Source organism: Pristiophorus japonicus, chromosome 15 (genome assembly GCF_044704955.1).
Source record: "Pristiophorus japonicus isolate sPriJap1 chromosome 15, sPriJap1.hap1, whole genome shotgun sequence".
NCBI lineage: Eukaryota > Metazoa > Chordata > Chondrichthyes > Pristiophoridae > Pristiophorus > Pristiophorus japonicus.
The window spans coordinates 160,530,460-160,602,548 of NC_091991.1; the positions used below are offsets into that span (position 1 = coordinate 160,530,460).

Here is a 72,089-nt window from a genome sequence, read left to right on the forward strand (position 1 = left end):
ATCATCATCTTCATCTATAAGCAGAAGGGGGAGAGGGAGGAAATCAAAAACTGGCGGCCCATTTCGCTGCTCAATGTGGACTACAAGATCCTGTCGAAGGTCATCGCAAACAGGGTCAAGTCTGCTCTGGAGCTGGTGATCCACCCGGACCAGACCTGCGCTGTCCCCAGCAGGAAGATCTCTGATAGCCTCGCGCTACTCAGGGATACAATTGCCTACGTGCGGGACAGGAGGGTGGACACCTGTTTAATCAGCTTGGACCAGGAGAAGTCCTTTGACAGGGTATCGCACACGTACCTTGTAGGGGAGGACGAAAACCCCCTAATTTTGCCCAGAAGGAAAAGAGCTGTGGGATCTGTCTGTGCTGCAATGTGAATTGAAACCGAGACGGTTTGACCTTGGCAGAGTAGTGATTGGATGGGGGAGGACACCGGAGGGCCAATGGTGGGACAGAGTCAGCCCGAAGCATGGGGCTTTCAAGTCAATGGGAGAGCACTTGCTCGAAAACCGTGGGACTGACTCATCGCCATTATCGGGCTATTGTCTTCCCCATGTTTACACTATGGAGGGAAATTATGCAGACCTTCAGAAAACTAGGGAACCCAAAACAACCCAAGGGCCTACACAATGGCTACAGGAGGCCAACGCAATCAACACCTACTCAAACCTTGAGTAGATTAACGTCAGTGGGAAAAAAAACCCCGCAATAATCTAAAACCGCTGCATTTTTCAAAATCACAAAGCCCACCAATGGGAAGGATCGATTTCAGCATGAGAGGCGGACTGAATAATCTGACTATAAAAAGGGGTTTCTGACGTAGTGTGTGTGGTGCTCTGCTCTCGTGATCCAACAACCAGCAAGCCTCTCGATACTGAAGGAAAACCAGTGTCCGAAGACACCGAAGATAGAAGAAACAAACCACCAGACTGCAGAAGGCACAGTAGTGAGTATAACCTCTGGTCCCCAGAACTCCCAACTCAGTTAGGCCAGGAAAGGTGGGAGGTTGGGCATTGTACTGCTAAACTTGTGTAAAAATTTTTGTTGTGTCCGTTTAGTGGGATTTAGGGCGATTGTTTTGTTGGTGTATTGCTGTTTGTTGAGATACACTTTGTCAAATAAATTGGAAGCCTAAGTTCCTCTTGGAATCACCTTGTCTCAGTCCTATTGTATTACATCTCCTGATCGTGAGTCTTATGCCAGAACAGTGTAAGGGAAGCTAGGAGCGCCTCGAAAATGCTCAACTGTGTGTCACAGGCTAGGGAAGAAGGGGTTAGGAGTGTTTGACAACTCACAGGTGCCTCACAGGCTAGGCATAAGCTGTGGGGACGCACGAGTCTCAAAACCCCCTTCATAAGCTGTGGACACAGTCTCTCCAGGGGTGCTCTTGCAGCACTCAGGGTACCTCACAGGCCAGGCATAAGCTGTGAGGGCAGAAGCCCAGAGAGAGACACCCAAGGCACAACAACACTCCCCCAAAACCCCTTACAACCTGATGGACGTGCTCTCCAAAATGGGGTTTCGGGAGGGCATCCGCAATTGGATTCAACTGCTCTACACAGACATCCGTAGCACAATTCTAATCAATGGGTGGGAAACTGAAAGCTTTCCGATCAGGTCTGGAGTCAGGCAAGGCTGTCCCCTCTCCACTGTCTTGTTTGTTTGCTGTATCGCGCCCTTTGCCGAGTCCATCAGGAAGGATGCGGGCATTAGGGGGGGTGACAATCCCAAGCAGCAGAGACGCTCAGGTCAAGACCTCCCTATACATGGACGACGTTACCGTTTTTTGCTCGGATCCGCAGTCGGTCCGCAGATTGCTCACAATCTGTGACCAGTTTGAACTGGCCTCGGGAGCGAAGGTCAATCGCAGCAAAAGCGAGGCCATGTTCTTTGGAAGCTGGTCCGACCGATCCTTTATTCCCTTCACCGTGAAGTCAGATTACCTGAAGGTTTTGAGAATATGGTTCGGAGCGGATGGGGCGTGCGTCAAAAACTGGAAGGAGCGTATCGCTAAAGCGAAACATAAACTGGGATGGTGGAAGCTGCGCTCACTCTCCATTGCAGGAAAGAACCTGGTCATCAGGAGTGAGGTGCTCTCGCTGTTGTTGTACGTGGCGCAGGTCTGGCCCGTACCCCGCTCCTGTGCCGTGGTAGCCACCCGAGCCGTCTTCCACTTCATCTGGAGATCGAAAATGGACCGTGTCCGCAGAGACACGATGTACAAATCTCTGGACAAGGGGGGATAGGATGGTCCAAACCGTTGTGTGCAGCTGCAACAAGCTGTGCATAGACCCTTCGTACGCAAACGTCAAGTGTAAGGGGTGTGGGTTTGAATCCACACTCCCCTGAGGTTCTGTACGTGTGATTTATGAGTATGGGTGATTAATGAGGCACCAGATACAGTGGGTAAGAGTGCAAAATGGCTAATGTTGTTCATTTAGAATATTAGACACAAAGATAGAGGGCATAGGAAGAGGTCGTAAATAGCAGTGATGGCACAATCTCACTCAACAACACGAAAAATTCTCGCAACAGGGAAGGGGAAGATAAGAGGTTGAAACATTCCACCCACACACAACCCCACCTCCCACTTCCACCCTTCTTACCAATTCCGATCCTAAATTGAGTCTGTGAGGGGGTTTGGGCCATACTCACAATCCTACCAACTCCGGGGTTCTGGGGGCACTTATTTCAGCTCGGGGTTCCTCTGGGGTGGGGTTTACGTTGTTGGTCGGTTCAGTTTTCCTCCTCGACGTTGCGTCAGTTTCTTCTATTTGCCTCTCGGTTGGCTCCTAAGCAAAAAGCTGCTGGAGTTAAGCACACCTTCCCCAGAGCAAGGGCCCTGTGAAGAGTTGACTCAACTCCTTTAACTCAACTCAACCACAACGAAAAGTGACTCCCACCTTCTTAACTCAACCCTACAACTCAATGCAAAAAGCTGACTCCAAACTCCAACTCCCAACCTCCAATCTCCAACAACCCTTGTGTGTTTTTGCAGCTTTTCTTATAGTCCGTTCATCTTTGCGCCAAAACTGCATGCCATTGTCTTGGGTCTTCCTTGAATAAAATGGGGTGTGAATGGCAGTTCGATGTGTATCGATCTGTCTGGAATGGGAGATTAGCCACACCTCCTGTATCCTGTCGCTCACTGGTGGGGTGAATGAAGATGATTGTTCACTATCTCGACAGAGGTGCCACTCTGTCTGGGCTGGCCAAAATGATTGCATCAGACTGTGGGCCTTTGTTTAATTATTCAAACTGATGCCCTTTGTGTTGCCTTGTGTATTACTGGGGAGATTTTGCCTGGACATGTTGCCTCTTCTGTGAGGGTTTTACACGAAAAGTTGGAGAAATGTCCTTTTAAAATATAAAGTTGCCTTGTATCCATTTTCCTGGAAGAACCAAATGTACACTCTTCCCCCTTACGGTAGCTGGCTCATCCCCCGTCCGGTTCCGTACCCCTGCAACACTGTCTGTTACTGTACAGGGTGGCCAGAGTCCCATCATCCTCTGTGGTTTACAGGCTGTTGGCTGCAGCTGGTCATTTTAAACATGGCATCTTCCCATTCTCCCTGCCACATGTCTCCGTGGTTGGTTTTGCAGAACCTTACAGTCCCCCGTTAAAACACTCTGTCTCAGGGTGTTTTCAAAATGTGAAGCAAAACCTTTTCCCTCTCACAAAGCCAATCTTCCCCAAATCTTACCTAAACCCACGATAAAATATTAAAATACACCAATGGTATTCATACATTTAGAATCAATACAATACTGAAAATGTAAAAATGCTTCTCAACCAATACCCTTCACCAAAATCATAATAGTACATAGTATCACACATCATAGTATTACAGATAGGGAGGTATGGATCTTTTACAAGGTACAGACTTTTCTTTACAGTGCAATAATTCGGCTCGTACAATCAGTCCCGTCATACTGCATAGATTTTGTGAGCCCTCCCTTTTCGTTTGGCCTTTGACTTGGCCTCCTGCATTGTTTTCTCAATTTTTAAACGACGGCCCTTTCTCCTAAGCTGGCAGTGGATCGCCAGCAAATTGGCTATGATGATCAGCTGTGCCACTACCAGAGCGTGAGAGAGGATGCGGTCCCAGGCCGGGACCTCTACATCCAACCCCCAATCCCACCAGGGCGTTGAATTTAAGTTAGCTATCTGGGCTCCCAATTTTACTGTTTTTTTGTTGTAGGGTGAAATAATGTTTCTGGGATGTTTGTGCTGCTTTGAACAGATCTGTCAGGTGCTCTGGTAAAAATGGAATGTGGTATCCGAAATGTGCTACATAATTGTCCATGCTATTAATCATTGATGCCCCGGTGTTAAAACCGGTAAAAACATCATTCCTCTTCTGTGTCTTTTCGGTTTGACATTGTCTTTGGGTTGTAGACCGTACAGCAAAGTCTTATTCCAATAGTCAAAATCGAGCTCGTAGAATGTCCTGAACATTTCTCGAAGGAGAGCCTGGTAGAGGCGTTCTGTCTCTTTTGGGCACCACTCAGGTAGGTGCACCTCGGTAAGGTTTAGGATGACGGAGGCCATGGCGTAGTGGACTCCCTGGTATAGCAGCTTGTCCGTGGGAACCAAAACCAAACCGTTCTCTGGTCCCTGGGTAGTGATAGGGCATCTGTCCGTGTCAGTTGGTACGGTCGGGGCTGTGGGCAGGGGCTGTCTGGGGGTGTGCGCTTAACTCGGTGGAGTGGATGGAGCTGGGGTGGCTTACTATGCATGCGACTATGCTCCAGTCCCATCCCATCCCCTCCCCTTCATCCCGCGACTGTCGGGAGAACGCTATGGAGATGCCTGCCAGGCATATCTTCTCTGATCCCCACATGCAAACACACATTCCTAACTCCGCCTCCCACCATTTATCCCAACACACACTCACTCCCCACTGGGTGCCCGTGATGGTCCGGTAGGTCTGTTGTCCAGTCTCTCCCAATCTGCTGTCGGGTTTCCCATGTCCTTGCTCAGCTTCCTGAGCCACCACCACCTTCCCACCGGGATGTGCCTCTCACAGGTCAGGCGAACCCTCTTCCCAACCACTACCCTAACCCGTTATGCGGTCACCTCAATGCTGGGGCAGGAGACTGATGCTTCCCCATATGTGACCCCGGGGTGGCTGGAGTATCTAGTGGAATTGAACCCCAACCACCCTAGCCACCTTCCCCTGTGGTTATATAGTGCGGTCCCCTCTACCCCTGGTATTCCTTCTCCTATGGTGACAGTCAGTGCCTGCCCCCCCTGAGCATCTAAAAATAATGGCTTCTTCAGTCTCTCCCCGGTAGCCGATGCACATTCTGGTGTAGGTGCACAGAAGCAGGATTTTCCTCATCTCTGGTTCCTCTTCTGAAAGACAAAACCTCATTTGGTTAAAAAACCCTGAGCCCTCTGGCTCATCCCTCCCTCATTTTCCACTCTGTCTACACCTCACAGTACCCCTGCTGCACGGGTTTAAACTGAGTGTGCCTATCGGTCTGACTGCAAACCACAATTTTACTGTGGAAGTCAAGGGGTTTCAACTAATAAACACTTGAAACAACAAACAAACCTTACACAAAAGAGGAAGTGAGAGAAAAAAACAGAAGTCCAGGCTCCCTATCCCATTGGCTCAAAAGCCTCACTGTTATATTCCCTATATTGCAGAGGCTACCTGAGCCCCACTACACTAGAGAAATTTTTTATATACACCTACTGCTCTCCTTTTTAACCTGCTTGCCACCCTTCCCGGGTGGCTGTGCTAATCCCTGGAACGCTCCTTGGTTTTCCTTTTATGCGGGGGAATGTAGGGGGGTGACCTGTAAGCGGCCCCTCTGTCTCCCCTGCCAAGGTGTCCCCCGAGCTTTGGGTGGTGCTTACTGGGCTGGTACAGCCCCTCACCCCCTCCAGGGATGGCTCACTACCCTCGGGAGCAACGAAAATTCCCCCGGCAGGCTCCTCACTGCCGGGGACACCCGTATCCTCTGGGGGCTTTGGGTTGTACAAGGGTTCCACCCGAAATCACTCGCAGCTGATACTCTCACAGTGTTTCCTCAGTTCTTCTAGGGACCACTCACTACTGGGACCTGCCGCCACCCTCTCTCCTGCCGGCTCTGGGCAGTATGCACCAAAAGCTAGGCTATCCCCGACAGGCTCCTCACTGTCGACGGCCCCTTCCTCCGGTACAACCCTTTCCCTGTCAGGAGGCTCTCGTTCTTCCAGGGACCACTCACTGCTGGACCCGCCGCCACTATTTCGCTTGCAGGCTCTGGGCTGTCCGCATCGAAGGCTAGGCTAGCCCCGACAGGCTCCTCACTGTCGGCGGCCCCTGTCTCCGGTACAACCCCTTCCCCGTCAGGAGACCTTGGCTGCGGGGTCACGTCCAGTGACTGGCTGCCTGCCCTGCGCGGCCCTTTTCCCCTAGTACCTCTCAGGAAAGTAAAACAGGCTGCTCGGGACGGTGGCACCCTTAGCTGCGGAGTCCGAGCTGATCTCCTAACGGGTGGAGGTGAGGCCTCGTCCCATATGTAAGGTGGGAATCCCCCTTCCTGTGGGTCCCAAATCTGTGGGTAGTTTGTACCTGTGAAGCAACTCACTGCTCCTTGTGGTGGGATCGGTGGGGCTGCAGTGGTGGGCTGGGGGCCTGGGCTTCCCGTTGGGATTATCCCTCTGGGCTGCCCTTTCCCACGAGGTTTTGCCTTGTTGGAGTTTACATTGGTTAATGTGAAACCATTTAACCCGGCGGGGCATCTTGACCGCGTATACAATGAGGCTTGCCTTGTCAACAAGGCCCCATGTATAGTGGCTCAAAGACTCCCACCCTGGCAAAGTTGCGGACCATGACCTGGTTCCCCACCTGCCACTCGTGGTGTTTGCTCGGTTCCAGCAGCAATCGGTTGGTCTGATGCTGCTCCCCCATGTTAGTGGCCGCCTGCCAGTGAATCTGCTTGAGGTGCTCCAACAGAATCTTGGTAAAACGGTCCCTATTCACCTCGATTACCTGAGCTTCCGTCAGGACCGGGGCAAGTACATGGGTGGGGGTTCGCATGGCACTTCGAGTCATGAGCTCGTATGGGGAATACCCCGTACTTTTTGACTGGCTGGCCTGAATCAAAATCAGGGGCAACATCTCCACCCACCTCTGCGTGGATTCCCCAGTCTCCTTCCTGAGTTTTTCTTTCAAGGTCCTATTCATACGCTCCACTAGCCCCGAGGACTGGGGGTTGTAGGCGACGTGCCACTTCCCCATAATCCCCAGCACCTTAAGGGTTGTCTGCATGACCTGTCCCATGAAGTGGCTCCCCCGGTCGGACTCCATATACTGTGGAAGTCCCCACCTGGAGAACACCTCCCTAACCAATATCCTGGCGGTTCCCACTGCTGTGGCTGTTCGGCAAGGGAAAGCTTCAACCCACTTTGTGAAAGTGTCCACCAAAACCAGGCAGTACCGGTACCCTCCCTTAGCCACAGATAAGGGCCCTATGTAATCGATTTGTATCGATTGCCATGGTCCCTCTACCCTCCTTGCGTGTCCTAGAGACACCTTTCTTTTCTGGGGATCTGGATTATTGGTTGCACAGACAAGACAGTTCGCACAAAATTCACGAATATCTTCCCGGAGCTGGAGCCACCACCCGACCTGTTCCACCCGTTGCCAGGTGACCTCCGGTCTGGGGTGTCCAGCTCCAGGGCCTGCGCGGGCCAGCTGAAGGAACTCCCTCTGGTGCTGCTGGGGCACTATCCACTGCTCTCCTTTAAACAACATCTTCTCCCTAATATGGATGCCTGTGCCTCCGTACGGTCCTTTAACCTTTTCTCCCGCAGTCAGCTTGTTCATGACGGACTTGAGGACAGGATCTCGCGCCTGTACCTGCTGGAAGTCCGGGGCCAAAGCCACCCCTGCGCTCCCTTGTGTCCCCTGTCCGCCCCGGATAGCTGCTATGGGGCCTGCCTCGAGCGGGTTCCACTTGGTTCCCGTTCAGGCTCCCTCTTTGGCCAGTTGATCTGCCTTTTGGTTCCCTGCAGCCCTGGGTTCATGTTTGTAATGGACCTTTACTTTGTGAATGCAAATGTCTGCCCCAGTCCCTACTGCCTGCATGATGTGCTGCAGTAGGGGTTTTATGGCCAGGGGCTTACCGTCTGCAGATGTATACCCGCGACGGGACCAGATGGCTAGGTATTCCGTGCAGGCATTGCAGGTGAACATACTATCTGAACAGATGGTATAGGGCTGTGGGAATTCGTCGGGGTGGGTGACTACATGCATGACTGCTGACAGTTCAGCATGCTGGGCGCTCATGGTGGTTGGGAGCTTTATGGCCCTGGCAATGCCTGCCTGGGGATCATAAATCCCGCACCCTGTGAGCCTTTCCCCTGCCACCACTGTGCTGGACCCGTCAACATAGATCTCCCGGCCATGGGGATGGATCCCCGCCCGGAGCCCTATGTCCACGTCGCAGACCCCCTCAACGGAGCAACGGTGGGCTTTCCCGGGGTACAGCATGTTGGCTGCCAGTCAGGGCTCACTCATCCCTTTTACTCTCAAATCCATCTGTGAGAGCAGGAGGGTCCAGTGAGCAATGCTTGTGCTGCTCACTGTCCTATCCTTAATTCTCCCATCCAGCAGCATCTGGGGGTGTGATGAGTGAGGAGGGTGATTGGGGACACTCCTGTAAACACCTGCGACCGCTTCACAGCCCAGTGGGTGGCCAGCAGATGCCTTTCACAGTTTGAGTAACCCCTCTCAACCTCAGTGAGGACCCTGGAGGAGTAGACCACCGGCCTCAGCTGGCCGTGCCACTGTTGCATCAGCACAGCATTTAAGCTATCCCCGCTGGCTGCTATCTCCAGGAAAAATTCCTCGCCCTCATCTACCGCTCCCAAGGCCGGAGCTTTCTGCAGGTCTTTCTTGAGGCGGGTAAACGCTGCATCACAGTCCTCATCCCACTCCCACTACATGCCTTTGCGCAGGAGCCGGAGTAGGGGGGCTGCAATGACTGCGTAATCCTCAATGAAGTCCCTGCAGTAACCGGTCAGACCCAGGAACGACCTCACCCCTGTAACTGTAGTCGGAGCCAGAAACTCCTGAACTGCCCTCCTCTTAGCCTCATCAATGGCTCTCTCCCCTGCCCGCACAGTCAGCCCCAGGAATTTTACCTCTGTCTGGCCGATCTGTGCTTTCTTAGAGTTTACTTTAAAACCCTCCTCGTGCAGCAGTCCCAACAGCTCTGCCAGCAGGGGATCATGCTCTTCCTCCAAATCGGAGAATAGCAGCAGGTCGTCCACATACTGGACTAGCTGTCTGGGTCTGCTGAACTCTTTCAGGCAGTTGGCCATACACTGATGAAAAATGCTTGGGCTGTTGTGGAAGCCCTGGGGAAGACAGTTCCAGGTACACTGCTGTCCTTTGAATGTAAAGGCGAATTTGTACTGGTCCTCCCGCCGCAGCGGGATGGACCAGAACCCATTCGAGATGTCCAGCACCGTAAAGACGGCTGCGGACGTGGGGATGGCTGCGACTAGGTCGGCTATGGCCACTGTGGGTGCACAATTTTTATTGAGGACTCGGTAGTCCACCATGGCCCTCCAAGAATTGTCCGTTTTCCTAACCGGCCAAAGTGGAGAGTTCACATGTGTGGCTATTGGTCTCAACACTCCCTGTCTGACTAGAGATCCCAATGCGACCTCTAGGTCTGCCTCAGCCTCCCTGGGAAAATTATACTGCTTCTGGGGCTTAGACATGGGGTCCCCATCTACTCTGACCTCGACCCCATTTACCCGTCCACAGTCGTGCTTATGCCTGGCAAATGCCGCCAGGTTGGCCTGCACAAAAGCCTGATAGATTATCGGGGTGCCATCTACCAGAGCGTTGAGGTCATATCCCTCCTTCGGCTTTACAGTGCAGAGGGAAGCCTTCCCCTGCTTCCCCTGGATGACTGCTGTACCTTCCCCTCCCCGGTGTCAGCTGTGCCCCACAGACAGTGGTTCCTCAGGTCGACCAGAATTTTCTGGCCGCTGAGGAAATCTGCCCCTAGGATGCCTTTACCCACTCCCTCCCACGGCAGAAGGACACACTTCCACATGTGTGGAGGGTGCCTATGGGTATCTGCAGTGGTTTGGAGAAGAAGCCCTTGCGTTCTTCTCCAGTGAAGCTGGTTAGGCAGTAGGGGATCTCACTAGATAGGGGTGAGGTGGTCGGGTCGTCTACATGAACCAGGGTGCACGAGGCCTCTGTGTCCAGCAGATACTCCCCCCGGACCCCCTCAACCCCCATCATGACACGTGGTCTGCTCCACGCATCATAGGTGACCGGGCAGAGGTACATGGGTTCCTTGGGGTCTAGTCATTGAGGGGTGTTGGTCTGGGCCTGAGGGACTTCGCCCCCGGTCACGGCTACAACCTTCCCAGTCTGGGTAAAGAGTGCCTGCAGAGCTGCAAGGAGACCCTCGAGTGGGGCGGCAGGGGTGCGCACAGCTGGCTTGGGAGGGCTCGCGGCCGCGGGGACTGGGGCTGAGGTTGGGGCCTGTGGACCTCTCCCTTCCTGCCTTGGAGCCCGGCATTCCCTCATGTGCCCTGTCTCCCCGTACCCGTAGCAAACCACCTCTCTGCCTGCCTGCCAATTCCCTTCTTGCCTCCACACTCTCTTATCAGAGCCGGGGCGGATCTCACACACTTTCCCCTTGGTGGGTTTCTCTCCCCCGATTCTGCCTTGCGAAAAGAGAGGGTCAGCTGCCTCAGCACCGTCTCCTCTGTGGCTTGGGGGTCTCTGAAATCGAACCACAGGTTGGCCTAGGCGCGCAACTCCGGTAGGCTGTTTGCCACCAGTGCACGCAGCCAGCGACCACGTTAGTGTGCATCCAGCTGGGTTCGGTCCAAATTCCCCCCACTGGCTTCCTCATACACTGGCCACAGTCGATCAGCGAATGCCTGGGGGGTCTCCCCGGGTCTCTTGGCAGTGGCCTATACCCTGTCGAACGGATCAACCCCATGGCCTCCAGGATATCCTCCTGGAGAGCGGCCACTGTTCGCTGACCCCTCTTGCTCTCAGCAGAGAGAGCCTGACACAGGGCTGGGTCCAGTGAGAACAGGAGCAGTTTGCTCCGTTCGGCCTCATCACAATCATTTATGTCTCCTACCTGCTCTACTTCCATAAAGTGGACAGAGGGGTCTCCTTTTCGGGTAAGTTTATTCACATGGGCCACCATCTGCCGCAGCTGGGTCACACTGTGGGGAAGCATGTATTGGTTCTGTAGGGGACCCTCAGCCTGACCCACTGCGGGTGGTCCGAATCTACTCTGCCTGATGGGACACATTGGGGCTGGTCCCGGAGGTTTAGATTCCAGCATTTCACCCTGCCTCTCCTCCGGGATCCCCAATGGGGCTGTGGGAGAGGGCCTGTAGGATTCTTCCTCCCTATCCTCCTCCCCACAGCCTGTTTCACTATGCTCCCCCTTCCGTACCTCGGCTGGGCTGATAAGGCACACCACTCCTTTACTGGGTGCCTTGCTTTCAGCCCAGCTAAGGGCTTTTGCCTCAGCTAGGGCCAGAGATTTGGTGTCAGGCTGGGTGGGGATTCGAGTCTCGGGCACTTCCAGAGCTTTTGCTCCGGCTAGAACAAGGACTGGTTTGGCTTCAGCCAGAGCAAGGGTGAGCCGATCGATTTGTTCCTGAAAGGAACGATGATCCGCCTCTGCCCTGCTGTGACACGCCTTAAGCGCAGCCTGTAGCTGGAGAATCTTACTCTCTCCCAACCTTCCCTGGTTCTGAGCCTGGGCAAGTTCCTCCTGCAGTCCCCTGATGTAACCTTTTCCCTCAGTTACCTGGGACTGAAGGTACTCCCTGTGGTTTCGATAGCTTTCTCCATCTCTCTCTCGTTCCTGCCTCTCCCACTTTAAATCCTGATCCAGCTTTTCCCTTTCTTTGCTGGTCTTTACTAGCTCCTCTCTCTGCTCAGCTAACTCTGTCTGCAGGATGTCTATCTGCCTGTCCGAGACCTGTATTTGCTTCGGAAAGCAAATCAGCCACACTGCCTTTTCCACTGATCTTTTATGATCTTTACTCTGGGTCCACCTGGCTACTGCGTCCTCAGGCCGTTCATCCCTCATGCATCCACTTCATTGAGCAGATTATCCTTGCTGTTATATACCTAGCACTCCTACCCTCTATTTTATACTCCTCTCCACTAAGACTGACTGTCTCTTCACCCTCACTCAACGCATGTCCTGCCGCGGTTGCCATTGCAAGGGGAGCTTGGGGTGTGGGTTCGAATCCACACTCCCCTGGGGTTCTGTATGTGCGATTTTTGAGGATGGGTGAGTAATGAGGCACCAGACACAGTGGGTAAGAGTGCAAAATGGCTAATGTTGTTTATTTAGAGTAGTAAACACAAAGATACAGGGCATAGGAGGAGGTCGCAAATAGCAGTAATGGCACAATCTCACTCAACAACACAAAAAATTCTCGCAACAGGGAAGGGGAAGATAAAAGGTTGAAACGTTCCACCCACACACAACCCCACCCCCACTTCCACCCTTCTTACCAATTCCTATCCTAAATTGAGTCTGTGAGGGGGTTTGGGCCATACTCACAATCCTATCAACTCCGGTGTTCTGGGGGCACTTATTTCAGCTGGGGGTCCCTCTGGGGTGGGGTTTACGTTGTTGGTCGGTTCGGTTTTCCTCCTCGATGTTACGTCGGATTCTTCTATTTGCCTCTCGGTTGGCTTCTAAACAAAAAGCTGCTGAAGTTAAGCACACCTTCCCCAGAGCGAGGGCCCTGTGAAGAGCTGACTCAACTCCCCTTTAACTCAACTCAACCACAACGAAAACTGACTCCCACCTTCTTAACTCAACTCTACAACTCAATGCAAAACAAGCTAACTCCAACCTCCAACTTTCTTGTGTGTTTTTGCAGCTTTTCTTATAGTCAGTTCCTCTTCACGCCAAAACTGCATGCCATTGTTTTGGGTCTTCCTTGAATAAAATGGGGTGTGAATGGCAGTTCGATGTGTATCGATCTGTCTGGAATGGGAGATTAGCCACACCTCCTGTATCCTGTCGCTCACTGGTGGGGTGAATGAAGATGATTGTTCACTATCTTGACAGAGGTGCCACTCTGTCTGGGCTGGCCAAAATGATTGCATCAGACCTGTGGGCCTTTTGTTTAATTATTCAAACTGATATCCTTTGTGTTGCCTTGTGTATTACTGGGGAGGTTTGCCTGGACATGTTGCCTCTTCTGTGAGGGTTTTACATGAAAAGCTGAAGAAATGTCCTTTTAAAATATAAAGTTGCCTTGTATCCATTTTCCTGGAAGAACCAAATGTACACTCTTCCCCCTTACGGTAGCTGGCTCATCCCCCGTCCGGTTCTGTGCCCCTGCAACACTGTCTGTTACTGTACGGGGTGGCCAGAGTCCCATCATGCTCCGCGGTTTACAGGCTGGTCATTTTAAACATGGCATCTTCCCATTCTCCCTGTCACATGTCTCCGTGGTTGGTTTTGCAGAACCTTACACAAGTGTCAGTACGTGCTGAGATTCTATCTGTCCCCGGTGTTGCAAAGGATGGGCCTGGCCAGGCTGCCGCGGAACGCAGTTGGACCATGTCTCAGTACCTGTCCTTGGTGGAAAAGTTTTTCAAGAAAAACACTTTTGACCACAAGGCCATAAAGCAGTGGTCGGCACGCAAAGTCCTGGACGCCCTACAAAAGATGATGATGGATCCTGTCGGACGGTTCCCCGAGCAGACTGTCGAACTCGTTTGGCAGAATGTCTCATCGCCAGAACTTTCACACAAGCACCAAGACGTAGCTTGGTTGGCGGCGAGACGGGCCCTACCCGTCAGATCCTTCATGCACAGCCAGGGTTTCAGAGACACTGCACTCTGCCCCCGAGTTGGCTGTGGTGCGGACGAGACTGTCATCCATCTCCTTTGGGACTGCCCCTTTGCAAGGCAGGTCTGGAAGGAGATGCAATGGTTGCTGTCGAGGTTCATCCCAAGCAGCTCCGTAACACAGGACTCTGTGCTCTACGGACTGTTCCCAGGGACTCATGCTGAGACAGACATCATCTGCTGTTGGAGGGCCATCAACTCGGTGAAAGACGCACTTTGGTCTTGCCGAAACTTGCTGGTCTTCCAGAGCAAGGAGATGTCCACGTCTGCGTATTGCAGACTGGCGCAATCCAAGATCCAGGAGTACGTGCTGAGGGACGCACTAAAAATTGGTGCAGTCACCGCAAAGGCACGGTGGGGAAGAGCCACAGTTTAAAGCCCTTCCGCCACAATAAACCCAGGGGCTGGAATCAGTATAAAACTGTACTTGTAAACTTTTGTATACATAGAGCACCATGATCTGAAAACACCTATGCAGTGCCATGTATAATGGAAGTTCAGCAACTGTTTAGTAATGTATGTTGTAAAGAAATGTAACTGTACCCTCACCCGCTCCATGTACTGTATAGTGCCACATGTAATGTAATTTGATGACTGTATTACAATGTATTCTGGATTGTATTGAATTGTACCCTGAAATGTAAAGCAAGCAAATGTATTGAACGGAAATGTCGTCAGCATCCAAATGTATTGTATGGAATTGCTGACCGCATTCAAACTGCCTTCCAATGTATCGTGCAAATTGAATAAAGTATATATTTAGAAATTTTAAAAAATCTGTTATGAAATGTGTCTGGTGTAATCGTCATCATCAATCTTGAGAAATAACTTGAGTCATAGTGGAATTCCTATTATCCAGTAGCAATAACTGTTCCTTCTGGGCATGCAGCTTTTTCTTTTCCCCTCTCTCCAATTCTTTGGCAGTAATTTTGTAGCTCTTCCTCCCTCGCAAGTTGTTAATCCAGCAGGCCTATTCCTCCTCTCCTGGAAAATGTTGGTAAGATTCTTAACGAATACTTTGCATTTGTCTTCACAATGGAAAGGGACAATGCAGATACTGCTATCGAGGAGGAATGTGATATTCTGGATGAAATAAATATAGTGAGAGAGGGAGTATTAAGGGGTTTAGCAGCTTTGAAAGTAAATAACTCCCCAGGCCCGGATAAAATGCATCCCAGGCTGTTGAGCGAAGGAAAGGAGGATATAGCAAAGGCCTTGACCATCATTTTCCAGTCCTCTTTGGATCTGGGCATGGTGCCAGAAGATTGGAGGACTGCTAATGTAGTACCCTTGTTTAAGAAGGGAGAAAGGGATAGGCCAAGTAATTACAGGCTTGTCAGCCTAATCTCAGTGGTCGGAAAATTATTGGAAAAAATCCGGAAAGACAGGATAAATCTACATTTGGAAAGGCAAGGATTAATTAGGGACAGTCAGCATGGATTTGTTAAGGGAAGATCGTGTTTGACTAACCTGACTGAATTTTTTGAGGAGGTAACCAAGAGGGTCGATGAGGGTAGTGCGTATGATGTAGTATATATGGACTTTAGCAAGGCTTTTGATAAGGTCCCGCATGGTAGACTGGTCGTGAAGGTTCAAGCCCATGGGATACAGGGCAAAGTGGCAAGTTGGATCCAAAATTGGCTTGGAGGTAGGAAGCAAAGGGTAATGATTGATGGATGTTTTTGTGATTGGAAGGATGTTTCCAGTGGGGTTCTGCAGGGCTCAGTACTGGGTCCCTTGCTTTTTGTGGTATATATCAACAATTTAGATTTGAATATAGGGAGTATGATTAAGAAGTTTGCAGACGACACTAAAATTGGCTATGTGGTTGATAATGAAGAGGAAAGTCATGGACTGCAGGAGGATATCAATGTACTGATCAGGTGGGCAGAGCAGTGCCAAATGGAATTTAATTCAGAGAAGTGTGAGTAGCACTTTAGGAGGGCTAATAAGGAAAGGGTATACACATTAAGCGGTAGGCCACTTAATAGTGTAGATGAACAAAGGGACCTTGGAGTGCTTGTCCTGAAAGTAGCAGGCCAGGTGGATAAGGTGGTTAAGAAGACATACGGAATGCTTGCCTTTATTGGCCGAGAGAGGGTGCAGAGGAGATTTACTCAGATGCTGCCTGGAATAGAGAATCTTAGTTATGAGGACAGATTGGATAGGCTGGGTTTGTTCTCATTGGAACAGAGGAGGTTGAGAGGAGACCTCATTGAGGTGTACAAAATATTGAGGGGCCTGGACATAGTGGATTGTAAGGGCCTATTTCCATTGGTAGAAGGGTCTATTACGAGGGGGCATAGTTTTAAAGTGGTTGGTGGAATGTTTAGAGGGGATTTGACAGGAGGCTTCTTTACGCAGAGGGTTGTGGGGATCTGGAACTCGCTGCCTGGAAGAGTGGTGGATGCAGAAACCCTCACCACTTTTAATGGATGGTTGGATGGGCACTTAAAGTGTCATAACCTGCAGGGTTACGGACCCATTGGGATTTTGATGACCTTTTGTTGGACGGCGCAGATATAATGGTAAGTACTGCAGGGAATCGAATACGGCAGGTTGATCTCCTGGACTAGTTTCGATCGCCTGGATGGGTCGGAGAGGAATTTTCCCAGATTTTTTATCCCAAAATTGGCCTGGGTTTTTATCTTTTTTTCCCCTTTCCCAGAAGATCACATGGCTCTGGTTAGGGTGGAGTGTAGAATGTTTCAGTATAAGGGGTGTTGCAGTTGTGTGAGGCGGACTGGTTGGGCTGGGTGCTCTTTGCCTTTCTGTCATTGTTCATAGGTTTATATGTAACCTTTAGGGCTGCTGACCAAGGGCGTGCAGCTCTTTGTCGGCTGGCGTGGACATGATGGGCCGAAATGCGCTGTAAATGTCTATGTTTCTAAACTCTGGTTGCAGGCTTGCAGGCAGCAGCAGTAGCAGCTGCAGCTCCTTCCTCTACAGGTTCACAGCTCCAAGTGACTAAGCTATTCCCACAACAACTCTACAACTATTTTAAGTAGAACAATAATCAAGTGCCCCCTGATTAAAGGGGGGGGTGTCACACTCCAGAAGCTTTCATTCAAGCGCCCCCTTGTTTTTTCCTCCTGGGCATGCATTCCTAGATTATTTTGCAACAGGAATTACAGTCTCTGTCACAGGTGGGGCAGACAGTGGTGAAGGAAAGGGGTGGGTGGGGAGTCTAGTTTGCCGCAACATTCCTTCCGCTGCCTGCATTGCAACATTATTTCCTACATTACAACAGTGTGGTTGATAATGAAACTCTTTTGGGAGTTCACCTGCAAAACATAAAACATTGAACGGTGCCACCCGACCTGGGTGACACTCCAGACATTTACAAGGCCCTTTTTTTTCCCCCCCTTTTTTTTTTTTGTTTTTTTTTGTGTTTTTTTTTGGGGCACTAAATTCACAATTTTTCCCCAGTGCCCCCTATAAAAGGGAAGGGGACACTAAAAGCACCGGCAATTAAAACAAATTAACTTTAAAACGTAAAATCAAATTAAAATTTGGTTGCCGGGCGTGATGATGCACTCCAGTCCCTCCGGTGCCCACCTCTCGCGGAAGGCCGCGAGCGTACCGGTGGACACCGCGTGCTCCATCTCCAAGGACACCCTGGACCGGATGTAAGAGCGGAAGAGAGGCAGGCATGGTTGATAATGAAAAGGAAAGTCATGTGCTGCAGGAGGATATCAATCTACTGGTCAGATGGGCAGAGCAGTGGCAAATGGAATTTAATTCGGATAAGTGTGAGGTGATGCACTTTGGAGGGCTAATAAGGAAAGGGTATACACATTAAGCGGTAGGCCACTTAATAGTGTAGAGGAACAAAGGGACCTTGGAGTGCTTGTCCACAGATCCCTGAAAGTAGCAGGCCAGGCAGATAAGGTGGTTAAGAAGACATACGGAATGCTTGCCTTTATTGGCTGAGGCACAGAATATAAGAGCAGGGAGGTGATGCTTAAATCATATAATACTTTGGTTAGGCCACAGCCGGAGTACTGCGTGCAGTTCTGGTCGCCGTATTATCATCATCATCATAGGTGGTCCCTTGAACGAGGATGACTTGCTTCCATATGAGTTCACAGATGTGTCAATGAAGGACCCGATATTCCAGTCCTGAACTCCAATTGAAGGGGTGGAAGCTGCCTGTGCATGGATTTTTTTAACGTGTGGTGACCGTTGCACATCAGCCACCACGCGGGCTCGACAGAGCTAGGCCTTTATCCAGTGGCAAGTGTTGAACCAGGACGACTGGAGACCTGCTCAATTGCAGTCGGGGTTCTACAGTAGGGAAGGTGTGGGTTCTTTGGCTCTCACCAATTTAGATGGAGAACATTATCATCATTATAGGCAGTCCCTCGGAATCGAGGATGACTTGCTTCCACTCTTAGCATGAGTTCTTAGGTGGCTGTACAGTCCAATACGAGAACCATCATTATCATCATAGGCAGTCCCTCTAACCGAGGATGACTTGCTTTTTTTAAAAAACAAATAACCTTTAATAAACTTAATTACAAAACCAATTGTCAATCTTGCTATTCACACCGGTTAAATGTGACAACTATCGCGTTGGATCGTTTTTCTCAGTTCATGTTGGGCACGAAATCTTTTAATTACATTGCATCCAATAAATCTCAAAACATTGCCCTCTGGCAACCCCGTTAAGTTCTTCAAAGTAAATAACAGAATCTGGATGAAGTTCTTTAGAAAGACGAGATGGGCGGTCCTTGAAGAGCCTTTGGTGATTTGTTGCATTGATTTGATCGGATTCTTGTGGTCTTCAGGTGTAAACCTTGCTGGCTTGTCCGGTTTTCTTGGGCAGCAGCATGGCCTGGATGTTGGGCAGGACCCCGCCCTGGGCTATGGTCACCCCACCCAGCAGCTTGTTGAGCTCCTCGTCGTTGCGGATGGCGAGCTGCAGGTGGCGGGGGATGATGCGGGTCTTCTTGTTGTCGCGGGCCGCGTTGCCGGCCAGCTCCAGGATCTCGGCGGTCAGGTACTCGAGGACGGCGGCCAGGTAGACCGGGGCTCCGGCCCCCACCCGCTCGGCGTAGTGACCCTTGCGCAGCAGGCGGTGGATGCGGCCGACCGGGAACTGCAGGCCGGCTCGGGAGGAGCGGGTCTTGGTCTTGGCGCGCCCTTTGCCTCCAGCTTTACCGCGGCCTGACATCTTGCTCAATGACTATCAGCGGCTGTGACAGGTCTGAGGAGGATGACTTGCTTCCACGTCAAAAAAGTTCACAGGTGTTTCAATGATGGACCTAAAATTGCAGGTCCGAACCACAGTCTCTGTCACAGAAACGTTATAGGAAGGACGCGATTGCACTGGAGAGGGTGCTTCAAGAAAAAAAATAATAAAGTACTTGCTTGGCGGTAAAGTGCTTTTGGGACCTCCGGAGGTCGCTATATAAATGCAAGTCAGTCTTTCTACTTGCTGCGTCGGTCGCGTGCGTGTGTGGTTGTGGGCGCACAGCCTCCGGCTTCACCCGGCGCCAAGCATCCTCTCGCGAGATGTGGCCGGCGGCGCGCGACCGCGCTGTGGCACGGTTGCTGGGTGACAGCGGCTCGAGCCGGAGGGGCGGCAGCAGCAGTGGTCTGACTGACTGACTGACTAACCTGAACATGGATACTGCAAACGGCGGCTGAAGGCTCCTCGGGGCATCTCAGCGGCTGCCACCGCATCAGGGCGGAGCGACCAATCTTCCCGGGAGAGGAGGAGGAGGGGGTGGGGAATTATTTTTAAATTTATTTTTTAAAACAACCTTGTCTGCAGGGGAGCGAGAGTCGAGCCTTCGAGAAGAGACAGACGGTTCAACTTGTACAAAAAAAAACACACGCACGCACACCCTGGAATAAAGCGCACCCCGAAAACAGCGGCTATTTGTGGCCGGGCTCGTCGAAAAGGCACCGGCTTGGGTGTGTGTGAAGTGAGAGAGGTAAGATGCACGACATCAAGGCAAAGGAAAATTACTGCCGGGCTGGAGGAAATAAAGAGGACATTGTGAAGGCGAAAGAAACGCCGCAGGGATGGAGGGACGTGTACTGCCTTTTGCTGAATGTGACATTACTGAGTAGGCTCGCATGCACTGTGAAGCAGGAAAGGAACAGCCAGACCGCACAAGGAAAACTTTTGTAGCTGTACAATTCCACTCCAATTATAGCTTGAAATTGGATGGAGTCATCTATAATTTCATGCATTTAGGAATGCACCCCTAAAAGTAAACCTGTTTTGTTCCATCGCGCCCTCAAACTTCAAGATGAGATGTGTAGTTTTGTTTTTAGATCAGCTTTTTTTTTGGTTGAATCCAGGGATTTAAAACGAAATCTCTAGGACTCCCAAGCTATTATTCTCAGAGGCTACAGTAAGTTTGGTTCCCGATGCCCACTGATCAAGAGTTCAGAGTAGTCAGGACAGCACTAGAAACTTTTGCACGCAGTATTTTACTCTGAGGATTTAAAAAATATTTCGAGTGTTAATTTATAGCGCTGCTTAGCTAAAACGGTGTGATGAGTGCTTTTCCGGCTGTTTTTTTCCGGTCTATTGTGTAATTTTAAGAGAGGGTAACATCGAGCCGTGTGCGAAGAAATTAACTCTAGCTGAAAGACGCCAGAATAGTGTGAAGTTTAGCATCAGCAGGAATGAATTGAAACATAATTAGTAAACATTGTATTTGTGTATTTTTAATTTACTTTAATTTTATTTCAGCTGTTCAGTACTGAGACTAGCTTAAATTTGCTTACTTGGCGACTTAACTGGGCAGCTTTGGGCCGGTAATAGATTACAAAATAACAACTACTTGTATTTATATAGCACCTTTTTTAATGTAGTAAAACATCACAAGGTGCTTCACAGGAGTATTATAAGACAAAGGCATTTGATACTGTCAACTGTGAGGGCTTATGGAGCATCCTCCTCCGTTTTGGATGCCCCTGAAAATTTGTCAACATCCTTTGCCTGCTCCACGACGACATGCAGGCCCTGATCCTAATCGGAGGATCCATTACAGACCCAATTCATGTCCTGACCAGGGTCAAACGGCTGCATCATCGCTCCAACCCTCTTAATCTTCCTCGCTGCCATGCTCCACCTCACTGTCAACAAGCTCCCTGCTGAAGTGGAACTAATCTACAGAATTAGTGGGAAGCGGTTTAACCTACGCCGCCTCCAGGCCAGGTCCATGATCACCCAAACCTCTGTCGTTGAACTGCAGTATGCTGACGACTCCTGCGTCTGCGCACACTGAGGCTGTACTCCAGGATATAGTCGATGTATTCACCGAGGCTTATGAAAGCATGGGCCTTGCGCTTAACATCTCTAAGACAAAGGTCCTCCAAAGCCTGTCCTCGCCACACAGCACTGCTCCCCAGTCATCAAGATTCACGTTGTGGCCCTCGACAACATGGACCACTTCCTATATCTCGGGAGCCTCTTGTCAACAAAGGCAGACATTGATGCGGAGATTCAGCATTCGTCAGTGCAGCCTTCGGCCGCCTGAAGAAAAGTTTTTGAAGACCAGGCCCTCCAACCTACCACCAAGCTCATGGTCTACAGGGCTGTAGTAATACCCGCCCTCCAGAGGCATGGACGATGTACAGAAGACACATCAAGTCGCTGGAGATATGTCACCAACGATGTGTCTGCAAGATCCTGCAAATCCCCTGGGAGGACAGACATCAGTGTCCTCACCCAGGCTAACATCACCAGCATTGAAGCACTAACCACACTATCAGCTTCACTGGGTAGGCCGCTTAGTCCGCATGTCAGACGCGAGACTCCCTAACCTCTATGCGGAGCTCCTTCATGGCAAACGAGCCAAAGGTGGACAGCGGAAATGTTACAAGGACACCATCAAAGCCTCCCTGGTGAAGAAGTGTGACATCACCACTGACACCTGGGAGACCCTGGCCGAAGACCGTCCTAGGTGGAGAAAATGAATCCGGGAGGGTGTCGAGCTCTTCGAATCTCAACGCTGCCAGCATGAAGAGGTTGGGCGCAGGCAGCGGAAGGAGCGTGCGTCAAATCAGTTCCCCCCGCCCCTTTTCCCCCGACGAATATCTGTCCCACCTGTGACAGGATCTGTGGCTCTCGTTAGACTGTTCAGCCACCAAAGAACTCACTTTAGGAGTGGAAGCATGTCTTCCTCGATTCCAAGGGACTGCCTATGATAACACACATTTTGACACTGAGCCCGATGAGGAGAAATTGGGGTAGGTGACCAAAAGCTCAGACAAGGAGGTAGGTTTTATGGAGTGTCTTAAAGGCAGGGAGGTTTAGGCAGGGAATTCCAGAGCTTGGGGTCTAGGCAACAGAAGGCACGGCCACCAATAGTTGAGCGATTTTATAATCTGGGATGCTCAAGAGGGCAGAATTACAGGAGCACAGACATGTTGGGAGTGGGGGCGGGAGGAGATTGGAGATAGGGAGGGGCGAGGCCATGGAGGGATTTGAAAACAAGCATGAGAGTTTTGAAATTGAAGCATTGCTTATTGGGAGCCAATGTAGGTCAGCGAGCACAGGGGTGATGAGTTTACGGGACTTGGCGTGAGGTTTGATTAACTGTGGACAGTTTTTTTTTATTGTGGCTGTTGGGCTATTCAGATTTGAAATGTAGTGAAACTGGTTCTGCAGACCCCTGGGGTTCAAGAGACTTTCCTGGGGGTCTGTGACTGGGGGTAATTTCAAGCCTGCTCCTCTTTATAAAACCAACACTGATTCAATTCTTGCAAATTAATCTCAACGGCTGGGGCCTGCCTCTTCACAGAAGTCCACAACTCTCTTACTTTGCGGCAAACCAGACTCCATACCCACCCCTTCCTTCAACCACTGCCTGCCCCACCTGTGACAGAGACTGTAATTCCCTTACTGGACTGTACAGTCACCTGAGAACTCACTTTGGAAGCTAGTTTTCCTCGATTTCGAGGGACTGCCTATGATGAACGCTAAGAATAGGAAAGTGGTAATAGAAGATTAGGAGGATCAGTGGGTGGGAGTGGGAATGTTCAAATTCATAGCAAATTGGAGCAATTTTTGGATCAAGGAAGGCTATACCAAAGGAACTGCCTTCACCTGAACTCAAACGGCATCAAAGTCCTTGTGCATGCATTTTGGCTGCTGCTCTGGACCCAAGTTCATTACTTCAACGTCATCCCACACAAGATCTCTGACTTTAACTTCAGACTCTTATTGTCTCAGTTCTATTCTCCAATTACTACCAGGATATATCTATACTAATCTTATCCATGCCTATGTAATCTGAGTTTCCCTGTGTCTATTCGTGTGTGCATTTTTGTTTTGGACCCAAGCCCATTGCTTCTCTCTCTCCTCTTTCTCTTCACTTTACCCCTCTTAGGCCCTTCTCTCCTGTGATCATGCCTCTTCATTACTCCACTCTCGGCTACTGTCGCTTAAATCCCTACCCCAACCCTTCACACTACCTTGACCGTCCTACTCTCCTGCCGATATCTCAGGTTTGTTACCTCTTGTTTAAGCCCACAGCTTCCCTCTGTGCCTGTCATCATCCTCCCACTGGGACCATCGAGGCACACGCCACTGCTTCCTACAAGCAGCAACCCCACCTACCCCATTCCACTCCCTTGCCATCCCACTAGGAGTTAATCTTGCCAACCTCCTTCCCATCCCTTGCATTTTCTTCCAGAATTTCCATTCACTTTGCCCTTGCCATCCCATGATCTTTATTGTGGATGATTTACACAGCAATGAGATAATGGCCAGATTATGGGCCCAAGTTTCCACATGATTCGCGCCTGATTTTTAGGAGCAACTGGTGGAGAACGGACTATTTTAGAAATCGCAATTCTCCACATTTTTTTTTCTGCGGTTCTAGTCAGGTAGAACAGTTCTAGTTTAGAACAGAATTTTTTCTTCAAAAGGGGGCGTGTCCGGCCACTGACATCTGATTTGAAAGTTTCCACAGTGAAAATGTACTCCAAACTAAAGTAGAATGGCGCCAGTGAAGATTTTTGTAGAACTGGAAAAACCTGTTCTACACATTAAAAAAATCAGGCGCAGGTTACAAATTAGGCGTCCAGAACGAGGTGGGGGGGGAAGGGAACTCATTAAATTCGACAATGAATCCTTATTTATACTTCTACAAATATTATACAAATAAATCCAACCTGAATAAACATTTATAAGCCGAGAGAGAGAGATCAGGGAAGAGAGGGGGGGGGGAGGTCAGGGAAGAGAGGGGGGGGGGAGGTCAGGGAAGAGAGGGGGGGGAGGAGGTCAGGGAAGAGGGGGGGGGAGGTCAGGGAAGAGAGGGGGAGGGAGGTCAGGGAAGAGGGGGGGGGAGGTCAGGGAAGAGAGGGGGAGGGAGGTCAGGGAAGAGAGGGGGGGGGGGAGGTCAGGGAAGAGAGGGGGGGGAGGTCAGGGAAGAGAGAGGGGGGGGAGGTCAGGGAAGAGAGGGGGGGGAGGTCAGGGAAGAGAGGGGGGGGAGGTCAGGGAAGAGGGGGGGGGAGGTCAGGGAAGAGAGGGGGGGGGAGGTCAGGGAAGAGAGGGGGGGGGAGGTCAGGGAAGAGAAAGGGGGGGGGAGGTCAGGGAAGAGAAAGGGGGGGGAGGTCAGGGAAGAGAAAGGGGGGGGAGGTCAGGGAAGAGAAAGGGGGGGGAGGTCAGGGAAGAGAAAGGGGGGGGAGGTCAGGGAAGAGAAAGGTGGGGGAGGTCAGGGAAGAGAAAGGTGGGGGAGGTCAGGGAAGAGAAGGGGGGGGAGGTCAGGGAAGAGAGGGGGGGGGAGGTCAGGGCAGAGAGGGGGGGAGGTCAGGGAACAGGAGCGGGTGTCGGGTCGGGGGGGGGAGCGGGTGTCGGGTCTGGTCGGCGGTGGGGGACGAGTGTCGGGTCTGGTCGGGCGGGGAGCAGGAGCTGGCCGTGGGAGGAGCCTCATTCACGCAGCCCCAGTGAGGCCATTGGGCCAGGGCTAGGGGCTCCGTGCTTCGGGCCCCTCCCACACAGTTCGGCGCCTGGATCTACTGCACTTGCGTGCCGACTGTAGCGCGCATGTGCAGAGGTCCCGGCACTGTTTTCAGCGCAGGGACCTGGCTGCGCCCCCCCCCACAGCTCGTGCTGGCTGCGCCGAGTGCCACAGGACCTGTAAGTCGGTGGAGAATACCAAGGATTTTTTTAGGTGCTGGGGCGCCCGTTTTTTTTCTTGTGGAAACTTGGGCCCAATCAGTTTGTTTTTAATGATGGTGGTTGAGGGATAAATATTGGTTAGGAGACCTGCTCCTCTTAGTAAATAATGCCAAGGGATTTTTTACATCCAACTGAGAGGGCTGATGGGTCCCCTGTTTAACGTCTTATCCAAAAGACTGCACCTGCGACAGTGCGGCACTCCCTCTGTATTGCAGAATGGTGTCCGCCTGGATTATGTGCTCAATACTCTGGAGTGGGACTTGCATCCACAACCTTCAGAGGCGAGAATGGTACCCACTGAGCCACGGCTGACACCAGCTCTCAAACACAGGTACAGCATCTCTGATCACTCCCTTGTATCCCACTCCACTCACAGCCCCTCCCAACCCCACTTCCTCTGTCTGCCCCTGGAAGTCACTTACAATGGCACTTTCAAGTTCCCAACAGTCTAAGCTTTGGCCCTTGACTCTCTGCGATTATTTCTGCAGCTACAGATCTGCTCCATCACTCCCTCAGCTTCACTTTTGACACCCTTGACTCCAGTAAAACTCTACTTTTTCTTCTCCACTACCATCTGTCGTCTTAAACCCCTCTCCCCGCATCCTGCACCAGCACCTCCAACAAGTTAAAGGAGCTCATAGACTTCTTTATTACGAAGATTGTGACTGTCTATCCAGCTGCCTCCACCGCATCCCTCCCTTTCCCCAGCCCACCAAGCCAAACTTATCCCAAGGTTCCCCCCTGTTCTATCCCTGAAATCTCATCTTTCTCTAATTTCTCTCCTATCACCCCTCATGCTCTCTGCGACTTCATCTTGTCCATGAGAACAAACTCCTGCTCCCAGTAAACTGCTGATCACTCCTGGCCTCCATGGTTCCCTCTCCTTTTGATACTGTCCCCCTCCCTTTCAAATCTGCCATCATCAACTTCCTCCTCAAAAACTTATACTTGACCCTTCTGAACTTGCAATCTACCACCCCATCTCCAATCTCTCCTCTCAAGTCTTTAAACATGTTATTACGTCCTAAATTTGTGCCAACCTTTCACAGAACTTCATGTTTGAACCTCTCCATTCATGTTTTCACCCCGCCACAGTACGGAAATGACCTTTTATCAAAGTCGCATGAGATTACATGTGACTGTGGTGCACTATCCTTCCTCACCTTTCTCGACCTGTTTGTAATCTTTGAACAGTTGACCACACCATCCTCCGCCAACATCTATCTTCCATTGACCAGCTAACTGCGACTGCCATCACCTTGTTCCATTCTTATCTACACAGTCGTAGCCAGATAAACTCTTGCAATGCTTCTCTCTCCACTCCCACACCATTGTCTCTTGAGTCCCTCAAGGATCCATCTTTATCCCCCTCATATTTTTCGCTCGCTTGTTCGCTTTCTCTTTCTCTCTCTCCAGCTCTGCAACTCTCCAGTAGAGCATTGCCATGTCATCTTTTCACCAGTGCTTAATATACAGTACAGAATTATGTAAAATACAAATTGTTAAATCTATAATAAAATGTTGTCCATATGCCATAGTCTTCTCTCTCTCCTCTTTCTCCCCCCCAACCCCCCCCCCCCCCCCCATCTATGTTCTAAGTAACAGGATGATGTAGGCTGGAGCCTTTTGTCCCAAACATTTAAAAGGGGATTGGAAATGACTTAAAATAAAAATACCGACTGACTTGGTGAAAGGGCAGGAAAATAGGGTAGCTCCAGTTGGAGTTAACACCAGCAAGAACATGATGGACCATGTGTCCTCCTTGCGTGCTATAATATTTGTGATTCTTTAAGCTACTTTAAAGTTAATCATCACAGGAAAATCAAACTTCATTTTAGAGGTTGTTTATTTGCAGTGTCTTTCCTGATATCAAACTGTGGGGGTATAGCTAACTTACTGTTTTATACTTCCTCGTTTTGACTCTCTGTGGCTCAGTAGTGAGGATTCTTCAATCTGATTGGTTGAATAGCCTTGCTGTTTATTGACCTGCTGACATATGTCACTGATCCCTTGTAGAGGGCACCACACTGGATTAAAGAAAGTCTCTGCTCAAAGGTGCCCGAAAACGTTGGGGGCAGCTGTCAGCGAGGTGATCCCCGAACGCCGCTCCTTTGCTGCTGACCGCACAACCTGGGCCAATGTAATTCTATGTTAGAAAAGTGAAGGTTTATAAAAGGAAAAACAATAGTCCAAACACTGTAGAGGAAACAGTCACAAGTGTGTTACACTGTGCTTTTAAAAAGTTGTATAATAATGATCTATCATAACAATCCACCTAACTTTCTGTTTATATCACACTTTTAAATTAAACTTTAAGGAAAAGAATGAATTTTTTTCTGTGGTGGGAGTGCTTTTGATGTAAATTATTTCCCATATATCCAACATTAGAAATGCTCAAATTCATTTTAAAAGTTGTGCATTGACTGGAGATATTATTTTTTAAGGCTGTCTCCATGGAGCTTGGACAAATCCTAAAACCAGCTCTGCTTTGGACTTCATTGGAAGTGGTCCCCTGGAAAAAGAATGTATACAATGGGTGTCATCCAACAATTCAAACAGTAAAACCATGGTATTAAAAGTAAGTTATATTCAGTATGGTATTATAGATTTACGATGGAATCAATTTTGAATAGTCTCAAAATAGACTCTTTTTATTACACGACATTTGTAAAAAAAACTTTAGGGTACTTGAGTACTGAACATAGTGTTTATATAAAGCTTTAGGACATTCTCACTTTGAATGAATGGGAATTTCATTCAAGTTAGCAAAACAAGCCAGTGGTACAATGAGCTTAAAGTTTTATTTTGTTGAAATTTGTCTTCCCCTCTGAACATTTTTTCCTTTTTTTTTATAGTTTATTTATTTTAAGATTTCATCACTCGTTCCTCAAATGCACGCTTTAAAATATGTGGTTGGGAGAGAGGTTAGAGAGAGACTGGTTTTTAGTTATTTTTTCTAGATGTTTCTGTGACGGTGATAATTTCACCAGATTTTGTCAAGTAGATGTTGAGAATAAAAATGCCACAGGCCAACATGCTTAGCAAACACACAAGAATGAACTTGAACATCAGTTTTTTTTTATTTAGAAAAATTATACTTTAACATGTACTGCAATTAACCATTTATGCATCATGTATTCCTTCTTTAGCTACAGGATCCAGAAATAACACTGAAGACCTGAAGAATATTCTGTGTTTGAGTACACTATGTTGCTTCACATATTTGGGATTTAAATATAACCCATGCAGATTGGACAGATAACAGTAGATGTTTATAAGGGTCCTGAGGAGCAAAACATGTTTAAGCAGTGTATTGAACCATCTTAGTTCACAGCACAGCCATTCAGCCCATTATTTCTGTGCCAGCTCTTTGAACTCTGAAACTAATTCCATTGCCATGTTTCCCCCCTTTTTCCCTTAAAGCAGGGATGTCAAACTCACATTTTACATGGTGGGCCTGATCTGACATCCGACACTTTGCATGGGTCACATTCAAAGTTATTTGGACACTGGGTAGAAATTAGTTTTGTTTTGTGGGCATAAAACTGGCACTGTATACCAACTGCTGGGTGCCAGAACCTGTACCTAATCTACGCTGGCAGCAGAGCCGCCACCTTACCGTCCTCACTTTTTTAGGTATCCCTGTGACTGCCTGAAATCGGGGCTGGATCATTTTAAATATGCACAGAAGGGACCTGTGCCTATTTCTGGGCCCTTTTGCAAAATGTGTCTAAAACTGTGTCAACTAGTTTTCCCAGTTCTGTAGCGGCCCAAACAGCAGTCCTTCAAGAGGCTGCTGAAGAAATGGTTAGGAACGTTTTTTTTTTTTACTTCTCCTTCTGTGAAGCAGCAGGAATGCACCTCCCAGCCAAACAGCACCGCCCTGGGCTGTACTTGGCCCTCCTGGGTCTCCCCCGTGTATTGGAGCTTGTGATGCCCCCTGATTAAGCTGGAATTTAAAATGATTCTACAGGACAGAACTATTACATATAATGAAATGTTACCATTGTGGACTTTTCGAATTAGTGGTGGCTATACAGTAACTGCTGTTATGTAGCAGGCTCGTTTTTCACTAATTATTCTGAGATTTAAAGAGAGAATTGCAGTGAAGTGTCAAACTGCCATTCTGCTTGCACCATCTGCTGAGATAATTGAATTAGGTTGATTTTAAGCTACTTGTGCATGCCTAACCATTACACATCAACTGTTCCTCTAGTTACCTCCAAATATTTTTATTGTTTGAAAGGCACCTGGAATAAAGAAAATCATGCCAAAAAACAGCAAATACTGGCATTCAAGAGATGGGTCTTTCGACTCATGAAAGATGACCATTATTCATTGCTCCCTCATGATGACATATCCTGTATTTATACTGTGGGAATGAATAGACCCTGGAATCCTAGAATGCCACATGTGGCTGCCAACTAGTCAGTGATTTGCATGCATTTTATTTTTACTCTTGTCCAAAATTGATATAACCTGAAAATTTTCACAAAGATTAACTGATTATAAAGTTTTTTTTTAAACTCAGTATTCAATTAAAATTGCTTTGTCTTTTCCAGTTGAACTTTATAACAAAGATTAAAAATTGGCAAAATATTATTTTTCTTGATTACATGATTTAATAAATATTTTGAAAGCCGGAGAACAAGTTCCAACGCGCACGAGTATATTTTCTTTAAGAGATCCATAGAGCAACTGTAGTTTACATCATAGAATGCCATTCGGTCCATCGTGTCCAATGCTGACTTTTTGCTAGAGCAATTCAAAATGAATCCCACTGCCTGGCTGTTTCTTAATAGCTCTGTAACTTACTCTGCTTTAAATCATTATCCACTTTGCCAAGGCAATGATGTCAGTCTCAATGCCACAACACCCTATTTCATGTCCTGTTCTGTGTGCAGTAGTTAAAACCTTGCAGCTTTAAAAATGTGCAGGCCAGTCATGACATTTAACTTCTGAGATTACAAAGCAGATCAGAACATATTTGGATATTTAAAAAACATATTTTGATTCATCAATGCTTGCAGGGTGATGTAATATCCAAAGATTCATATTTTGTATTGGGCACATATTCAGGTTGTGACTATTGTTGTATGGCTGTCTTGCTCTTTTCGCTTTGTTGCTTTAAACGTCGAATTACACGCACACTCAGTTGTAGCAAAGGCCAGAACGGGTCTTTTATTCAGACATTCATACTAAGCAATTTCTCTGCTTGCAAAGGCAGCTCTCCAAGAAGTGACACACACCTTTCGAGATTCCAGTGTTCTGGTGTCCGTGTGTGAGTGACAAAAACCAGTTCCATCTCTTCTACCTAAAAAGCCTTTGAACTCTTATTTCTTTGCATTTAGACAATCACAGCTAACTGCATTCTGGATCGTTTAACATACAGACAGTGTCATCAAATAGTAACAAGGTACACTCAAATACAGATGATGTCATGTATTATTATTCACACAGTAACAAGTTACACTCATAATTAACATACAGACAATGTGAATTACTGTACACAAACCAGGTGATCGGCATGCATAGATAGTATTGTTGATACATACAAACACTCATTTCCGTGGCTAAAAGGCACCATATCGTCTAGCAGCCTGTTTTAATCCAATCTTGAATCTTCCAACTTTTAACCCTTTCGATCTCCGAGGCAAAGAGCTTCAGAAATGCAGGCTTGTGCTCCCACAACTATGTGGAAGAAATGTGATTTTTAGAATATTTGGCTCACCGAGTTTGACACATCTGTTGCTAACAAAACACCCCCTGAGTTTGGCAGTGCAATATGTCTGCTTGCTGACAACAGTCTGCAAGTTCAGCTGTTTAAGCTGAAGTCCAGTATAAACTGAGTGTACAAGTAGGGTCGTGGTAAAATTTCTCATACGAGTTCAGGTTAATGTTTATCAAAAAATAATTCCTTCCTTGATTTCTATAAATTCCAGTAGTTCCAGCTATGTGCTCATTTATCTTGGAATTCAATTTTCATTACATGCGAGAAGGATTTTGTTAAACATTTATTTATAAAAATTCTAACTTGGCTCATTTGGACGATACTAGTTCTTAGTGAAGCTTGTCAGAATTCTGTTAAATGGCATTTGTTTGCCAATCCTGTGTTAGCAAGAGTTCCAAATGTTAGCTTCATTTTGATATCATTTCTAACAATTTATATTTTAAATATCTTTTTTTAAACGGTGCTAGCAGTTACTGTACCATTACAATCGCAACATGCAGTTATGTTGAACAGTTCAATCACTAAACATTAGCCAGGATTGTAACCTGTGCTTTTTCTGCCTCAGTGCCAGCAACTTGCCACCTAGTGAAACTTTGTTCCTCTGATCTCTTCACATACTGCCTGTACCTCTCAACTTTATAAGGATCTACAATAGTTTCTTTCCGCCTTGGTTACATCATTAAGCAAGGATGGCATGCATTTTTTTTAAGTTTAAAAAAATATATATATATTTTCTCCTGACTGCAGCTGTAACAATAGCAACTTAGAATTTGGTGTTCCACGTGTAATGAAAAATATCTTGGCACTTTACAGGTTGGACTTAAGAGGAGTGGACACATAGAAGGATAGAACAGAAATGGGCGGGAATCGGGATGGATGGGAGGTGGCCTTTTTGAAAATGTATGTAGCTGGAGTTTTTTTTAGAAATCGCTTTTTTTTTAAAGCTGGGATTGAGGTGACCAAACAAAGGGATTTAGGAAGGAAGTGTCAGAGGACAAGGACATAGTGGCGAAAAGAAATGTCACCAATGGTGTGACAAGGAGCACAGAACAGAGTAGTCTGGTGTCGGAGAAGTGGAGGGCACGTGTGGAGACATACATCTGAAGATTGCTGAAACTGGGTGGGGTGAGGCTATGTGAACATTTGAAGATCAAGATCTTGAGTCAATTTGCAAAGACACAAAGTCAGTGGAGCTTGGCAAGGATGGGGGAATATATGTGGGAGAGGATACTAGCCAAGGCAATCTGGTTGTAGTTTGTGGACAATTCAGGTGGGGGGGGGCAAGCATTGGAGAACTTGAAGCTCAGAGTAATAAAGGCGGGGATTTGGATCAGTACTTCATCTCGCTATTTATCTTGACCAGTGTCAATGGAAAGCACAAATAACACTTCAAAGAAGGTACAGAAAAAGAGCAAACAAAACTAAGATAAAAGAAAGAACCTGAAAATAAAGTACTGGACCAAAAGTACAAAAGATGTGCAGGTTTAAAATATATTTTTTAAACTTGAAACAAAAAGCAGTACTTACAAAAGTGGATTGTTAGTCTCATTTGTTAAATTATCGTAGCATGTTTCAGGAAAAATCGAATAATCAACATTTTATAAAAAAGATAGTGTTTTTCTCAGCAAGACACTAGCCAATATCTTCCGCTGCTAACCTGCAATTGTCTGTTCATTCATTTTAATAGGTGGAAAATTGCAGAATGGTTAATGCATAAGCGGAAAACTCTGGTTTGAATGTTCAAACTCTCAACCAGCTAGGGTATTAACCCAAGCATTTCCTCCTGTTAATACAACATTCCTCCTTTAGAAAAAAAAGTCACAAAAATGCAGTGAGAATTTGACTTGTAATCAACAACTGCTCTGAGTGATTGAGTATGATGGTTATTTTATTAAATTCATTCATGGGATGTGGGCGTTACTGGCAAGGCCAGCATTTATTGCATTGGCAAGGCCAGCATTTATTGCCCATCCCGAGTTGCCCTTGAGAAGATGGTGGTGAGCTGTCTTGAACCACTGCAGTCCATGAAGTGAAGGTAGTTCTGGAGGATTTTGACCCAGCAACAATGAAGGAACGGCGATGTATTTCTAAGTCAGGATGGTATGTGATGGAGGGGAACTTGCAGAGGTGGTGTCCCATGTGTCTGCTGCCCTTGTCCGTCTAGGTGCTAGAGGTCACGGGTTTAGGAGGTGCTGTCGAAGAAGCCTTAGCCAGTCGATTGAAGGAATCACTCTGCCTATTATCCGTTCTTCAGTACAGCATCCTGGATATCCATTATTGTACATCCTCTGTCACCACTCTTTCATAAATCATCTTCATCTACTCCCTGCCCAGGAGCTTTCCTCACTGAATTTGCTTCCTTGTTGTACGTCCTCAATCTCTGCAATGAGACCCCTCATAAGGGATTTCAACCTCCCCTAAAACCCACATTGCCCACCACAACTGATTTCTTTGCCTACCTTACTTTCCCCAACCATGTTAAAACACACATTCTCCTCATCAATTTAAAAAAAAAAAACACTCTTCGTTCACTGTTTGATAAAACTGAGTGACTTGCTTAGGCTGCTTCAGAGGGTAGCTTAAGAGTCAACTGTCACATATAGACCAGATTGGGTAAAAGCGGCAGGTTTCATTCCCTAAAGTACATTGGTGAACCTGTTGGATTTTTACAACCCAACAACTTCATGGTCACTTTTACTGGTACCAACTTTGTGTTTATCTCCAGTTTTTAAAAACTGAAATCAAATTCTTAAACTGCCACGGTGGGCTTTATACTCGGCATTGTCTGGATTATTAGTCGGACCTCTGGATAACGTAACCAATATTTCTCCTGATTTTAATTGTGATTCAGTTGGAATCAAACACCAAGTTTGTTGATGATTAGATTAGACTGAATAAAAAATACCTTGGTTAAATAATTCAACTAGCATTCTTACAATGGACAGGTTTATTTTAAACTGATTCTGAAATCTTTCTACTCTTTTGTTCTAGAGTCCACTTGTTTCGAGATGATTCTTTGTAGATGAACAGACAGCGGAGGCCTGGTGACAGAGGCTGGGCAGGTATGCACGTACTCAAAATGAGTAAATCTCGGATCTTCCAGATCTGTGGCATCATGGCCTCTGTGTTCATGATTCTACTGATCATATTTTATTGGGATGATGTTGGAACAACCCATTTCTACTTGCACACTGCCTTCACAAGAATTCAGGCCACACATCTTCCTACCATGATGAGCCAAAACCATGACCATCTAAATTCCGAAAAGACAATAGAAGAAAGAATGTCCAGTTTCAAAGCTGATATTCAGGATGATCTTGAATTAATGTATGTGGAAAACCCAAAGGGATACCAAGGGGAAGGAGGTTCTCACGAGATGAAACAAACCTTCAATGCAATAACTCTACCCAGCCTTGAGGAAGAGCTCCAAGGCATTGACTTGGGAATCAATTCTGCAAAGACTAAGACTGAGTTAGAACGGATACAGAATGAGAGGAAACAGAAAATTGAAGATATTTGTGCAGACTCCAGTATCATGTTCTCAGGGAAAAATAGGTATTTTGAAGATATTCCAAATAAAGAATTGGACCATCTAATCGTAGATGACCGGCATGGGATCATTTACTGCTATGTTCCCAAAGTGGCCTGCACTAATTGGAAACGGATGATGATTCTATTGAGTGAAAGTCTTTTAAAGCTAGGCACTCCATATCGTGATCCACTTGATATCCCCAGGGATCTTGTGCACAACTCCACCAGCCATTTCACTTTCAACAAGTTCTGGAAGCGCTATGGAAAATTCTCAAAACACCTCATGAAGATCAAACTCAAAAAATACACCAAATTTCTCTTTGTACGTGATCCTTTTGTAAGACTAATTTCTGCATTCCGCAGCAAGTTTGGAATTCAGAATAAAGATTTTTACAGCCGCTTTGCAATCCCAATGCTCCAGTTGTATGCTAATTATTCTCACCCGCCATCATCTGTCAGTGAGGCTTTCTCTGCAGGAATCAAGCCCACCTTTGTTAACTTCATTCAGTATTTATTGGACCCTCGGACGGAGAAGGATATGCCTTTTAATGAACATTGGCGACAGGTATATAGGCTATGCCACCCATGTCAAATAAATTATGACTTTATTGGAAAACTAGAAAGTTTGGATGAGGATGCCAGTTACTTGCTTAAATTGCTGAACGTGGAAAAGCTTGTTCAATTTCCGCGCAGCTTGCGGAACCGGACAGTTACCAGCTGGGAAGAGGACTGGTTTGCAAAGATTCCGGTGGCTTGGAGGAAAAAGCTGTATGAACTTTATGAGCCTGATTTTGTTGTCTTTGGTTATCCTAAACCCACAAATTTATTATTTGACTGATCTCAAAGACGCACTAAAAGCCTTAAAAGAGAATGGGTATGCAGTTAATGCCTCGTATGCAACTCCTTGACAGATCTCATCTTGCCAAATATAAGTTGGAAGTATAGTGAATATGTCACTATCACAACATATTGATTACATCACATTATGTCAAATTCTTCCCCTGGCCCCATGTAATAATCTCAAACCGCAAAAATTAATAATTTTATATTGGCCAGTAGAGGGTTTAACGCAGGTGGCCTTGTCAATGGATAGTCTTGATAACCAGATGGCAATCGGTCTCAAATTTAAATTCCATATATGCTAAACTACTAGGCAGTGGAATATAATCACTGGTATTTAACAGATATTCCTTACTGTGATGTAATTATGATATTTTGAGCTATTGAATGTTGATAATTCCATAGCACTCAGTGAAAAGTCTGAAGCAATTTTACTTGTGTTCATTTAAGTCAAAACAAGTATAGTATTGTGTTATTAGAATCAGTATCTGGGTTGATAATGGGAGAAAGGGCTTGGCTTTATCAATACCTGATAACTGCTGTGATAGTGATTTTAAGTAGAATTTCCTCCTACAATATACAAGCGTTTAAAAATCCAGGTTTGGGATTACCTATTCACTTAATTTGCCTTGCTTTCCTTCACACTCTCCAATCTTGATGGTGTCCTGCATGATAGGTCTTGGCCCTTCCCCTGGGTTTCTCAAAAAGCCTAATACTGCATACATCTTCTGATTTCCGTAATGCAATCTGGTATAGGAACTTCAAAGTAATCTCTCATGGGAAAGTTGAGTCAGTTATGAAGATTTCTTACTTGAATAAAAGTATCCCTCTGAACACACTGCTAAGAGTGCAATATTGGGTTAATTCTAAATGTAACCCTACTATTATTACAGGCAAATTATAACTTTAATTTCATTTTATTTCTATATTATAGCCATTGTGTTTGGGAAAAATGTCAAAGCAAAAGCCGTGTGCCTCGTATTACCCCGCTGATGCAAATGTGTTTTGCACATAATTCAGGAAGTGTCAAATTTCAGTTAGTAAGTTGAGCTACTGACCCCAGTCAATAATGTCACATAGAAATGTGTTGAAATATTGACTAATGGTAAATATTATACAAATATATATTTTATACATTTATGGGATAAAGCAATAGATTTTCTTTTGAGAATTACAGAAGTGTCTTGTTAATTTAGGGGATTTTTGCACACTTGGTTGTATAGCCGAAGAGAGAAGAGTAATAGAAAAAGGAGACGCTAGGGGATTATTTTCTTTACTAAGTCATCAATTTTCCTTTTTTTAAAAAATAAATAAATAAATCCCCCTCTTTTTAGGAGAGGTCTTAAACGAGGATCATTGTAACTTCATGGAAATCTGCTATTTTTGGATCTCTGTTTCACTCCCATTAACTGCAAAATGACCGCTTTGCTTTTTTATGGGACTGACTGGCCAGTTTGGAGCAGACTGGAGAAATTTGGAAATGTCTCTGTGGAAAAGTTGTTGCTGGCCTTGAAGCATCAGCTGCCATTAAATCAGTGGAGCTCTTCCAGAATGCACATGTTCAAATTTAGGCTTTTTGCAACAGTCCTTATTTGGGTTCACTGCAAAAAGACGACGGGTTCTGTAGACAAAAGTCCATCTCCTATAATCTGAAACTTCATATGCATGCAGTATATTAGACATGTTGCAGTGTTAACAGTTACAATTTTTGTGACCATATTATTGAAGACTTGCATCCCAAACCACCTTAGTCAATGCAGTGCAGACACTGTTGTTTTGTAGGCAAACACATACGAAAATATGTTACAAATGGCAATGAGGTAAATGAATGACTAGTTAATCTGCTTACCTGAACCAATAAATGTCTAATCCAAAGGGCAGTATCTCTGGCAATGTAGCATTCCCTCAGTGCTGCATTCATATGTCAGTTTATAATTATATGTTCAAGTACTGGGCTGGGGTATGAGCCCCACCACCTTCTGCCTCAAAACCAAGATGGCTAACACTGAGCCAAGTTTCTACTTAAAGCACTGGAGAACCACACGGGTTGCTCACCACATACTCCTTCACACACTGAAAGGCAGAAATGTCACATTGTCGGAACAGATGATTAAAACTAATAGCCTAATCTATCTACAAGTGTGAGAATTACACACAACTATTAAAAATACAGCAAGGTATATTCCACACCGAACAACAGATTGAATTAGTGCTCAAGGGTTTAAATGTCTTCTCCAGAGTGCATTTCTCACACCAACTGATGATTTGCATGACTTTCAAGAGGGTGGAACAGGCTTTTTTTTTAGACTTCTGATGAGGTGACGGCCCTAACACAGTCTGAATGTCAATTACAGAAATTAAAATCGAGAAAAGCTGGATTCTGAATTTGAGCACAGAGATAGGAATGACTAGTAATGCAGTGCCTTTATGCAGAGAGATGCCTTTCATGTCACGGGTGTTAAATGTGAGATAATAACCACCTTTCTTTTGTCTCCAAGATAATAAATCTCTATAAATTTGTATTCTTTAACTCCAGTCAGCAAAAAAGACATGGCTTACATTCTGAAAGTGGTCCCTAACTGAAGACCAAATTTATAATATATTGGCCTAAAACTTGCTGCAAACTGTAAAATTCACATATCAAGACTGAACCCTGCTTCTGAGTTCTGGAGTTGAGGCCAAGATCAGATCAGCCATGATCTTATTGAATGGCAGAGCAGGTTCGAGGGGCCATATGACTTACTCCTGCTCCTATTTCTTATGTTCTGTCACACTAGGCAGTCTGCTGCATAATTCTGGTTAGGCTGGGAAGGGTCCTCGAGATTGAATATATGGTAAAAATATGAGGATATATAGAGATTACTGGGGGGTTTTTTGAAAGAGGGGTGCTTTGTACAGAAAGTAACCCCCAGTGCCTCCTTCTCTTTTATAACTATTGTTTCAAAACTGCAGTCTTATTCTCTCTATATTCCTTAAATTCAAAATATCTGCTCTATTGACTACTGATCCCTATTAGTTGGCAAGAGTGAAAGTGATTGTGAGGGAGCCTCCTCCAAACCCTTTTTGCTCCAAATATGCAATTAGTTAAATAGGCTCCAGATATGATGTTATATATGCTAACATAGAAAATAGGTGCAGAAGTAGGCCATTCGGCCCTTCTAGCCTGCACCGCCATTCAATGAGTTCATGGCTGAACATGCAACTTCAGTACCCCATTCCTGCTTTCTTGCCGTACCCCTTGATCCCCCTAGTAGTAAGGACTACATCTAACTATTTTTTTGAATATATTTAGTGAATTGACCTCAACAACTTTCTGTGGTAGAGAATTCCACAGGTTCACCACTCTCTGGGTGAAGAAGTTTCTCCTCATCTCGGTCCTAAATGGCTTATCCCTTATCCTTAAACTGTGACCCCTGGTTCTGGACTTCCCCAACATTGGGAACATTCTTCCTGCATCTAACCTGTCTAAACCCATCAGAATTTTAAACGTTTCTATGAGATTCCCTCTCATTCTTCTGAACTCCAGTGAATGCAAGCCCAGTTGATCCAGTCTTTCTTGATATGTCAGTCCCGCCATCCCGGGAATGTAAATATGATTTTGTTTTTATGCTCTTTTCTCTCTTTCTATCCTTCTCCTCTCTCCCCACCCCAGTGACTTGTCTTTGCCTTCAGCCTTTCCCAAACAAAGCTTTTAATAAAATTCAGCATGAGAAGGTTAGCAAGATTGAAGCCCATGGGATTAAAGGGACAGTGGCTGTGAATACGATATTGGCAAGGATCAGAAAGCAGAGTAGTGGTGTATGGTTGTTTTTCTGGACTAGAGGGAGTGTTGCCCTATTAGGTATTCGGACCACTGCTCTTTCTGATATATATTAATGACCTAGACTTTGGTATACGGGGCATAATTTCAAAGTTTACAGATGACATGGGACTTAGAAATGTAGTAAACAATGAGGATAACAACCAACTTCAGGAGGACATCGACTGGTGAAATGGGCAGACACGTGGGAAATGCAATTTAATGCAGAGAAGTGTGAAGTTGTTATTTTGGTTGGAAGAATGTGGAGAAGCATTACAAGCTAAATGGGACAATTTTAAACGGGGCGCAAAAAGAGAGACCTGGGGTTGTATGTACACAAATCTTTGAAGGTGGCAGAACAAGTTGAGAAGACTGTTAACATGGCACATTGAATTCTTGGCTTTATAAATAGAAGCATAGAGTATAAAAGCAAGGAAGTTGTGCTAAACATTTATATTTAAAAACATTTTTTTTTTAATTGGTTAGGCTCCAGCTGGAGTATTGTGGCAAATTCTGGGCACCACACATCAGAGTGGATCGCAAGGCCTGGGAGAGGGTGCAGAGGAGATTTACTGGAATGGTACCAGGGATGACGGACTTCAGTTATGAGAAGCTGGGATGGTTCTCTTTGGAGCAGAGACGGTTAAGCGGAGATTTGATAGAGGGGTCCAAAATTACAAAGGTTTTATTTTTAATAGAGTAAATAAGCAGAAACTGTTTCCAGTGGCAGAAGGGTTGCTAACAAGAGGACACAAATTTAAGGTAATTGGCAAAAGAACCAGAGTCGATATGAGATTTGTTTTTAACACAGCGAGTTATTCTGGAACGCATTGCCAGAAAGGGTGGTGGAAGCAGATTCAATAGCAACATTCAAAGGGGAATTGGACAAGTACTTGAAGGGAAAAAAGTTTCAGGGCAATGGCGAAAAAGCAGGGGGATGAGACTAATTGGATAGCTCTTTCAAAGCTGGCACAGGCATGATAGGCCGATAGGCCTCCTTCTGTGCTGTATCATTCTAAGATCATATATTTATAAACCTGGTTGTGTGATCTTTTCTTGTGCTTTCTGCCTATTTTAAATCATTTCAGCAACTTTTTATGAAGACACTTTTTTTGAGGGGTGGTAATTTTAGCTTGCTTGCTTTTCTAGATTACAATAGAATATAAGATTTTTAAAGCCCTATTTTCAGCAGGGTTTTAAAAGTGGTTAGTGATGTAGTCTAAAACATGTTGTCTAAAACATGCAATTGGGTCACTTTGTCTAATTTTTAATCTTTACTGCAGTGTCACTGCCATGCGTGAGAAAGCTGACAGCCAGATTTGGAAGGTTTATCGATGTGTTGTCGTTGAGGATTGATTAAAACAAATCATCAACTCAAATAATGAGCAATGTCTACTTCTGCCTATTAACCAATGATCTAACCTGCTTCTAATTAAGGATATTCCTATATTGGAATATGTAAAATCCTTTAAGTTGTTACTGACTTTCTGGCAGATAATTGGTATTTCGTAGCATTGTGATTAATGTTTTTATAGCACTTTTAATCATTTTTACGCTAGCCCAAAAATCATTGTACTAATGACATCCCATACACGAGTAGAAATCAGAATTCAAAGTTATGTTGCACATTAATGTAGTCTTACACTTCACATACTTGTTGGAAATATCGATACTAACTGATATAAGTGAACATTGGGATAAATATTTTGTAATTGGTTGGTTTAGAGGGACAAGATGTGATTTTTATTTTTAATAAATAAAATGTCAGAATTTGTGCACTTTGGGCCTTAGAAAGCACACTTCTGGTGCCAGGTCAGTGCGCTGCCTTGCAAGCACAGTAGTGCTATCTTTCTCCGTATACCGAGAAGTTCTGTCAGTTCTCCTGATAATGAACATATAAAGAAGGGGAAAGTCTTGGATATTTCTGCATATTGAACTTTACAGAAATGTATTTGAAGCTCCTAAATGTCTGTTCATGTCATGAAATTGTATGTTATTTTGGGACTTCCCTTCATTGTTCTCCATAAAACATACACTGTACACTATTTATTCAGTTCTAATCTCCAAAGTAAAGTGGTCCCATTCAGGTGAGTGACCATGAATAGACTGGGCAAAAGCTAAATGGAGCTTTTGGAGCAAAAGGGAATAGATTATGTCTAGTCTGCAATTTTTTTTTAAACTGGTATTTATAATTTGTTATATATGCAGTAGTTTGTGAGGTATTGACTATTATATCCTTTTGGCTTTTACTCAAGATATCAAAACTGCTGAAAGCGGTTTTTTATTTTGAGGTTTTGCATTTTTGTAAAAGCTGGCAAAATGCGAAGTACGTGTCATTTTCTTAGCTGTGTGTAGGAGAAGCTTTTGAAAAGTTTACTTTTCTGTTTGATTTTTAGTAGTATATTGTGCAATAAAATTCCTCCGGCTTAATTAAGTAAAATTGGCTACTGTGTGATGGATAAGGTCAGCTGCATCCTGCTAAGGTGGATGTGGTAAAAATACAACATTAAATATAACTGGACATTTCAAACTTCTGTTTCTCTTGCAAATTGTACTGTATAAAATCAGATAATCTGACAATCATTAATATTCTTAAAAATATATATTTTTTAAATCCCTGTTCACTCATTGCTTCACTCAAAAGCAATTGTATTGGCAGTCCATCTTTTGATTAAGGAAATTGTTCTCTCTTGATCGTTTAACCCTGTTGATTGTTAACACAGCAGATATTGCGCATACACCCACCTTATCAAAGATCTAAATATACCCTGATCCTATTCTGAGTGCAAATGGAATAGAAATTTTCAATAAATTGTGTGCAAACTTCTTTCTAACTTGTGGTTGGCTTTTTATACTTTTGACTACCTTAACACCGTACCATTCCTTTGGGTAATTGCCAGTTACAAGTGTGGTACAAGTTAATTTTAATCCCTTTGCACATTTGGGTGATATAACTTATCTTTTGTTTCTATAAGCCCCCCTCCCACCATGTATTGTGAATGAGAACATCTCTCTTGTGCTTATTGGAAAATTCTTGTAATAGGTCAAAGTTCTGTTTCAAAAAGAATTAGTGCAAAATAAATTTTGTTGGTGAAAGAAAGAACTTGCATTTATAGTGCACCTTTCACATGTTTACACCCTGAGGATGTCCCAAAGCACTTCACAGCTTCTAAAGTACTTTTTGAACTGCAGTCACTGTTGTAATGTAGGGAAACATGGCAGCCAGTTTGCATACAGAGAGGTCCCACAAACATCAATGAAAAAGATAACAAAATAATCTGTCTGTGATGTTTGTCAATGGATAGATGTTGGCCAGGATACCAGGAGAATTCTCCACCCCTTTGAATACTGTCATGAGATCTTCTGCATTCACCTAAGCGAGCAAACAAGGCCTTGGTTTAACATCTCATCCAAAGGGCTGTTGAAGTGAAATTGGTGCACTGCTAGATGAATTGTATGCTATTTGCATATCTTGCTAAGCAGCAGATTCTAGGTACAATCCTCCAGTTGCAAGAAGATGCATTTTCTTTTAAGTGGGACTATAGGAAAGCCATTTCTGAACTGGAAGATAATCTAAACATTTTTGATATTTGTAACTATTGATTACTAATATAACAGTATTTAAAGACTTTAATATCAAACATCCTAAAGTGCTTCACTGACAAAATGGAAGGCAAGCATTGGTAGGAGACACGCCTGAAAGCAAGGTAGAGAAGATGGGTTTTGAGGCTTTTAAAGATAGGGAGATGTGTAGCAAGGAAGAGGGGTTCTGGAGAGAGGGTCTGATATGGCCAGAAGTTCTGCCAGCAATGGTTGAGTGAAAGGTGAGATGCGCAGGAAGCCATGGTTGGAGCATTGGGATATAGAGCGAGAGGAGGTTAGAGAAGTAGGCTGGGGCAAGACCATGGCCAGAATTGTAAACCATGATGATTTTTAATTTGGGTTGTTACGGGACAGTAAATAAATGAAGGTCAGCGAGGAAGAGGGTGATTGATGTGTGGGTTTGATTGTTGATACTGATGTAGTAGCTCTGCTTTAATTTTAAAAAATATATACTTTTCTTTAATAGTTCAGGAGACTATTGAGCCACATCTCGTGCTTGTACAGTTAATATTGTGTCATTTGGGGATTTCACAAAGGGAAATTGTGCAACTTAAGAGCATGCTGCAAAAAGTACACCTTCCTAGTGATGGAAGAAACAAGAGTATTTAAACAAATGGTAGTCAACAACTGCACTAATGACAAAAGGTCAGTGACACGGGCATCGGCTTTAAAAATCTAAAGCTCCACAATTCTGACTTGATCTTGCCTTAAGACCATCAATTCTGTTTTTACATATTTTAACTTATCCAAGTGCAGATGTTAGAATAGGTAGCAACCCTATTTCTTCCTGAATCTGACCATACAAAAGCAGTGCATCAGATACATGGGAACATGCTCTATCTTATAGTACCTGGAAATTGTTTTGCTTAATTGAAGTATAGAGAATTAGAAAGAAAGACCTGGATTTATATAGCGCCTTTCACGACCACCAGACATCTCCAAAACGCTTTACAGCCAATGGAGTACTTCTGGAGTGTACTCACTTGTAATGTAGGAAACGCAGCAGCCAATTTGCGCACAAGCAAGCTCCCACAAACAGCAATGTGATGATGCCCAGATATTCTGTTTTTTTTTGTTATGTTGGTTGAGGGATAAATATTGGCCAGGATGCACAATAGATATATATTCTAAAGGTTATTGCTGGTGGAACTAATTTGTTTTGTGCATTAAAGTTGAACATGATGTGTGGTGGTGCTAATTTTACAGTGACCCATGTCATTTATTTTATGTTTAATATTTATGCTACCACTGTTTCTATCCTAAAGAATGAAAATCCAGGTTTGATGTTGAAATACAGGGCCATTAGGCGATAGCATTGTTCTAATCTGCACTCTGCTTCAACATAAAACCTGTGCATTCATACACTAGAATTCTGTAATATAAACAGGGAATGCTGGAAATACTCAGGTCAGGCAGCATCTGGAGAGAAGTAGTTACCATAACCTGAAATATTAACTGTTTCTCTCTCTACAGATGCTGCCTGATTAACTGAGTATTTTCAGCATTCTCTTTATTTCAGATTTCCAGCATCTGCAGTATTTTGCTTTTGTACTAGATTTCTGTATCTGTTTTTACTATTTATATGTAAGTTAATATTTAACACCGGCAAATATGTTTATTTTATGGGTCACAATGTAAGAAAAAATGCCTTTATAAACAGAATGGGACTGAATGAAAATAGTATAAATGGTTGGCCTGTCTTGTTTTTATCTGTGTCTCTCATTGCGATCCATGAGCTTTATGCCAGCATTGTCATTAATAAAGCAAGGTTACACTTTCACACTCCAGACCAGACATTGTTTCATTTTTTTTTATAATTTAAAAAAATTATTCTTATGATGCAAATGCAGTAATATATTTAAATTTTATGTTTAACCTTGATTTTTATAGTAATATACTTTTGTAAAAAATAAAATTCAAAGTCTAAAACTAGGAGTGTACTGTAGAAACATAGCCCACACTGCTTCCCCCACCCCATCCACCCACCAGTCATCCAGACAACAGGTATTTCAGAGCAGGATAAAATCTTCTGTATTATTGCCATGGGTTCTTTTTAAGTTGATCTTTTGTGATCATAAAGGCGAGACATAGGATAAGATTTTTTAAGTAGAAATCCTAAAACAATTAAATTGTAAATTAGATGTGCATAATGGTATCAAGTGGCCCCTTTACTATATGAGACTACAATTGTGGGGTATGATAGAATAGTAATGAATACTTTGGTCAACTTAATGCATCTAAGTTGCTGATATCTGAATTTTACCAGGAATACATTTCTGTTAGTAATAGAATGGGAGCTCTGAATTTCACAAATAGAAGCAACATGTGGATCATCAAAATAAGGGCTATGATTTGGAAGTTCTCCAGATACTACTTCCCTTGCCCAGTGCAAAGGGCCTATTATATTAGCTAGAGTGTCACTTTGTGCACAAAGTGCCCATGCAAAATAGTAAACCTATTGTATTGCTGATAAGCTCAATAAATTTTGCAAAAGCCATTTTGCACACTCCAACTCTCTTCAGTGGTTGGACAAATAGCACTCTGATAAATTGCATATATTAGACTTTTAAATATGAATTAGATTTATTAAGAGATACAAGATTAACAGAAGCAATAGTCAAAACATCAAAGATAAATCACTGGTTTAGTTTGCTTACACAACCAATTGCAAAAATATCTCAAAACTTCAGTAACTTTTTGTTAAAGCATGCTTGGGTTTCCAACTCTGGTTGGACTTATTTCTGGGTGTTTCATCATATGGCCTCTGAAGTGGGACATTGCGTTCTTCAGGAATTAAGGGGTTAACAATGCAACCTGCAAACTAGCTGAGATGGCACATACACATAAACCGCAAACAGGCTTAAGCTAAAAAGAATCCCCTAAATTAACGTCCGAAGTACAAGCACAGGATGTGGTTGTTAAACGGCTAGTCTAAGAAGCAGTAACAGCTTCAAATGTACATACCACAAACTTCAGGCAAACTTTGAAGTAATGTGTGGATCTTGGTTAGTGGAACAAGCTCAAGGTAACCTGCAGAGGGAAAGCTCTCTTTCTGGGTAACTGATCGAGACCTGAGTGCAATGTCTACTTAATCAACTTACTAAGACTCTGTGCCAAGTCAGAAGGTTGGTACCCGGTGGCACAAGTGCCATTCACAGGAACAGAATGACATCACCCTGTTCGAGATAGCATGGTATTACCCAATCATGCCTGAGAAAATTTAGTAGGACACAATAACCTGGGTGGATGGGGAAAACATGTGTAGCCCCAGGCTGAATTGGGTATGTTCAAGCTCAGGACATGTTCAATTGCCTCTACACAGGTTTAATTGGGATGGGGTAACATGGAACTGCACCATGAAGGTAATTGCGAAACAGCATTTTCCTGTACAATCTGTATAAAGAGGAAAGGGCGAATATTGTGTCAGCACCATACACTGGGAATACCAGTACGGTACCAACCTGACTTGCCCCATCGCGACGGGAATGTTTGTTTTACCCCAGTCCAAACTGTGAGACTTGGGGTGCGGGTGTCATTAAGTATTTATTTGCGTCGGTGTGGAGGCCCCGACCTGCCTGAGAACACCAGCGGCAGACCGGGGCCATAAAAGGAGCGGCATGGAGCATACTACTTCAGGGAGCAGCGCGAGCTGGTGCAGGAAGGCGACGGCAGTGAAGAGGGACGTCATCAAGGTCCAGATCGGTGATTGGAGCGTGGGCAGATACAGCAAGAGTGGTGAGTTCGGGGCGAAGGAGAGGCGAGAGACTGTAGAAGGACGAGATCGGGGCCCAGGAGAGGCGTGAGTTCGGAGCCAGGGGCCCAGGGACAGCACGGGCCAGCCCACACTGTGATATGTGTGCACATTGGGTCCATGCAGCAGAGCAAGTCTCCAGTCGTCTTGGTTAACCCTTGCCACTGGACCAAAACCTGGCTCTGTCAAGCCCGTGTAGTGGCTGGTGTGCAACGTCCACCCCGCGTTTAAAAAAAAATCCACGCACAGGCATCTTCCATCCTTTAGGATGTAGTTTGGGATCTGGAATATTAGGATTTTCATTGAAACACCTGTGAACTCATCCTTTTTGGCGTGGAAACAAGTCATCCTCATTTCAAGGGTTTGCCTATGATGATGATGATGATTTGTGTAGGCAAGTAAATATCACTAAGAAAGGAGCAAAAAATGTAACTGACAAAGGGATGATATGAATTTGGATAGTTAATTGGACCAATTGAGGACCAAGTACAATGGGCATTAAGTGAAATGGGGAACAGAGAGTCACAATGGCTAGATGCCGAGGTGATACTTATGGTGCATATGATCGAGATAGTCCGACAATGAACCACGAGACGATGTGTAGTTTTCATGTTATCTATTGTCTAACAACAATCGACACACACTATTGGTATGCAGCGGGGGTGGCAACTGTTAACATATTTGACATGTTCCAGTATAGACCAAGAAGTTCAAGACTTAGCTCAACTTTTGAGAAGCCTTTTACTAAAGAGAAACGATCTGACTTCACAGTTGTCAGAAACAGGGGACGAGGTCACCAGACAAATGCTGCAAGTCGAGGAAATCTGAGAGCCTCATGCCCAAACCATCAATAAAATGCGATTGATCTAACCCAAGAAACATATAAAGAACTTGTATGTGCAATGTATGACACATGGTTACTAGGGAACATCCGATAAAATGTAAACCAGATGAAACAAAAAAAACCCGATTGGACAAGTAATGAGCAGTTGTCCAAATGAACTCAGGACGGTATTACCTTCTGTGATGTTCGTAAGGGAAAACAAGTGGTTTTTGTCCCCAAGTAATTGTATTACCAAAGAGGTGAACCTCTGTGGACGCTACGGAACATTGGCAAGATACAAGGTCAATCCCGGGTTTTATTCCATGATATGCAGTGAAACTAAGTGGCTCATTCCAAGAGGTGCACACCGACGGCTGCAATATTTGGATGATGTGATAGTGTGTGCACACCCCATAGAAGGAGGGCAAAGTATAACATGCGGGTTCACTCAGATGGTTAATTGCACGTTGGAAATCAGCCCCCTTATTCAGGGAGGGACTGAGGTGACAGCCCAGGATGATGGGACATACTGCATATCTACCAAGGAAAATGAGTACAAGCATGGTAATGTCATATGTGCGATCCCAGAACCTAATTTTTGTTTTACACCCAAAGCTGTGGTCCAGATAGGCCATCGATACCTATTCCCACAAAAGGAGGAACGCATAAAGAGCATTACTTTGAACAACCCGGAATGGAATGATAAAATGAAACAATTTGAGATATCCAGTTGGCAGAGCATTCCCGTCTTGAAGAACATTTGATGCAATTGAAAAAGGACACTGAGAAAGTAAAAGTACATTATCAAGAGATTTTGGAAGATACCATAAAGCATTCGAAGGACATCAAAGAAACCCTAAAGGATACTTAGTGGTGGAAACATGTATGGAATTGGGGAATGAATGTGAATATCCATCCATGGATTCATATAGCTTCTCACGTACTGGTGGTTATACAGTTAGGATGAGCAGTGGAGTGGGGAATTGGGTTATTTTTGCCATGCAGGAAAAGGATAGCAAAGATGTTGATTATGGAACGGCGGAAATTACTAGCCAAGCATCCTGAAATATTCTGAGATGTAGGTTACATCCCGGGTCCCCCAAACCATGTGGCTGATCACTACAGAGCGGGGTAGGGGACACAGGACAGAGCAGAATTACGTTGGTATTCTTGGGCTGGGTAGCCAAGTATCAAAAGGGGGGACTGAAGTGGGACATTGGGTCCTTCAAGAATTAAGGGGTTAACAATGCAATCTGAAAACTAGCTGCAATGGCTGACATAAACCGCAGACAGGCTTAAGCTAAAAAGAATCCCCTAAATTAACGTCCGAAGCGCAAGCACAGGATGTGGTTGTTAAATGGCTAGTCTAAGAAGCAGTAATGGCTTCAAATGTACAAACCATAAGTATAAGGTTGGTTTTCCAGAAACTGATTTCCACGTGCTTTCTACCCTTTCAGGACAATAATGAGCAATCAGTGTGTTGCTTGCTGGAGCCCCTGATGTGACAAAAACAAATCTCAATTGATTAGCTCTGTTTCCTGTAGTGACCCCCAACAATATTAAATAATTCTGTCAACCATTTGGAGCTGCTAATTAATGCTCAAATAGTTAGCTATACAGAAGTGATTCTTTGCCTCCCCATTTCAAGTGGCATTAGTAACAACATCTTGCATTTATATAGTGCCTTTAACAAGTAAAAAGTCCCTTCACCAGAGCCCTGGAACACTAGAATGCACTCCGCTTTACCAGGTTTTCATACTTCCCATCCAACTCAACTAACCTGACTTACGATGTCTCCCGGTTAAGCAACGCCTCAATTTCAAAATTTTCATCCTTGTTTTCAAATCCCTCCATGGCCTCACCCCTCTCTATGTCTCTCATCTCCTCCAGCCCCACAACTACACCCACTTCCACCCCCGAGATATCTGCATTCCTCCAATTCTGCCCTCTTGAACATCCCTGATTATAATCGCTCAACCATCAGTGGCTGTGCCTTCTGGAATTCCCTGCCTAAACCTCTCTGCCTCTCTATCTCTCTTTCCTCCTTTAAGACACTCCTTAAAACCTGTGTCTTTGACCAAGCTTTTGACTACCTGCCCTAATTTTTCCTTGTATGGCTTGGTGTCCAATTTATTGTCTCATATTACTCCTGTGAAGCGCCATGGGAAGTTACTAGAATCTGTTATTGGGGACAGAGTGAGCATTTGGGCAAGCATAAACTGATCAGAGGGAGCCAGCATAGATTTGTAATGGGTAAGTCATGTCTAATGAACTTTTTTGAGGAGGTAACTAATGTGGTAGATTAGGGAGTGTCTATGGATGTTATATGGACTTCCAGAAGGCATTTGATAATGCTCACATAAGATAATGATTACAAAAATGGGAGGTCATAGAATTGGAGGCAACCTATTGACATGGGTAGGGAATTGGTTTGGAGGTAAGAGGCAGAGAATAGGTATAATGGGTATGTGCTCCAATTGGCATGATGTAACTAGTAGTGCCCCCGCCCTCCTCTCCCCCCCCCCCCCTCCCCCCAGGGATCTGTACTGGGGCCATAGCTTTTCACTATATTTATAAATAACTGGGATGAAGGAATAGAGAGCCATATATCCAAGTTTTCTGATGACACCAAGTTAGCTGGCACAGTAAATAGTATTGGTGAGAGCAGAACATTGCAAAGGGACCTTAAGATTAGAGCTAGGCCATTTAGGTTGATGTCAGGAAGCAATTCTTCACACAAAAGGTAGTGGAAATCTGGACCTCACTTTCCCCATAAAGCTGATGAGGCTAGGTTAATTGAAAATGTCAAAACTGAGGTTGATAGATTTTTGTTGGGTGAGGGTATTTTTTTAATTCATTCGTGGGATGTGGGTGTTGCTGGCAAGGCCAGTATTTATTGCCCATCCCTGGTTGCCCTTGACAAGGCGGTGGTGAACCGCTGCAATCCGTGAGAGGAAGATACTCCCACAGTGCTGTTAGGTAGAGAATTCCAGGATTTTGACCCAGCGACAATGAAGGAACGCTGACATATTTCCAAGTCAGGATGATGTGTGACTTGAAGGTCAACTTGGAGGCGATGGTGTTCCCCTGCATCTGCTGCCCTTGTTCTAGGCAGTAGAGGTATGGTGAGTTACTGCAGTGCATCTTGTAGATAGTACATACTGCAGCTATGTTGCGCCGGTGGAGGAGGGAGTGAACATTTAAGGTGGTAGATGGGGTGCCAGTCAAGTGAGTTGCTTTGTCCTGGATGGTGTTGAGCTTCTTGAGTGTTGTTGGAGTTGCACTCATCCAGGCAAGTGGAGAGTATTCCATCACACTCCTGACTTGCACCTTGTTGGCGGTGGAAAGGCTTTGGGGATTCAGGAGTCACTTGCTGCACAATACCCAGCCTTTGATCTCCTCTTGTAGCCTCCATATTTATGTGGCTGGTCCAGTTAAATTTCTGGTCAATGGTGAACCCCAGGATGTTGACGATAATGCCATTGAATGTCAAGGGGAGGTGGCTAGACTCTTGTCGGAGATGCTTATTGCCTGGCACTTGTGTGGTGCAAATGTTATTTGCCACTTATTAGCCCAAGCCTAGATGTTGTCCAGATCTTTTTGCAAGTGGGTACAGACTGCCTCATTATCTGAGGAATTGCGAATGGAGCTGGATATTGTGCAATCATCAGTGAACATCCCTACTTCTGACCTTATGATGGAGCAAAGGTCACTGAAGCTGCTGAAAATGGTTGAGCCTAGTTTACTGCCCTGCGGAAACTCCTGCAGTGATGTCCTGGGGCTGAGATGACTGGCGTATTATTAAGGGTTATGGAACTCTGGGGGGGTTTTGCTCTGCCCAATTACGGGGGTCTTTGGTGGCTGTTGATATATTGGGCCTCTCAGTCCCTTCTAGGGGACGGTCCAGCAGCTTATGGCTCGCTGACCACTAAACTGGCGGTTTCGAAGTGCCCTAGCACCCTTATCTGGTTCTAACCTCAGAATTTTGGTGGATTATGAGCTTCCACAAGGGAAAACAAAACATTCAGAGACAAGTGGCCCTTGGAACAAAAAAAAACGGGTAAGTCCAATTTATTAACCACGGTAAGTTTCCAACAAGGTCAAACTTCATCAAAACACAGATCTGACACACACTTATAAACTATGAAAATCTGTGGGAAGAAACGGACACAACGAAAACCTTACACAATTTTATCTTTACAAGACATTTCCAACACCACCCAAACCCCCCTTTTTACCTGACTGACCTAGGCTGACAGTTGGGAAAAGAAACCCCAGGATAATACTTACGATCCCTTTTGACAGTTATTTTTTTTTTAGCCTTAGGATGGTTGGTTTACGGGGTAGCTGGAGTGAATGTTGCCTCTCCCAGTTACTTCGGTCTCCGGTTCTTCAGCTGGTTGGCCTCGGAGCGTTGTTCGGTGTGCGGCTCGGCTTCTTGAGACGATGTTGGGCCTCTCAGTAGTTGGGTTGTATATTCTGCACACAAGTCGAGTCCAGGGCCCGTTCGATGGTAGGTTTCCCAGCCGGTAACAGTTCGTCTCCGTTCTCTCTCGGTTTCTGTCTGTCGGTGACTGCTACTGCTCCTCGACTCCTTGTCCTACTGCTCCAGCTGCTTCTCTCCTCCTGGTGGTTCCATAGGTCCTATATTTGTATCCAACTTAGTTCTAGCCTTTTCGCGGCCAAACTCAGTTGATGGTCTATTGTGTAAGTTTGGGCAGGGAGATAGCTTTGAATATTTAATCAGAAGATGTCACAGGTACAGGTAGGTGTGAGGACAGGGGTATTGTTTCAGTGTACATTGGTGTCTCAAAGTCTGCTGGTCCATTGTAACAGTCCTGGGAGTCAATCGGTTTGGGCCTCCCCTTTGATGGGCCATCACCGCAGTGATCTCAGGAATTTGTCCACTGTCCATATTAATCAGGTAGATGATGGTCCACATTGATAATTTGATTAGGGGTGAGTCATATTTTCGAACTGGGCCAGGTAGTTCCCATTGGTTGAGGATTTCCCCGCTTCAGGCCCGACTCAACCCCTGATTGGCCAGTGCCTCTGTCTCGCTTGTGAGCCAGACTCCACAATGTCTGTATCCGCCCACACGTTTCCCAGCCTGCCTGGTCTGAGGATTTTACTTGGCCAAAAATGTTCATTTAAAATGTATAGGACGATCCCATCTTGGATTTCATGTCCTTAGGGTGTTCCAATAAAATGCGGCCGTGGATTTTCGAACCTTACAGAACCAAGGCGGGTAGATGGAGTTCAGATACAGATCAGCCACGATCTAACTGAATGGCGGAACAAGCTTGAGGGACATATTGGCTTACAATGTTCCTATTTTCTGTTAGGTTTGATTAACCCTGTTATCCAATGTTTTGATGTTGACCCATATTGGTGGCAGTGAGACTTGATACATTGCAGTATCTGAGCAGTAGTTTTCAAGGTATAATTGAGAGTTGTATTACCCTGTTTATGCCCTGGGTAGAAATTGCACCCTCTGGCTCCTCCCTCTGAAGTTTTCTGCACCTGCTGTCCATTCGAAGCCCCTTTTTATACCCTTTTCTACAATTCTAAACTACTGAATTTCACTGAATCAATCATTAGCTTACACTCATCATCTTATTATCCAATTAAAAAATTACCATACACACAATGTCCCTGTTTGCTCAGGTTTCAATCTCCTGACTCCCTGACATCACATATTTTGACTGTTGGGACTGTTATCAGTGTGGCTGTTGTAACACCAAAAGGAACATGTCTTTACACTGAAGAGATTTGGCGTCCTTGATCACATTCCAATTGATTAGGTTACTCGCCTATTCTTGGCTCCCGTGGAAATATGTCGGTCTCTGCTTGTTGTTCTTTCTTACTTCTGCTGATAGCTGACTTTAAACTTAATTTTTTAGCCGGGCTACTCATTATTTCTCTTTTAATTGTCTCGCTTTCCCTTCCACCCCTATCTGCTTGCATCACTTCCTAGCTGTCATCTGCTGGAGCTGCTGGGCCTCGGAGATCACACACAGCAAAATATAACAATGGCGTACGGCAGCATCACTCCAGCTTACACATATTTAAACATTTATTCTAATTAAGCAATGAGGAGACACTGGAGGAATCTCAAGTAATCCCATCACTTCCTGCATCATACATCCTTTCCGTACAGCCGCTGGCTGATTGAGGAGTGGCTTCCAGCACATTAGGTCTTGTTTATTTGTAGACAGGATTTGTGGTGCTCAAGGGGTTTTCAGAATAACGGAGAAAAAGGTCAACTGCGACAAGCAATTAAATGTTTTTCCTGCTGGGTAAGCTATCTCACAGTGATTCATGCTTGCCACCACTATGAGCATGTATAATACTCATGGTCAGCAAAGCAGAGTGTTGCCGGAATAGTTCAAACTCAAAACAATACAGATTTTTCATACAAGTCTCTTGGGGTTGGGAATTGAATTAATGCAGTTCAATACTGTGCATCTGTCAGTACTGGCATCATACCAAGATAGTAACTTATTTGGCTTGTAGCGCTTAACAGATGTCAGCGTTCAGGTGATATAATCTACTTTATTTTACCTTCGACGTTTCTTAAATCCTGATTTTCCAAAGTTTTATCAAAAGTAACTGACAGAACTGCAGACCACCAACCTCTCAATTTTCATCACAAGAAACAAGGAGGCATGTGACACTGAAGTTTCTCATCTTAATTAAGCAAAAGACTGGAATTCCAGACTGTACAAAGTAATAAATGCACCAAACAGCTTCCACATATTAATAAACATAGAGACATGCATGAGTATATATACTTTTTAAACCTGAAAGTGCCATTGGCATTTACAAACTTTGTTAATTTTGCATACTAACAAAATGGTCTCAATGGGGGCAGAGTGGAACAGGAGTGTACAATTTCTATAACTCATCTGTCGCAGGAAATGAGGATCGTCTCTCCGTTGAATTTCTCAGAAACCAATCAAAAGGGCACAGGGAATTTCCTCGTTGTTAGTCCCCACTCTAGTACCATGACTTCACTGGAAATGCGGCAAGCCCATTTATGGCGGATTTACGGTGACACGCTGGGACCGGCATGAAGAAATTCCAGCCGGGGAGCGGTGAGGCTGAAGATAGAGAGTGCCTTGAGTGGCACGTTGGGTAGTGCAAGCTGGGAGTTAAGTGTAAGGGCTATGTGTAATGGAGCGCCCCCTAGTGGACTGCTGCTCCACCTACTGGACTACCGTGGTAATGCAACTACTGATGTAAATAATAAAAGGGTCATGTGGCAAAGTCACAAGATGACAGTTTCTGGTTAAGAGCCATCTTGTAGAGTGTGTTTGTTAGTGATGTCGTAAGGAGATATTACACTATGGAAGAGCCCAGGTGTGAACCATGTGGGCAATGTACTTTTCCCCTGGTTGCCAGCAGCAGTGCCCGATGGATGAATTGTTAATCCTGGGAAAGTTGGCAACCCTAGTGGAACTCCCAGGAGGTGGTGACCTCACGCCACTATGGTGTGACATCATATTGAGTGTTGAACCTATTTTGCAAAGGGCTCAGGATTCTGTTGGATCCCCTGGACAATTGAAAACCTACATGATCTTGATTTGAATGTTTAGACAGCAGAAATTGTCTTCTCCCTGCACTCCAAACATTTCAATTTCCAGCTTTTGAAGAGAGAGCTCTTTCCCTGCACATATTCCCATATGCATGGAACTCTGGACTAAACAGAACAGTTAATGTTCCAGCCAGACAGAAGTTTAGCAATGGAAAAAGGATTCTGCTCGGCAGCAATCCAAACGGCTTCTGCTGATTTCACACTGCAATCTCTAAGGATTGCTGGGAGGATTGGTATGATCTGATGTAAAGGATCTCATTCTCGGTCTACCCCAGTTTATGAGTGAATCCCCTCAGTCACCCAACCTGCTGAGACACCAGCGAGTTCACAAGTGACTGTAGGGGTTGGATTCTGCTGTTATTGCTGCTGTTATTCACATCCCTACTGAATCATGTTCATTCTGTTAGTTGGCGTTTGTTTCTGCTGATGTTAGTAACCCTTCGACTAGGCTGGAGTTTAATATTTTGATATTTCAAATAACAGAGATATTTGATGTCTCCAAGATAAGAGGAGACTAATTGAAGTCCTGTTACTGACTGCTCTATTTTTGATCGGGGTGGAGGAGCGGTGAGAGATCGGGGCCCAGGAGAGGCGAGGGTTCAGGGCCCAGAAGAAGCGAGAGCCCAGGGGCAGCACGGGCCAGCCCACACTGCGATCTATGGATAGTAGGAGCATGTGTGCGCACTAGATCCGTGCAGCAGAGCTTGGTCTCTTGGTTAACCCTTGCCACTGGACCAAGACCTAGCTCTGTCAAGCCCGTGTGGTGGCTGGTGTGCAACGGCCACCGCACGTTAAAAGAATCCATGCACAGGCATCTTACACCCTTCAACATGTAGTTTGGGACCTAGAATGTCAGGTCCCTCATTGAAACACCTGTCAACTCATCCCTTTTTGGTGTGGAAGTGGGTCATCCTCGATACGAGGGACTGCCTAATACTATACCCCAGTTATCTGCTGTATTCTCTGCATCACAGATAAGTCTGGATAGAAAGAAAGAAAAACTTGCATTTATATAGTGCCTTTCACCACCACCGGATGTCTCAAAGCGCTTCACAGCCAATAAAGTACTTTTGGAGTGTAACCAACTTGTGCACAGCAAACTCCCACAAACAACAATGTGATAATGACCAGATAATCTGTTTTTGTTATGTTGATTGGGGGATAAATATTGGCCAGGACACCGGGGATAACTCCCCTGCTTTACTTTGAAATAGTGCGATGGGATCTTTTACATCCAACTCAGAAGGCAGACGGGACCTCGGCTTGATGTCTCATCCGAAAGACGGCACCTCCAACAGTGCAGCACTCCCTCGGCACTATACTGGAGTGTCAGCCTAAATTTATGTGCTCAAATCCCTGGAGTGGGACTTGAACCCACAACCATTTGACTAAGAGGTGAGAGTGCTACCCACTGAGCCACAGCTGACACTTGATGCCTGTATGTACGTGCACACATGCTCTTCCAGCAAGGGTTATTAGATTGCAATTAGGAAAATAAACATTTTCGTGTCCCCATTTTCTAACCCAGGGATCTGGAAACCAATTCCCCTGCCACCACTGCTGCTGAAACCAGGAATTAGAACATAAGAACATAAGAAATAGGAGCAGGAGTAGGCTATTTTGCCCCTCAAGCTTGCTCTGCCATTCAATAAGATCATGGCTGATCTGATCTTGGCCTCAACTCCACTTCCCCGCCCGCTCCCCATAACCCTTGACACCCTTATCATTCAAAAACCTGTCTATCTCCACCTTAAATATATTCAATGACCCAGCCTCCACAGCTCTCTGGGGTAGAGAATTCCACAGATTCACGACCCTCCCGAGAGAATAAATTCCTCCTCATCTCAGTTTTGAATGTGCGACCCCTTATTCTGAAACGATGCCCCCTAGTTCTGGATTCCCCCATGAGGGGAAACATCCTCTAAGCATCTACCTTGTCGAGCCCCTTCAGTATCTTATACGTTTCAATAAGATCACCTCTCATTCTTCTAAATTCCAATGAGTATAGGCCCAACCTACTCAACCTTTCTTCATAAGATAACCCCTTCATCTCAGGAATCAACCTCGTGAGGCTTCTCTGAACTGCCTCCAATGCAAGTATATCCCTCCTTAAATAAGGAGACCAAAACTGTACGCAGTACTCTGTTAAACCTGTGAGTTTCCTAATCTGTATGGCTTGGTATCACATCAAAGATACATCTACCACCCTCATTGGGAATGGGGTTTAAGGGGATCTGTTCTCCTCCCAATATGAGGTGGGGCTCAGTCCCCCTGTACTGTGAAAGGAGAGGATGAGATAAAGGACTCTTCTCGAGAACCTGAGCCACAGATTAAGAAATTCGTTCATGGAGGAGACCTGAGGGAAGCTTGACCAGATGAGAAAAAAATTCAAAGTGGAAAATGTATTCAATTGCTTGTAAGATCTTATAGAAGGAGCTCACAGACCAGACCAGAAATCTACATTTTTGAAATGAAACATAGAGCAGAACAGATTTAAATTTCAAACGGCTTTTGTGAGGACGCAAGAGAGGTTGAACAGATTGGAACTGGAGCGCGGTTCAAGCAGCAAACATGTCACTTTAATTACTTTTCATTTGATCACTGTGAAGGCCTTAAACATTGATAGTTGAAGTAGAAAAGGGTTGAGTGAGTAAAGGGCTTAAAGCTTTGTCCTGCCTTAGGATAAATGAAGTAACATTAAAATGCATTGAGAGAGAGAGAGAGAGAGGATAGTAATTCATTGAGATGTGATCAATATGAAAAAAAAATTCTTAAAAAAATTATGGCCATCAAAAGTATAGGAGCAGATCTACCAATAGGAAGATTAGGAGATTTTTAAAACCAGGAGGCAAGAAATGAAACAAGTGAAACAATTTTAGGTGTGCAGTCTTCTTCATAGCTTAGACCCAATGATTCATTTTTTTTCCCTCCTCGCTGACTTAAAAGCGTCAAGTTAAAATATAAGTGTCGAATTAATGAGGTCTTTGAGGATCATTGAACTCAGCGTGCCTCATTCTGAATTAATAATAAAATGAAATGTGAGCGTGAATGGTGGCAGAGTGCATTAGAGCACCATTGTGTGGTGCCACAGAGATTTTCATTCATGATCCACACACTGCGTTATTGATTCACACTACATTGCTGTGGGGAAGTGTCATAATTTTCCCACAGCGTAGAAGGGGGAATCAAATATTCACCCTGAGGCCACTGACCTATTCATTGGAGCCAAACGCCTGAGAGTAGGTTGACTGTCCTTTGTGTGACTGGGGAAGATTTATGTTACAGACAAACTCAACTGGGTGAGAAAATAATGGGTGTTTTTTTTCAAGGATATTTTCCCCTTTTTTGTCTTTAGATTTTTTTTCTTTCCCCTTGAGCTTCATCTCCCTGGCTATGCACTGACCCCAAGCTTTTGTTAGCGTCAATTCTTACTTGGCTATTGGATGCATGAGAGTGGCCTGGTGGCCACGTGTTCTCTGATTTTTGTCCCTTTTCGGCAAGGAGATATCTGAACCCCACTCAGCACTATCTTATGTGGTGTGGCTGAAACTGAAAATTCACCAGAGCAGGGATGGCTCCTCTCCTCGGCAGATGCGACCCCCTCCCCCACCCCCCCACATCCCCCCCACACTCACACACACACCCGTTCCACTTTGGCTGGGGGTGGGGGAGGGGGGAGAAGAACCGCCTTTCAATGGAAAGGAATGTGGGGCGGGTTGTACAACCACCAGTTCTCCACGCCCACTGAAGTTGAAATTTACCCCTACGTTACCTCTGCACTGAAGATACCATCTGCCCTCTCGGGGGGGATGTAAAAGATCCCACCAGACCATTCGAAGAAGAGCAGGGGAGTTCTCCCGCTGTCCTGGCCAATATTTATCCTCAGCCAACATCGCTACAATAAAGATTATCTGGTCATGATCTCAATGTTGTTTGTGGGACCTTGCTGTGTGCAAATTGGCTGTTGCGTTTCCTACAGCACAACAGTGACTGATGTCATGTATTCAACCAGCATTGTAACCCATGTATAATCTGACCTAAGTTGTACACCGTGAGAACACTGACCACTAGGTGGTGAACTTGTGGGAGACACTCCTAACCTAGACCTTCAGATATAAAAGGGCCAGCTCCACCCACTTCCATCACTTGAGTGCTATGGAATAAAGGACAGGTCACAGACTGACCTTCTCTCAAGCATGGGCCTCGTGTGCATTTATACTGTATAGTAAGGACGTATCAATGGTGACAAGAAACTGGGATTTAAACCACGCGAGCATGGCCACTAGCAGAACAGACGAGAGGTACTGTGTTAAGGAATGGTTGGGACAGAGATTCAACATTGTTGAAGCAGCACACAGTTCTCCAGGCAGACAAGGGCAGTCGGGCATGCCCCAACATGTAGTCGAACCCAGAGGGGGAGTTCGACAGAGACAATGGCAAGCTGAACGGCAATTCACGCCATTGCAAGGGACAATGCGGCCAGTAATGCGGCCATCAACACCTGTTAATGGCGCATTCAAGGGCAATAACAGGAGCAGTCAGGGACGATCGACTGGCAAGGGACATTTTGTTTCAAACAGCAGCTCATGCTGGAGGCGTGGAGGCACACACTCAGCCGGAGTTTGCAAAGGCGAGCAAAATACCTGCAGAAATTGCAGAAATGAACGCTGGGGGAAATCGCTGGAAGCTGAAGTTCAGCGAGTTCATGTGGAGCACGTATACAGTTCATACACCAGGACGCCACCGATAATGATGAAAGTGCTCCTCAATGGCATCCCAGTATCAATGGAGCTAGACACGGGGGCCAGCCAGTCCCTGATGGGTATCAAACAGTTCGAAAAGTTGTGGCCGTCCAAGGCCAGGAGGCCAAAATTATTGCCGATTGACGCACAGCTACGGACATACACAAAGAAGATAATTCCGGTGCTAGGCAGCGCCACGGTAGTCGTGACCCACAAAGATTCGGAGAACAGGTTGCCACTCTGGGTTGTCCCGGGGGACGGTCCCGCACTACTGGGGAGGAGTTGGCTTGCTGTCATGAACTGGAAATGGGGCGATGTCAATGCAATTTCTTCTGTGGAGCGAGTATCATGCTCACAGGTCCTGGACAAATTTGACTCATTATTTCAACCCGGCATTGGCACTTTCATGGGGGCCAAGGTAGTGATTCACATAAACCCGGACACCAGGCCAGTACACCACAAGGCCAGAGCGGTGCCGTATGTGATGTGGGAAAAGATAGAAGGCGAATTGGACCACCTGCTGAGGGAAGGCATCATCTCGCCAGTCGAATTCAGTCACTGGGCGAGTCCGATTGTGCCGGTGCTCAAGGCGGATGGGTCGGTCAGGATATGTGGCGATTACAAGGCCACCATCAAAGTCTTATTGGGATCACAGGTTGAGTCTCTCTGGTGGTTTACACTCCCTTGTAGAACGCCTGAGTTGGGGCTCCGGTTGTTGGGCGCTGGCCTGAGTGTCTGCTGTTTGCGGTGCCTCAGGCCTGTCCGGACTGCCCACAGTGACTGGGCTCTCCTCCCTTTGGTTCCTGTGTTCGGTCACCTGTGGTGGAGTGAACTCTACATCGTGTTCTTCCTCTGCTTCTTCTATGGGGTTGCTGAACCTCCTTTTTGGTTGATCCACATGTTTGCGGCAGATTTGTCCATTGGTAAGTTTAACGACCAGAATCCTATTTCCCTCTTTAGCAACCACAGTGCCTGCGAGCCATTTGGGCCCTACAGCTTAGTTGAGGACAAAAACAGGGTCATTTACATCAATACATTGCGCCCTCGCATTCCTGTCATGGTAGTCATATTGTGACTGGCGCCTGCTCTCGACAATTTCTTTCATGGTGGGGTGTATAAAGGAAAACCGGGTTTTGAGCGTCCTTTTCATTAGCAGCTCTGCGAGTGGAACCCCTGTGAGCGAGTGTGGTCGGGATCTATAGGCCAACAGGAGGCGTGATAAGCGCCTTTGTAGGGAACCCCCTTGGATTCTGAGCATCCCCTGTTTGATTATCTGCACTGCTCGTTCTGCCTGGCCGTTTAAGGCCGGCTTGAACGGTGCCATTCTAACATGGTTAATTCCATTACCTGCCATGAAGTCCTGGAATTCAGTGCTTGTGAAGCACGGGCCATTGTCGCTGACCAAGATGTCCGGTAGACCGTGGGCGGCGAACATTGCCTGTAGACTTTCTACCGTGGCATAGGATGTGCTTCAATTTAAAATGTCACACTCGATCCATTTGGAGTAGGCGTCTACTACAACCAAAAATATTTTTCCCATGAAAGGACCTGCGTAGTCCACATGGATGCGTGACCAACGCTTGGCGGGCCATGGCCAGGGGCTAAGGGGGGCTTCCCTGGGCGCATTGCCCAGCTGGGCACACGTGTTGCACCTGCGAACACAAAGTTCCAGATCTGCGTCTATCCCTGGCCACCAAACATGTGACCTGGCAAGTGCCTTCATCGTGACAATGCCCGGGTGCCCATTGTGGAGTTCTCTGATGAACACCTCTCTGCCCATCTGGGGCATGACTACACAGTTTCCCCGCAGTAGGCAATCAGCCTGAATCGAGAGTTTATCCTTGCGCCTGTGAAATGGTTTAAATTTCTCAGGGCATGCCCTGTACGTGGCTGCCCAGTCCCCATTCAGGACACATTTCTTGACTAGAGACAATAGCGGGTCTCTATTTGTCCAGACTTTAATCTGACAGGCTGTCACGGGTGAGCCTTCGCTTCCGAAAGCTTCAACAGCCATGACCATCTCAGCAGCATGCTCTGTAGCCCTCTCAGTGGTGGCTAGTGGGAGCCTGCTGAGTGCATCGGCGCAGTTTTCGGTGCCCGGTCTGTGCCGAATTGTGTAGTCATAGGCAGCTAACATGAGTGCCCACCTCTCTATGTGGGCCGATGCGTTTGCATTTATGCCCTTGTTGTCGGCCAAAAGGGACGTAACGGGTTTGTGATCTGTCTCCAGCTCAAATTTCCTGCCAAACAGGTACTGGTGCATTTTCTTTACTGCATATACACATGCAAGTGCCTCCTTTTCTACCATCCCGTAGCCCCTTTCTGCCTGGGACAGACTTCTGGAGGCATAAGCTACCGGCTGTAACTGACCCTTGGCATTGACATGCTGCAACATACACCCGACACCATAGGACGACGCATCGCACGTTAACACAAGTTTCTTACATGGGTCATATAGCGTTAACAGATTGTTGGAACATAACAAATTGCGTGCTCTATTAAAAGCCCTTTCCTGGCTGTCCCCCCAGACTCATTCGCGACCTTTGTGTAGGAGCACGTGTAGCGGCTCTAGCAGCTTGCTCAATTTGGGAAGAAAGTTACCAAAATAGTTCAGGAGCCCCAGGAATGAATGCAGCTCCGTCGTGTTACGGGGTTTGGGTGCTCTCTGGATTGCTTCTGTCTTGGACGCAGTAGGGCTGATCCCGTCTGCTGCTACCCTCATCCCCAGGAATTCTACCTCTGCAGCTAGGAAGACGCACTTCGCCTTTTTCAATCGCAGTCCTACCCGGTCCAGTCTGCGTAGCACCTCCTCCAGGTTGTGGAGGTGTTCTTCAGTATCGTAACCCGTAATGAGGATGTCGTCCTGAAAAACCACCGTCCCTGGAATCGACTTGAGGAGGCTTTCCATATTTCGTTGGAAGATCGCGGCGGCCGAGCGAATCCCAAACGGACATCTGTTGTACTCAAACAACCCCTTGTGTGTCGTGATGGTGGTCAGCTTCTTCGACTCACTTGCCAGCTCCTGGGTCATGTAAGCTGAGATCAGGTCCAATTTTGAAAAAAGTTTGCCACCGGATAGTGTCGCAAAGAGGTCCTCCGCTCTCGGTAGCGGGTACTGGTCTTGGAGTGACACCTGATTGATGGTGGCCTTGTAATCGGTACATAACCTGACCGACCCATACTTCAAAATGACTTAATTGGCTGTAAAGTGCTTTGGGACGTCCTGAGGTTGTGAAAGGTGCTATCAAAATGCAAGTTCCTTCTTTTTTCTTTAACAGAAAAGAGGCACCTTCCCCTCACTCAAAGCCGAAAATGATGATAGTGCATGGAAAACCAGAAGAAGATTCAATTGAAATGTTTATATTCCATTAAGGAATTGTGTGATGATGAGGTTATGAAATTCTAATCCAGTTAAGAACACAAGATGGATATATGGCAGCTGTTTGAGTTGATAGACGCCGATAAATGGGACATCCTGCTCAGGCAATGTTACAATGCGTGAATAGGTATTAAACATATTTTTTAATGCAGTAATTTAAAGAAATGAAAGATAAAGTTGATCAGGTTAAATCAGGGGTCAGCTGTGGAGAGTTTATCCAAGGAGAGGTGTTACATGATTGTAACCAGAACGATACCAGCTTGGGTCTTAACCAAGGGTATAAGTAAATAAGTCAGTCATCTGTCAAACTGGATGAGCAAAGAGGCAGTGGATTGTGGGGTTGTGACCTTTAATACACAGAAATGCTTGCGAAAGTGCAAGCAAGCTCTTAAAGGGGAAGAGTTCTGAAATTAGAGGAAATAACATTCCTTATCGATACCAGCTGCCTTTTGTATCTTGACAGATTCCCTTGACAAAGATTAGTTGGAAAGCGGGTTGTGTAGAGGACACAGAGAGGCTGCAAAGAGATTTAGATAGGTTAAGCGAATGGGCTAAGGTTTGGCAGATGGAATACAATGTCAGAAAGTGTAAGGTCATCCACCTTGGGAAAAAAAACAGTAAAAGGGAATATTATTTGAATGGGAAGAAATTACAACATGCTGCGGTGCAGAGGGACCTGGGGGTCCTTGTGCATGAATCCCAAAAAGTTAGTTTGCAGGTGCAGCAGGTAATCGGGAAGGCGAATGGAATGTTGGCCTTCATTGCGAGAGGGATGGAGTATAAAAGCAGGGAGGTCCTGCTGCACTGTACAGGGTATTGGTGAGGCCGCGCCTGGAGTACTGCGTGCAGTTTTGGTCACCTTAATTAAGGAAGGATATATTAGCTTTGGAAGGGGTACAGAGACGATTCACTAGGCTGATTCCGGAGATGAGGGGGTTACCTTGTAATCATAGATTGAGTAGACTGGGTCTTTACTCGTTGGAGTTCAGAAGGATGAGGAGTGATCTTATAGAAACATTTAAAATAATGAAAGGGATAGACAAGATAGAGGCAGAGAGGTTGTTTCCACTGGTCAGGGAGACTAGAACTAGGGGGCATAGCCTCAAAATACGGGGGAGCCAATTTAAAACCGAGTTGAGAAGGAATTTCTTCTCCCAGAGGGTTGTGAATCTGTGGAATTCTCTGCCCAAGGAAGCAGTTAAGGCTAGCTCATTGAATGTATTCAAATCACAGATAAATAGATTTTTAACCAATAAGGGAATTAAGGGTTATATGGAGCGGGCGGGTAAGTGGAGCTGAGTCCACAGCCAGGTCAGCCATAATCTTGTTGAATGGCGGAGCAGGCTCGAGAGGCTAGGTGGCCTGCTCCTGTTCCCAATTCTTATGTTCTTGTGTTCTTAACACGAGAAAAAGATGGTCGTTTTCCTTCCTGCCTTTTTTTCATGTTTATATATCTTTTTCAAATGTCTTTCCTTTTCTCCTCCCTGGCAGCCTGCCAGTACATCACTGACGTGGTCTTTCTGTAGGTGCATGCCTGAAGAAGGCCTGCTGGTAGAATGTTCAACCTTTGGATGAGGAACCTGGCCGAGCCTGATCCTGCGGTTGTCCAATGTTCACACATGTGCTCTTTTCAACAGATCTACTATCATGGCTGACCTCAAACAAATACCCAGACACCAATGTGACACAAAACTGCTGATGAAAATAACGGGGCAGAAATCCCGGCCTCCCGGGTCCGTACGGAGTGTGTACGGAGTGTGTACGGACCCGGGAAGGTATCGCAAAAGCCGGGTTTCAGCGCACAATGCGCATGCGCTGAAAACCGGCGTTTTCCGATCTGTCAAGCTGGAGCTGGACAGATCCTCCGTACCTCAGGAGTGAGGACATTTGCAAGGGCAAGATTGCGGGATTTACCCATATTTTGCCCAGCAAATGTCCTCAAAGCTCTTGCGCCTGATAAAAGCAGGCGCATAACCTACTTTTCCAGGCGTAAGAGTTTTAAAATACACAAAAACATTTAAAAATAAAATGATAAAAACACATTTTATTGTTAAAACCCTCCCCACTACGGTAAGTTTATTTTAAATTTTAAAAACTTTCAAAATTTATTTTAAATTTTAAAAACTTTTTTAAAAATCAGAAAAATATATATTTTTTAAATACATAAATAACTTTAATTTAAATTAATAAAAATATGTGGTGTATTTTTTCCATTTTTTATTATTGGTTTATTGTGTTTTGGGGGCTGATTCGCATTCATAATAATGGGAACTCTTACGGAGTTCCTATTATTATGAATGAGAACATACTATACCTCATTGGCTGCCCAGAGCCTCGTGACTGCAGCTCCAGGTCTGCCCACGTCCTGACGTGCACGCGCTGTGGCACACGGTCAGAGGAGACCTCAGGACCGGGAACTCGCGTGCGTGCAGCAGGATAAGGTAAGTGCGCATTTTTAAAAAGATTTTTACCTAATCGCCCGCGGGAAGCAGCCGACCGGGATTTCTGAACCAACTTGTAACTATAGGGATTTGATGGCACTGTGCGAAATTGTCTTACAACAGTGACTACACTTCAACGAAGTACTTCACTGACTGTAAAGCACTTTGAGACATCCGGTGGTCATGAAAGGCGCTATAGAAATACAAGGCTTTATTTTCTTTTTTCTTTCTTGCTTCTCCTGGAATCCATAGATATCTCCAGATACAACACATATTTCTCTTCAGAATTGCATTTCAATTCACAATGTATAGGCCTATATAACTCTCATATGAAAAAAATATAAAAACAATTTTACAATTTGAAGTGGTCATTCAAATTTGAACTAATTACAAATTATTACAATTCAAAGCAGACCATATTTCAGAATAATGGTTCTTAAGCGCCATTGGAAACAAATGGCAATTGGTATTTATTCATTCTACTAATTACTCCCAAATTACTGTATCTGTCAACGGGATCTGGTTCTCTGAGAACATTACTTTTCATCTTGTGAAGAATCTGTACAATCTCAGTTAAACAGATGTTATTGTACATCTGGAAACCAGAAAATGAAAGGTAAAAATTTCACTGGAAAATATTAGCTAAGGCTCAAGACACATTATATTCAGTGATCACAATAATTGATAATTGAAAACAGCAGCTGGAAATTCGCCACCTCAAAAAAAATTCAAATGAATTATTCGCGCATACCGAATAATTTATAGCCAGGGACTGGAAAGTTTTTTTTACAATATTCATATGACTCAAAAAGGCTAAGACAGAATTCTTGGAAAGGTTGGTCTGGTGAATTTGATACTATTGCTCCCAAAAATAGACATAAGATGCTGACGCACAATCGGAAGGGTGGAACTCCCACTAGTAGTGAAGATCTCTCAATTTACTGTGGGTTCACCTATTGACAACAAAAATAATAACTTGTATTTATATAGTTGCTTTAACGTTGTAAAACATCCCAAGGGTGCTTCATATCAGTGTTATAAAATAAAACCTTCACAGGATTTTCCTTGGAAGTACTGCTCCAACAGGGAGTGGCCAAACAGAGTCAAATAAAAAGAAGAAAGAACGACTTGCATTTATATAGCGTCTTTCATGACCACCAGACGTCCCAAAGCACTTTACAACCAATGAAGTACTTTTTGGAGTGTAGTCACTGTTATAATGTAGAAAATGTGGTAGCCCATTTGTGCACAGAAAGCTCCTACACCAGCAATGTGATAATTACCAGATAATCTGTTTTAATGATGTTGATTGAGGGATATATATTGACCAGAACTCCGGGGATAACTCCCCTACTCTTTTTCAAAATAGTGCCATGGGATCTTTTACGTTCACCTGAGAGAGCAAACGGGGCCTCGGTTTAACGTCTCAACAACAACAACTGGTATTTATATAGTGCCTTTAATGTAGTAAAACGTCCTATGGCGCTTCACAGGAGTATTATAAGACAAAAAAATTGACACCGAGCCACATAAGGAGAAATTAGAGTAGATGACCAAAGTTTTCTCCAGGTCCTGCCCATCATAGTGCAGCATTTCAAGTAGATGAAACTCACTTCAGAAAACGTGCCAACAATGAAGAAACATTTGTGGTATCCTTGCACATGAAGTCAGTGATTGGTCAAATCAGCTCTTTGTCGGCGTGCAAGCGAACTAAGGCAAAGGAAAAAAAAGAGAAGAAAGAATTGCATTTCTATAGCGCCTTTCAAAACCTCAGAATATTCCAAAGCGCCTTGCAGCCAATGAAGTACTTTTGAATCGTAGTCACTGTTGTAACGTGGGGAACGAGGCATCAGGGATATCTCCCCTGCTCTTCTTCAAATAGTGCCATGGGATCTTTTATGTCCACCTGAGAGAGCAGACGGAGCCTCGGTTTAACATCTCAGCCGAAAGGTGGCAGCTCCTTCTGACTGGGAGGCGCTAGACCTACCACTAATCCACAGCTGCTGGCCCTGAAATTCCACGGGGGTTCTCTCTGCTTCCTGCCATAGATTTGACGGGTGGCTCGCGGAACGTCTTAGCTTCCTCCATACGGAATGGTAGGGAGCAGCATTTTGTTTTTTCCATTTTAGTCATTGCAACTGACCAAGAAGAATTCTTGTTTTAATCGGTGCTGCCTAATCCATTATTTGACACCCACTTTCTTTAAATCAATACTACATTTCAATGAACAGCAACAACACAAAAAGGAAACAACCCTTAATTGCTTTTATGAAATATTCGGGTTCACCGACAAGGTATTGGTCCTAAAATAGCTCTGGTTGTGAACCTGGCCAGGTTCACCCTGCGGTGCCCTCCAGCTTTGATCCCGCTGGAGTTTGTGGGGTCAGTCAGAGCGGATCCCATTAGCAAGGAGCAGGCAGGCTCAAGCGCCTCTCCAGGTATATTCCTGGTGCCCGCTTGTCCCATGCCAACAGAAACATTGGGCTCTGCCCACCCTTGGAGATGGTTGCCCAGACTCCACCCACACCCTGACACTACTGCAATCAGCCTCTGAGCAAAGAGTTGATCCACAAATCTATTTAAAAAAAATGTAACCTCTTTAAGGGTCCAGGCTGCTTGCTGAGCATTGGCCTCACCCTTGGGGGTTACATGTTCCCTAATGCCAGCTGTGGCTCAGTGGGTAGCACACTTGCCTGTGTGTCAGAAGGTTGTGGGTTCAAGTCTCACTCCAGGCACTTGAACACATAAATCTAGGCTGACACTTCAGTGCCCAGTGCTGCACTGTTGGAGGTGCTGTCTTTCGGATGAGATGTTAAACCGAGGCCCTGTCTACCCTCTCAGGTGGATGTAAAAGATCTCATGGCACTATTTTGAAGAAGGGGAGGGAGTTAACCCCAGTGTTCTAGCCAATATTTATCTCTCAATCAACAAAACAAAAACAGTTTATCTGGTCATTATCACATTGCTGTTTGTGGGAGCTTGCTGTGCGCAAATTGACTACCGCGTTTCCCACATTCCATCAGTGACTACACTCCAAAAGTATTTCATTGGCTGTAAAGCGCTTGAAAGGCGCCAAATAAACCCAAGTCTTACTTTTTTGGTACACCTCAACTCACTGGGATACTGGCTGCCAATATAAAGGCAGGTTGAGGAGCAAGAACCACTAGCGTAGGGAGTCCTCATCTCTTCTCCAAGCCCATGCTCATCACTTTCTTTGTAACTGGCTAAAGGAAGGTTAACCTCTAAACGTCAAATCGGAAACTCCCAGAAGCAGCATAGACCCAGTGCAACCCCATTGTATTTGTGACGAATTGGGGCCATGATTTAGCTCCCTCTAGTGACGTCAAAAGGTAACTGCAGCACTGCAATTTAACCACTTATTTGACTCAAAATATTCTACCCAAAAATAAAACCAGTTTGCTCACTTCAGATGTCTCAAACTTTTATTCCTTAAATTACATTCAGGAGCTGATTTTGCAGTACAGGTGTTGATTTTTCTACCTGCTTCCAGTTTTGTGGTCAACAATGTTCCCTATGAAACATATAAGATACTGAGGGGGCTCGACAAGGTAGATGCAGAGAGGATGTTTCCCCTCGTGAGGGAATCTAGAACTAGGGGGCATAGTTTCAGAATGAGGGGCTGCCCATTTAGAACTGAGATGAGGAGGAATTTCTTCTCTCAGAGGGTCGTAAATCTAGGAATTCTCTGCCCCAGAGAGCTACGGAGGCTGGGTCATTGAATATATTTAAGGTGGAGATAGATGGATTATTGAGCGAAAAGGGAGTGAAGGGTTTTTGGGGAGCGGGCAGGGAAGTGGAGCTGTGCCCAAGATCAGATCAGCCATGATCTTATTAAATGGCGGAGTAGGCTTGAGGGGTCGAATGGCCTACTCCTGCTCCTATTTCTTATGTTCTCTAATTTTTTGGGGGCAGCGCGGTCCTTTTAAGGGGCTGCGCAGCCCATTCAAAAATTCGCGCATGCGCGATTTTTACATTGAAAAGCCGATGAGCCAGCTGTACAGGAGGTCCAGGGAACATTTATTGTCTCTGGGTCCAAATCCTGAAACTCCCTACCTAACAGCACTGTGGTAGTACCTTCAGCCCACGGACTGCAGCGGTTCAAGAAGGTGACTCACCACCACCTTCTCATGGGCAATTAGGGATGGGCAATAAATACTGGCCTTACCAGCTGTAAGAATTGCAAGGATACGGACGTGATACCAATTGGTTATGGCTGGATCCTTTATTAGCGTACAGCATACATTTACTCTTTCAAATGGATTTTATGCTAACCGCCTGATGACTGATCAGTATAGTTTGCGATGTTTTCTCCTTATCTTCTTCTAGCAAGACAAGTGTTAGGCTCCCTGTCAGCATAACGTCCACTTGTGCAAGTTAAGTCTTCACTTCTACGACTGCCGCAATCAATTGTAATCCATCTTCTGTTATACCCTTTTCCTTGACCACGTGTCTCAGTTGAATCAATTAGTGGGGTCTCTGCTTTGACATGTCCCCTCTGCACCTTGTGGCCTCCGCTAACTGTCAGCAGTTAAAGGTCTAATTTAATGATCTTACAGTTAAGCTATTTAATGGCTTTGGCTGGACCTTGGTTTTGGCTATCGGCCAGTGATCATCAGTTTACAGCAGTCAATGCTCCATCTCACGATCAATAAGCTCCCCACTGGAGTGGAACTACACAATAGCACCAATGGGACCCTGTTCAATCTACGTCGCCCACCAGGCTAGATCCATGACCGTCCTATCCTCTGTCACCGAACTACAGTACGCCAACAACCTGACCCGGCCACACAGCACTGCCTCCTGGTCATCAAAATCCACGGCTCGGCCTTGGACAACATGAACCATTTTCCATACCTCAGGAGTCTACTACCATCAATGACGAGGTCCAATACTGCCTCCAGTATGCCAGCGCAGCCTTCGGCCGCCTGAGGAAGAGAGTGTTCAAAGACCTGGACCTCAAATCTGGCACCAAGCTTAGGGTCTACAGGGCAGTAGTGATACCTGCCCTCCTATATGGCTCAGAGACATGGACTATATATAGTAGACACCTCAAAGTGCTGGAGAAGTACCACCAGCGCTGCCTCCACAAGATCCTGCAAATCCACTGGGAGGATAGACACACCAACATCAGTGTTCTCGATCAGGCCAACATCCCCAGCATTGAAGCACTGACCACACTCAACCAGCTCCGTTGGGCGGGCCACATCATCCACCTGCCTGACACGAGACTCCCTAAGCAAGTGTTCTACTCAGAACTCCTGCACAGCAAGCGAGCCCCAGGTGGGCAGAGGAAATGCTTCAAGGACACCCTCAAAGCCTCCTTGAAAAAGTGTTACATCCCCACCGGCACCTGGGAATCTCTGGCCAAAGACCGCCCAAAGTGGAAGAAGAGCATCCAGGAGGGTGCTGAGCACCTCGAGTCTCGTCGCCGAGAGCATGCAGAAATCAAGCGCAGGCAGCGGAAGGAGCATGCGGCAAATCAGGTTCCCCATCCACCCCTTCCTTCAACCACTGTCTGTCTCACCTGTTACAGAGACTGTAATTCCTGCAGTGGATTGTACAGCCACCTGAGAACTAACTTTTAGAGTAGAAGCAAGTCTTCCTCGATTCCGAGGGACTGCCTATGGCGATGATGACAGCAGTTATCATCTCAATTTAGCAACCCGACATAGACAATAGCTATCACTTACAATCTAACAGCTCAGGTTAGTAATTTAGATACAGACACTTCTCCAAGACAGAATACTAGCTTGTCTGAGCCGTAGTTTGCAGATTGCTGGTTCCAGAAACAGGGTCACATGTTTAAAGTTACTCAGGTCATCATATTATTAATATCATTACTTACTTAGCAAAATGAATCACTGAAACAATAGTAAAATAAAACAAAAGCACACCAATTTCTGAGCTTATGGCTGAACCCTATTTCCCTTATCTTTTCGCGTGACAATCATTTTGCAATTACAGGTTGAACCTCCCTGATCCAGAACTCCCTTATCCAGAACCATTCCTGGCCACCGGGTGGCGCATGCGCAGAACTCCGCCATTAACAAATTGAAGTCCTTCCTTGCTGCCGACTCCCGCAATCGCTGGCCTGACCCCGCAATCCACCGCCCCCTCAACATCCCTCCCCCCCCTCCCCCCAATGATCTCTTTGCCGCACTCCCAGCCCCAAGCCAGCCAGTCCCGATATCCTCATGCTCAGTACCTGTACCATCCAATTTAATGTGACCACCCCCCGTCCGGAAAAATCCCTTATCCAGAACAGGCCAGGTCCCGAGGGTTCTGGATAAGGAAGGTTCAACTTGTACTATTACTGGACTTAGCAAGCAGCTCTCCCGTACATTTCATAACTCTCCATGCAAGCATGTTAAACACATCACTAAGAACGGTTTTTAGCCCCTTGCACAGCGATGCCCACATCCCAAGAATGAATTTTTTAACAAATTCTGTGGTATTCCCTTAACCCTCATCTTATCAAGAATAAAACAGATTCGCTAGTAGCTCATGGTGTGGTACTGAGTCATTACAAACTAGAAAACTCACCTGGTTTCATTCCTGATCTTTGTTGATTTAGATGGTCTGCGCTGGGATGGAGGTGGGTGCTGTTATTGGTCTCAGCATCCCTGGGCTAGGGAGGTAAAACTTCAGCCCAAGATTTTGCTCCTGACCCCCTTCCAGTGACCCTGCTGGAAAATGTGTTATTTCCGATGTTTGGTGAGGACAGGATTAGCCCCTCCTGGTCGAATAGTGTACAATCACTCGCTGTCCCAGTTCACATCCGGAAAACGTGGAGGCTCGGAA

General features: G+C 45.5%; 2 protein-coding genes across 4 annotated transcripts; one reads left to right on the top strand and one right to left on the bottom strand.

The window, feature by feature from the left end:
• Positions 1–17,773: 17,773 nt before the first annotated feature.
• On the bottom strand, positions 17,774–19,069 carry LOC139281179 (histone H2A-like). The gene has a single exon (XM_070901211.1). It carries the CDS (start codon positions 19,052–19,054, stop codon positions 18,665–18,667), a length of 390 nt encoding a protein of 129 aa, XP_070757312.1. The 5' UTR covers positions 19,055–19,069; the 3' UTR covers positions 17,774–18,664.
• A 382-nt stretch (positions 19,070–19,451) lies between these two features.
• LOC139281180 (carbohydrate sulfotransferase 12-like) lies at positions 19,452–44,296 on the top strand. 3 transcript variants are annotated; one of them, XM_070901214.1, is made up of 3 exons: positions 19,452–19,609; positions 27,475–27,608; positions 33,753–44,296. In XM_070901214.1, the coding sequence occupies exon 3, from the start codon at positions 33,784–33,786 to the stop codon at positions 35,128–35,130; it is 1,347 nt and encodes a 448-aa protein (XP_070757315.1). In that variant the 5' UTR covers positions 19,452–19,609; positions 27,475–27,608; positions 33,753–33,783; the 3' UTR covers positions 35,131–44,296. The 3 variants fall into 3 exon arrangements, with proteins under 3 accessions (XP_070757315.1, XP_070757313.1, XP_070757314.1); XM_070901212.1 differs by lacking the exon at positions 19,452–19,609 and adding an exon at positions 19,625–19,820; XM_070901213.1 differs by lacking the exon at positions 19,452–19,609 and adding an exon at positions 21,945–22,120.
• The last annotated feature ends 27,793 nt before the right edge of the window (positions 44,297–72,089 follow it).

Excerpts from the sequence above, each read along its gene's own strand:
- LOC139281180 (XM_070901214.1), top strand. The coding sequence starts at position 33,784 with ATGAACAGACAGCGGAGGCCTGGTGACAGAGGCTGGGCAGGTATGCAC.
- LOC139281179 (XM_070901211.1), bottom strand. The coding sequence starts at position 19,054 with ATGTCAGGCCGCGGTAAAGCTGGAGGCAAAGGGCGCGCCAAGACCAAG.